The sequence below is a fragment of the Dermochelys coriacea genome, chromosome 9 (assembly GCF_009764565.3).
Source record: "Dermochelys coriacea isolate rDerCor1 chromosome 9, rDerCor1.pri.v4, whole genome shotgun sequence".
In the NCBI taxonomy this organism is placed as follows: Eukaryota; Metazoa; Chordata; order Testudines; family Dermochelyidae; genus Dermochelys; species Dermochelys coriacea.
In genome coordinates this window covers 46,355,123-46,427,211 of record NC_050076.1, presented here as the reverse complement: position 1 = coordinate 46,427,211, position 72,089 = coordinate 46,355,123, and the positions used below count along the sequence as shown (strand labels likewise).

Sequence of the window (72,089 nt, the reverse complement as noted above, 5' to 3'; positions counted from 1 at the left end):
ACCGTCTAAGGGGATCAACATACAACAGTCTGCTGCCTCAAATGGAGTTACCCAGACAATTCACAACACTGGATTTGTATTAATCAAAGAATAAAACAAGTTTATTTACTTACAAGGAGAGACATTTTAAGTGAGTACAAGTAATGAGGCATTAAAGTCAGAAATGGTTACAAGAAAAAGATAAAACACGTTCTAAACTCAAAAAACTAGACTTGGTTCAAGGTGATGTCTCTTATCAGGTTTCCAGTGACATTGCTGACCAAACTCTCAAGCCAGGATCTGCTCCCAAAGTCCAACAGCTGTTTCTTTTGTCGTCTTAGTGAAAAGAGAGAGATGCTAGGGTGTTTTTGCCCCTCACTTTTAGAGTCCAGTCCCCCTTTAAGATGCATTTTCCTGATGCTTACCCCTCAAAGCAGTTTATTCAAACAGTAAAGAAAGTGACATGGTGTCTAGCAGTGAAAGAGGTTCCATGCTGTTTCCTCTCACCTCTGTTTGCTGAAATGCAGAGCTTTCTTTTCTCCTGTCTTGACCCTTTCACTGTCTGAGGATCCTGTTCACAATATACATATCAATTGCGGTGAACACACATTCCTTTGTTTAAGACATGTTTGATCACTTGTGTCTAATCAGGGCTATGTGGGTTTGAACATGCGTCACCAATACATAATTTTACACAATGTTGCTACGTACATTTCACCATGGTATTATTGACCAGCAAGTTATAAGTTTACAAGGCACATTTTGTACAAAGATTATTACAATAGTGCGTAGGGTGTGAATACAGGGGGGCTTTCTGTCACCTCATCCTGGGACAGATTTGCACTAGGAATCAAAAGACAACACCCTGCAATATTCTGAAACTTTGCTACTTCTTGCAAAGAAGAACAACATAAGCAGTTGCAGATGATGTGCCACAGTTCTTGCTTATCTCCTATATCATTTGTAACTTTAATTGGTTGCACACCAATTGACAAAAAGCTTGTTGACATCAGTTACATATTTGCTGGCATCTGCTCGGGAATATTCCAAACCTCATCATACAACCAATATCACATGTAAAGTTGTGTTTTCCCTTTCCTTGAACCATCCTACTGCCTCAAATACACATCATAATTCAAACTATCATACCCAAAAGTTATGGCCAGTGGTAGACTAAGGAAGCTCTACATGGTAGCAGAGCTGGTGTGGTGGTCCAACTGGCAGCCTATGGGCCGGATTCGGCCCGTGGAATTATTTTCCAGCCAGCCCCTGAACACAGCTGCAGCGGACCAGCTCTACAAAATGGCGTCTTCCATGTGGCATGACCTTGCATGCACTGTACATAGAGCACACATCTGTACTTCTGTATGTGCCCTGAAAAGGTGCCCAAAACTAGCATCCATCCCGCTGCACTGGAAAGGTTGGACCACCCAAACCCATTGCTGTCATCTTGCCTCTGCTATCTTTAAAATGGGAATAACACCCATGAAAACTGACCAGGACCAAGTAGATCAGTGTGATTTAGACCCATATACGCCAAATAATATAGTACAGCATCAGTTTTGGACGTGCTGTATGGGATATCAAGGACACATACAAATATAATGGTTTCTGGCCACTGATGTCCTGCGGTGTCTGAAAATGCAAATAAAAATGCTGTTCCATTCCTTTCCCATTCCTTTGACTGGCCAGAGACACCCAAGGATTTGTGGAAGGTGTTGAGGAGCAGCTGGGAGAAGGACAGCTGATGTGCTCCCTTCCCAATGCAGTCGTGTGGACTGGAGCTGGGAAATGCAGCTGGAGCATCCGCTCCACTTACTGCAACCTGGCCAGATGGCAGAGAAACTCCACGCCTTATGGGTCACAGTCTGAACCTACCATCCACACACACTCTTGAGGAGCACTCTGGTAAGGAAATCAGAGCCAAGAAGAGATAGGAGTTGGAGAATGAGGGCAGTGGTCAGGGGATGAAGGAAACTATCGGGGAGAACTGTAGATCTCTCTCTCTCTCAAAGTTATAGAACCATAGGAATTTCCATACCAGATCAGACCTGTGGTCCAGCTTATCCTGTGTTCAACAGGGACTAGCAGCAGATGCCTCCCAGACAGACATGAGGAACCCCACAGGAGACAGATGTGGGATGATCTGCTCCCTGAAGGTCTCATCCTGCCTCCTGCTAGAGGTTGTCTTAAACCCTGAACTGTGAGGTCTGATAGCAGACCAACTGGGCACACATTCAGAAAGAGAGAAATTGTACAACACGGAGCCCATTATATTCTGTGCTGAACTAATACTTCTGCCTCAAATCCGGCCAGAACGGATCAAGTCTCTCAAGCATCTATTTATTTCCATTTATTGCACATAGCAAGACTCCGCTACAGCCCCTATGTAACAAACGCTGCTTTGTGTTCAGATTGTAACACTGTAGCATTTACAGATGTCATAATTATTTACTGACATAGCACCTTTTGCAAGCAGCAGAGCACTCCACAGAATTATAAACTATATACACATTTCAGATCAGCCATCAACAAAATGCAGCTACCTCTGGAAAAGATGTCAATGCTGCAGCTAGTAATTCTTTTATGTGGTGCTCATTACCAGAGGATCTGAACAACTCCCAAACTTTAATGAGTTTTTCCTCATAGTACTGTTTAAGGGAGGGAAATATTTTACAGATGGGGGGACATTAAGCCAGAGAAAAGTTACATAATTTGTCCAATAGCACATGAGAAGTGAACTCATCACTGGCTTATAAAGGCACCAGAATAATTAAACAATACAGTTTTAGGGACAGATGGTAGGAGAAAAGAAAAGAAAATACTGAGGCAGTTAAAAATGACAATAGAATTTAAGTAGACAGAATGTGATTCCAGTAGAGAAATCCTACTCCTGAAAGAGAGTTGTGGAATTTTCGACAACCATGAATGATCCATACCTAAATGTTGTGTCTTTTCTGAAGGATCTCACCTGCAACAACACGGTGCACTGCTATCACTGACAAGGCATGGATTTGATTGAAACACAGCAGTAAGGAGCTATCTACTAAACAAACACCACATGTCTTAGGAATGCTGATTATTCCATGGAGGTCTCCCATCCAAATGTCTACCAAGCATGTCTACTTATTTTATGAGATCGCAGGTAGCACAGCTGCAGACTATCTGTTTCTGAAACAAAGTCAAAACATCTACAAATAGTACAAGAGTTTGCTCATTGTTAGTTATATAACAAACTAGAACATTTACTTTTCTTAGCATACTTACTCTGTAATTGGTACTATTTAATGTAAAGCATTTCCTTTGCTTCCTTTCTCAGTTTTAATTGTTGATGTAATTGCAGTTTTGCATACATTGGTGGCATACCAATGCACCCATTTCTGAAGCAAGTGAAATGGCTTAGTATTATTCACATGACATTATTGTAAGACCTACCTGATGTCAAAAGCAAGAGCAAATCATGAAAGTAGGCAATTTGTTTGGAAGTACCATGAAAGGCAGAAAGCCGGCCCTTAAAGAGGAGAGCCACCTACAGTGTTAAAAACTTCTTTGTACTGGAACTGCAATTCTATTCCCAGGTATAAAAAACCACTGCAATAGTAACCCAAGCGATCTGGGTTTGAAGAGAGATAGGGAAAGAAAAGCAAATCTTCACACTAAGCCATAACTCTGGAGATAGTATGTGGTAGGAAAAATACTACCCTTATTCAATGGATTTTCTGAAAAATCAAAGCCAGTGAAGGGATGTAAGGACAAAGCTTGAGAGTCAGCATTTCAAATATGATTACTTAGCTTTTTGGGACTATCAAAAAAAAAATCAGAGTGGGACACGTTCACCCATCTTGTAATAACCAGTTCAGACAGTGCTGCCATGGAATCTCATCCATGCTAATCTTGCTTTTACTGTTCATGCTTCATTGTCACATGGTGCATAAAATGCACTAATTCATGCTGACAATGCTTTGTGGTAACAACCCTATAGAGAACTGGGATCTTCACCTCTATCACAGTCCTGGTTGGGGGTCATAGTAGGCTCCTCCCCACCCCATCCACTTTAACAGGAAACCCCCTGCTGCTATTACCTTAACCTCCTCTACAAACATGCACCAGTCATGGACACATTTCCAATCTGCATCCCCTTGTCTTTGCAATGAATTCAGCCAGCTGGCTTACGGTAGGAGTTTGGGGCAGGTGTGAGATGGTCACACACTGAATCTTAGGCCTTGCAGCTATGGGAGCAACTGAATGCTCTTGTATTTGCTTGAACCAGGTACACCACGGCTGAATGAAGCCTAATGAATAGTAATAGAACAAAGAGCTTTCAGATTCTAAGGCCAGCAGGGACCATTATGATCATTGCATGGACCCTTGTTTCAGTGGAGCTGGTCAAACTTTCAAAAATTAATTAATTTTATTTACAGAAAACATTTCACAAAATCATTCACCATTATTTATCTGGTATTATTGTATTGCCTAAGGACCCCAATCATGGATCAGAGCTCTACTCTGCTAACCACTGTACAAAGAGATGGCTCTGCCCTGAAGAGTTAATCAACATATAAGACATGACACAACAGGTGATGCAACAGACAGAAAACTCTTTCCTCACATCCCCCTCATCTAGCACCTCATGCAGTAACACAGTAAGATTCTTCAGCCTGTTTTTAAAATGAACCCCTTAAACCCTCAGACACAAAGATTGTCAGGGGACAAGGAAGAAGAGCAGTCAGTGGACAGTCATCTTCAAAACACACTGAACTTAATCAATAGTGTTTTAATTAGAAATGGTCAGAAAATGGGGATTTTCCTGCAGAATATTTTGATGGAGGAAAAAACACCACCACCCATTTTCACCAGTGGTTTTCTACAGAAAACTTTGACATTTTGGTAAAAAAATTAGAAACCCAGTTTTCTTCTGAGAATTTTTCAGCAGGAAACTGGCAATTTCCATTTGGAAAGGTGTTTGCAATGCTTCATGAGTTCTACTTTGAGTGCCTCATCCCCCAATTCTCTTCTATGGAAAACATTCAGCCTGTCCTGGTTTTAATTTCGTTGGCTGGTTTGGCAAACCAAATACCTGCACATATTTGGAACTAGGTCTTGACTAAATGGCATCGCTTATGCCACTGGTGAGTTTGGCTCAGTATGTTTAATCTCACCCTCACGGGCGGGTGCAGGGATAGGCTATCATTCTCTGCAATAGCTCCCTCTGTCACCTTAATTCTGCGGCTTTGTTTAAATTGCAACACCTACATCTCCTCTTCCATCGTATAACTCCTGTCTGTTTCATAAAAAGATCTGAACTCTGCTCTCTGAGCCTCACTTTCCACATGCAGCACTAAAATACAGTACAGCTGGCTACAACATCTGTAGATGCTTCCATACACGGAAGAGTATATTGATGCCTCTGCACAATACTCGATTGTGGTCATGTCTGAAGAATATGGGAATAATTCTGTCTGCAAAGCAAAGCAGACTTCATTGTGTACTGTGTAGGAATGTCCTTTAGTTAAAATGAAAATTTAAGAGAGTGATAATATACAATAAACCCATGAGGTAAGTTGGCATATGACTTCATTAGAGCTATGCTGATGTATACCAGCTGACTATCTGCCCTGTGCTCTTTTTTGTGCTGTGTTCAGCCAATTCCAACAAACTTGGTTCTTGCTTAAAGTTAAGCACATGAGCAGCCCCACTGAAGTCAATGGAACTACTTTATATGCTTAATGTTAAGCACATGCATAAGTGCTTTGCTGCACTGGGGCCAATGTTGTGAGCAATTCTGAATGGAAGTATTTCTAGTTCTCTCGTGTACAGTGTGAAGACCCAACAAAGTTTTGTTCCATTAAGTTGGGGGCACACCCTTGAAATGAGCTAGCAAAGCCTGGCACAAGTCAAATTTAACTGAAGCCATTCTATGCCACTAACATAAGAAAAACAAAAACACCCCTGACTTACGGATCAAACAGGTCTGGTTTCAACAACAATTAGTTCCACTGATAGCTTATCTGAATAGCTGTATGGCTGCCAGGGGGTATTGATCAGAACAAGAAGCGATTCACAATAGTGGCACCTAAAGCAATTGGTTTTAAAACAGTCAGAAATATAGCTATTGATTTATTTGGGGATTGTTTTGTCCTTTCAGCATCTGCTTTTGCTTTCTTAACCTGTCAGGAAGTTTTCATATGCTGTGGCCTTTGAGGATGATCTTTAAAAGAAAGGTTGAAGAAAAGCAAACAAGGGGCAAGGACATTTCAGCACCTTCACAGAGGAGCTCAGCTGACTTTCAGGGGATGGCACAGACATGTTGTGGGAACAATATTGTTCTTACCTGCTCTAGGCACAGTATCCCATTTTAAAGATTTAAAGGAACAACTTCTGGGGGGCAAGATACAGAGTTCAGGATTTGTTCTCAAAAGATCACATGTTCATCCAAATATCCTGGCATTTCAAAGGTTGGCTGGACAAACAACAACAAGAGTCTCTCTTATGGAATTTCAGTTGTTCTGCTTCTAGCCACTAGAGAGGTACATCGAAATGAAAAAGAAAGATGGGGAGGGACAGTTAACCAAACAATTTAGAACCTTGAGCTCAGATTTGTTTCCAGAAATGAGCAAAAAGTCTTGAGTTAGGTGCAGGATTCTTACTTTTTTTAAGCTCTCAGACTAATTCTCCTGACCCAATTTGTGGTGAGTGAAATTCACCCTTGTGCAGAGGGCCAGCTCAGGGCATTATTGAACCCTGTGTGCCAGGATGAATATCACTCAAAAGACATGAAACTGATTTACCTTTAATTTTTTTCTGAGTAGATAGAAGGGCAAATATCCCCCAATAGCCTCCCCCCTCTCTTATCCAATAGATGAAACATGGAAGATATTTAAAACTAGATCTGTGAGGACATAGGCACCAGACATTAAATCCATGCATTGAAGTCCCTGCCTTATCACGCATGGTCTGATAGGAACAACACTCTCAAGAGATCTGCTGCTGTACACACAGGTTTGAGAGAAAAAAAAAAAAAAAAGATAGAGGTCCTGATGGTCAGATCTGCCAGGAGAAATACTTGCTATGAATTTGGGCAAAGCAGCTCCTAAACTGAACATCTTCCATCTAAAAATCAGCACAGTTAAAATGTATTTAAAACATGGAAGTAGAACGTCAACACTCCCTTTTAAAATTATTGTTCCCAAATAACACACTCCTTTGGAGTGCACAAACCAACCAACCCACAGAGCCACAAATACAACATTCCATTTACACCCAATTTACTGTTATTTGTAATTGTAGACACCCCTGGACATTTCAACCAAGATCAGGGCCCCCACTGTGCTACGTGCTGCACAAGCACACAGTCAGACAGCGCCTGCCCTGACAAGCTTACAGTCTAAATCGACAAGACAGAGAAAGGGAGTTTTATCATCAAGCCTGTTAAACAAATGGGGGACCTGAGGCACAGGGAAATGAAGTGACTTGTCCAAGCTTACACATGAAGTTTGTGGCAGAATTGGGAATTGAAGCTAAAACTCTAAAGTCCCAGGCCAGAACCTTCAGCCCATTCTTTCTAGTTAATGGACTATTTGGGAAACTGCTAAGCCTATTGTCTGCACTGCTTGCATTACTGTTGCAAACACAGCAACTAGCACTGCCCCAAACTTTCTTTTCTAACCCTGTTTCCAGCCACTCAGAACTCATTTTTGGGTTCAGATGTTCTAGGCTTGGTATTGGCCCAAAGGATAGATTTTTTAAAGATCAAAAAACGTCCGGCCAGTGGTGGAGTACAAGGAGAATGGGAATAACTACCCCTACCCCTATTATAAAATATTCTTGTGACCTTTATTGTGAACAGCTCTACAGCTGAAGCAGCTAGGGATTTGAAATGTAGCACGCAGCTAGTCCTGTATTGCAGAGACATGTCTTTTTAGTGTTGCAGTGAAAACTGGTTGTGATGAGCAACAGATTTAGAAAGCAGTTTCTTGCTAAGCTTGAAAAGTCTGCAGGTAAGGAAGGCTGCACTTCCTTACAGGCCTATTTGTATTGCCATAGCGCTTCAAAGCCCCCATTAGAGACAGGATCCCATTGTGCTAGGCACCATGTAAACACAGAACAAAGATAATCCCTGCCCCAAAGAGCTTTGCAACTAAATTCACTAGGGACCAAAAACATAACACTAATATGCTCGGGGGTTAGGCAAGACTCCATCTTGGATGGTGCAGAGGGGATGGAGGGGGCAGCATTATATTCTGCAAGGTTTCCAAGAGTAAGCTCTATTCTGGTGGATCTCTATACATCTCCTAAACTTTGTAGGACAAAGACACTTTCCAAAGGACCTTGTAAGCTGAGAATGAGATGGGCTCCCTTCTGCACGTATCCTGACATGGGACAAAGTGGTCCACTGCTGCCTAGTCAAAGAGTCCTAGGTGATGGATTTTAATGCATTATTAGCAGTTTTTGCAAGCCAGCAGACACCTGAAAACCTAAAAAAAGGAAGCTTCTTTTTATGGGTATGTTAAACTTTTTTTCCATATTTTTTTTAAATATCCAAGGCTATTACATACCAAAAAGATTGTACAGCTAAGAACTAAACATTCAGAAAATGCCACTCCAAAGAGTTTCCATTCTAAACAGACAAAGACACAGAAAAGTCATATTGGTCCCATTTCACAGACAGGGAACTGAGGCATGGAGTGACTTGTCCATGGTCACACAGGAATCCTTCAGCAGAGCCAAAAATAGAGACCCAGTCCAGCACCTTGGCCAGAAGATAATGTTATCTTCCCTCTACTTGTCATCAGCTTCCTACGTTTCTTCACACAATGCTGTACCAAGAGTAGCTGCAATCTTCAATTTTGCAGCTCCTGGCTGTATCTCTCCACCTTGTTGACCTTCCATTTGACTTGAAAACATCTCTTCTGCTTGCCCACTCTCTCTGTTACTCTCTCCTGCTGCTTTCATTGTTATTTTAGTTTTCTAACTGCACTATCTAACTTTATAAAGCATTTTGGAACAGATGTTATATGAAAGCCACTCGAAAATTAAATTGTCTTATATTGCCTTAATCTTGAAGAGCAGCTACAGAAAGAAAAGAAAAGAAATTTGAGTGCTTGTTCTGCTCATATCAGTTTTGCTTTGTGAGGGCTTTTTCTCTTTATTTGAGCTAAATAACTTAACCAACACAAGCGCTTTAATCAGACATTACAGTCCAGAAAACACACACTGAAGAAAATACACTTTCTGTTTTCTATATGCATTGCTTGTGTTTTTCCACCATCTAGTGGCTCAGTTTGGAAGACACAAGACTCTTCTTAAGGAAAAAATAAATAATAAATAAAATAAAAATAAATTTGTTAGTCTCTAAGGTGCCACAAGTACTCCTTTTCTTTTTGCGAATACAGACTAACACGGCTGCTACTCTGAAACCTTCTTAAGGAAAGGGATTGCTCACTTCCACACCAGCCTTACTTTGTGAAATCAATAGTTTCTAAATGGCTGCTACAGAAAGCTGTGGGCTTGAAAAGGTATCTGGTTAAAATTCACATGATAGCTATTTTGTGGAGAATGCCTAGCACTCTGCCATGCCAGAGAGACATTATTAATTATTCTTAATATTTATAACAACTATTAGTAATATATAGGGTGACCAGACAGCAAGTGTAAAAAATCAGGATGAGGGGGTGGGGGGGTAAATGGGAGAATATAAGAAAAAGACCCAAAAATTGGGACATCTGGTCACCCTAGTAATATAAAATATTAGTATTAATCAGATTTAAACAATGCAGCCAATCAAAATGGAGAGGGCTAAGACACACATAGATGAAAGACCCAAACAACATAAGACAGGCATTAGACTGGAACCCTCTGGGCAAGAGATGATGAGTGGAAGGATACAGTGTATTCTTCCACTTCCAAGGATACAGTGGAAATGCACAATTGAAGCAGAATTGAAAGCTATCAAAATGATATGGGAAGAAGCTAAGACTGCAGCAAAGATTGAATGCAGCGGTGAAGGCCCTATGTCCTGTATGGGACAGAGAGGCATGAGATGACAAAATTTGCAGATGATACAAAATTACCAAAAATAGTTAAGTCCCAGGCAGACTGCGAAGAGCTACAAAAGGATCTCTCAAAATTAAGTGACTGGGCAACAAAATGGCAGATGAAATTTAATGTTGATAAATGCAAGGTAATGCACGTTGGAAAGCATAATCCCAACTATACATATAAAATGACGGGGTCTAAATTAGCTGTTACCACTCAAGAAAGAGATCTTGGAGTCATTGTGGATAGATCTCTGAAAACATCCACTCAATGTGCAGCAGCAGTCAAAAAAGCAAACAGAATGCTAGGAATAATTAAGAAAGGGATAGATAGTAGGACAGAAAATATCGTGTTGCCTCTATATAAATCCATGGTATACCCACATCTTGAATACTGTCTGCAGATGTGTTCGCTCCGTCTCAAAAAAGATATATGGGAATTGGAAAAGGTTCAGAAAAGGGCAACAAAATTGATTAGGGGTACGGAACAGCTTCCATATGAGGAGAGATTAATAAGACTGGGACTTTTCAGCTTGGAAAAGAGTCGGCTAAGGGGAGATATGATTGAAGTCTATAAAATCAAGACTGGTGTAGAGAAAGTAGCTAAGAAAGTGTTTTTTACTACTTCTCATAACACAAGAACTAGGGGTCACCAAATGAAATAGGTAGCAGGTTTAAAACAAATAAAAGGAAGTATTTTTTCCACACAATGCACAGTTGACCTGTGGAACTCCTTGCCAGAGGATGTTGTGAAGGCCAAGACTATAACAGGGTTCAAAAAAGAACTAGATAAATTCATGGAGGACAGGTCCATCAATAGCTATTAGCCAGGATGGGCAGGAATGGTGTTGCTAACCTCTGTTTGCCAGAAGCTGTGAATGAGTGATGGGATGGATCACTTGATTACCTGTTCTGTTCATTCCCTCTGGGGCACCTGGCACTGACCACTGTCGGAAGACAGGATACTGGGCTAGATGGACCTTTGGTCTGACTCAATAGGGCCATTCTTACGAGAGAGAGAGAGAGAGCACACAAATCAATATAATTCTTTTAATGGACTTCATCTGAACCCCCCCCCCCGGTAAATCACTTAATTTTTCTGTACCTCAGTTGCCTATCTGTAAAATGGGGATAATAGTGCATCACCTGACTGTCCTGTCTATGTGGAGTGAGAGTTCCTGGGGGGGTGGAGGGGGAAGTCCTGGAGATCTTCAAAGGCACAGATGTTAGCCACCCAACTCACTGCCTTTTATGGAAGCTCGGCCCTACGGCCATTTATTTGCCTTTGAAAATCTTACCCTGTGCATGGGACAGGGTCTACACAATGCAGCCTTGACCTCAGTTGGAGCCTGAAGGCATTACTGTATATGAATAACCTTTGTTTTTGCATTTGCAGGGGTCTTCCCAGTAGCAAAGAGAATTCAGGCATTTCCTGAATGAGAGTCGAAAGAACGCATCATTTTAGACTAGGAAAACGACAGGTTACAAATATTACAGATGCAAGGCAATTAAAAATATGTTGAAAAGCCACTGTGAGAACAGAATTAAGAGCTGCAGTGGAGCCATATGGATGTGTGCTACAGTGGGGCCCCACAGAGCACCACTGACATCACAAAAGTCCTCAGTGCCCAAAGTTAGGCTCCTAAGCCCTCGTCCAAACACAATTATTGGTACCCTGATTTTCCAGAGTGCTGAACACCCACAGATACAACCGAATTCTGGGGGAGCTACAGGCACTCAGCAGCTCTGAAAAATCCAATCACTTATATCAGTGGGTATATTTGGTTTTAGGAGTCTAGCTCTAGGCACCCACTCTTGATCATTTTGACCATCTGCTCTTGAGAATTACCAAGTTTATATCTGGAAAGTAGCACAAAGTTTGAGATTTTGCAGATAGGCCTTGGATACTAAAGCCAAATCTAAGAACACTCTGTACAGAACACACTGTAGCCCAATCTCAAACATTCCATCTCTCACATTCATGCCAAGCCCTATATTGCCAATCCCAAGCATTCAAAAAAATCACAAGCCAGCCCTCAGAAACACATAATTGCTTAAAAATAATTGTTTTTTTTATTTGCCCTCTGGGCTTGGTGCCTTTAAGCATTTTCATAACGATGAGAGCTGGAAAATTCTTTTTAAATAAAAAAAGGAAAGGAGAGATTCTCAGGTAGACACATGCCTCCAAGATTCAGGGCTTTATGGAGAGACACCAACCACCACAAAACTTGTAATGAAATCTTCAGCTGATAACACAGAAATCCATATAACACCAGAAAAAAAGGCTTTTTAAAGGCAGCTGACAGTTGGACATTTACAGAGCCTATTACCTGTAGCTGAATTAGCCTGCTAGGTGAATGGTTATGGTCATATCTGCTTCCCTCAACTCCACCTGTTTTTCAGCAACAGGCCTTTGCAAATACTATTTAGGCAGAACCCAAGCAAACAAGATGTTGCAACAGAGTGAGACAGCAAACAAGGGAGTTCCCATTAGCAGAGAGGGTACTTCCCTGTGGGCCATTGGGTTTAGCTCTAGTTTAGTTGTTACTGTTTCAAGCACAGTGCTAGGATACACTGGGACAGATGGTATATTGAATAAAACATTGGTCTCTCTCCACAAGAGGAAAGGATATAAACAAGAATATGGAGCATCAGCTTGAAGACAGAGCCTGCCTCTGATTTTGAGCCAGCTACTATCATGGTAATATTATTCATATAGCACTGCCCCAAAAAAGCTCACAGTCAAAGGCTCTGATCCTGCAAAGACTAAGCAATAAGTATGTAATGAAAATATTTAAGAGTTAAGCATGTAATTAAGTGCTTTGTAAGACTGTCCAAATGCGATTTCTGACATTCCTATTTCTGAATGAACACCAGGAAAGCCACACAGGTGTAAAGGCTAAAATCTTCTTGGTAACTGGGGAAATGATTGTCTCCTATGTCATTCTGTCTATGGCAGGGGTGGGCAAACTTTTTAGCCTGAAGGCCACATCTGAGTGGGTAAATTGTATGCAGGGCCATGAATGTAGGGTTGGGGTGTGGGGCACAGGAGGGGTGCAGGGTGTAGGAGGAGGCTCAGGGCAGCGGAATTGGGGTATGGAAGGGTGTGGGGTGCAGCAGGGGGCTCAGGGCAGGGGTTTGTGTACAGGAGGGGTTCAGGCTCCAGCCCAGCGCTGCTTACCTGGAGTGGATCTGGGGTGGCAGCAGCATGTGGCGGGGCTAAGACAGGCTTTCTGCCTGCCCTGGCCCCATGCTGCTCGCGGAAGCGGCCAGCACCACATCCCTGTGGCCCCTGTGAGGAGTAGGGGTGGAGGGCTCCACACGCAGCCCTCACCTGTGGGTACCTCCCCCGAAGCTCCCATTGGCCGGGAACAGGGAACCCAACCCCCTGCCCTGAGCCCCCTGCTGCATGGAGCCCTCTGCCCCAACCCCGGGGCCGCAGGGATGTGGTGCCAGGCGCTTCCGGGAGTGGTGTCGGGCCCATGGCACCATGGGGATGGCAATCCCGTAGCCCGGATCCATCCGGAGGACCATAGTTTGCCCACCCTTGGTATATAGGGTATTGCTGACCATGGGGTCTATGTAATGGCATATCCACCAACCTGTTTCTGCCCCACCTCTGCACTCCTATGCAACCAAGGCAGCGCACTCCTCCCTAAATCCTGCCTGACGCACCCCTCTTCTACCAGCAGTCAGATCGCTGCATGTGCAGAGCAGCGTGAGGGGATGCAGGATTCGTTCACACTGCTGGGGCATGTCCCTGCTCTGAAACAGAAGATGGAAGCTACATAGCAATGGAAGGCACTGTATATGGGGACTGGCACAATTGGATTTCGATGTCTGAGAGCCACTCAAACACTGCAACCACTGATAAAGGCTGGGAAATCCATCAGTGGGTATGAGGTCCCCAGACCATTTTCATTAAGATCTTCTCCCCCTTCCAGACAAAGGCCAAGCTGGAGGAAAAGGGAGAAGAAAGGAAAAGGCGAAACAGCTTCTTCTGCTCTCCCTGGAGGCAGCAGTATCTGGGTCAGCCAGTGTACCAGCAGGGGGAGCTTTCAGTTACAGTTTGAGGAGGATGAAGGACGGACAGAACTGCCCACAAGTTCTGACTTCTATCCAGGGTAATGAATTCACCAACAAGAAAGGAACAAGAGGTAAGTGGACATATGGCCAAACACATACACTGTGGCTCTGATTAGTAGTTTGTATATAGGCATAGGATGCAATATAAAGATTCTGTAGATGAGGCAAAGTCTGTTTCCTTGCCAAAGGCTCAGCAAAGGCAAGTGTTGTGGAGACCAGATCTGTTCTGCTGTGCAGGGTGTAGAGAGGGCCCTGCCCTTCCACAGTGGTACAGAGCTGGCCTCTCTGGCATGCAGGTGCATCTCCTAACATCCTGCCCCTCCTAACATCCAGCGCACACTCCAGCAAGTGCAGTATCTACAGGGAAGCCTATTACTGGCTAAATGAACCTAGCTCCAAAGCTTGGCGGAATCAAACTCAGATGTTTTCTTGAGGACTGGATCCTGAAGCAACTATTTTGGACTCCATTAGGTACATCAAAAACACATACATTAACTGTTTGGGATGGAGACCCAAACTGCTGAGTGTTGTGAATTATAAAGTAAAACACCCACAGACAGAAAGCAAGGTTAGCGTTTTGCAATAAAAAATATTCTTTATGAAAAAAATTTTATTCCCAGCTTACTGGTAAATTCAAGATAGTATATTCCAGTCACTCTGCTATTAAAGGTCAGGTTTCAGAGTAGCAGCCGTGTTAGTCTGTATTCGCAAAAAGAAAAGGAGTACTTGTGGCACCTTAGAGACTAACAAATTTATTAGAGCATAAGCTTTCGTGAGCTACAGCTCACTTCATCGGATGCATTTGGTGGAAAAAACAGAGGAGAGATTTATATACACACACACAGAGAACATGAAACAATGGGTTTATCATACACACTGTAAGGAGAGTGATCACTTAAGATAAGCCATCACCAACAGCAGGGGGGGGAAGGAGGAAAACCTTTCATGGTGACAAGCAGGTAGGCTAATTCCAGCAGTTAACAAGAATATCAGAGGAACAGTGGGGGGTGGGGTGGGAGGGAGAAATACCATGGGGAAATAGTTTTACTTTGTGTAATGACTCATCCATTCCCAGTCTCTATTCAAGCCTAAGTTAATTGTATCCAGTTTGCAAATTAATTCCAATTCAGCAGTCTCTCGTTGGAGTCTGTTTTTGAAGCTTTTTTGTTGAAGGATAGCCACCCTCAGGTCTGTAATCGAGTGACCAGAGAGATTGAAGTGTTCTCCAACTGGTTTTTGAATGTTATAATTCTTGACGTCTGATTTGTGTCCATTCATTCTTTTACGTAGAGACTGTCCAGTTTGGCCAATGTACATGGCAGAGGGGCATTGCTGGCACATGATGGCATATATCACATTGGTAGATGCGCAGGTGAACGAGCCTCTGATAGTGTGGCTGATGTGATTAGGCCCTACGATGGTGTCCCCTGAATAGATGTGTGGACAGAGTTGGCAACGGGCTTTGTTGCAAGGATAGGTTCCTGGGTTAGTGGTTCTGTTGTGTGGTGTGTGGTTGCTGGTGAGTATTTGCTTCAGATTGGGGGGCTGTCTGTAAGCAAGGACTGGTCTGTCTCCCAAGATCTGAGAGAGCGATGGCTCGTCCTTCAGGATAGGTTGTAGATCCTTGATGATGCGTTGGAGGGGTTTTAGTTGGGGGCTGAAGGTGGCGGCTAGTGGCGTTCTGTTTTCTTTGTTGGGCCTGTCCTGTAGTAGGTGACTTCTGGGTACTCTTCTGGCTCTGTCAATCTGTTTCTTCACTTCAGCAGGTGGGTACTGTAGTTGTAGGAATGCATGATAGAGATCTTGTAGGTGTTTGTCTCTGTCTGAGGGGTTGGAGCAAATGTGCCACACACTCTCAAGGAAACTGCGGAACCACCTGATCAACATCCTCTACAGCAAACAGGGAAAGATTAAGAATGAGCTCTCAAAACTGGATACTCTCATAAAGAACCAACCTTCCACACAAACTTCCTCGTGGCTGGACTTTACAAAAACTAGACAAGCCATTTACAAAACACACTTTGATTCTCTACAAAAGAAAAAGGACACTAAGCTATCTAAACTACTATATGCCACAAGGGGCCACAACAATGGTTCCCGTAACCCACCCAGCAATATTGTTAATCTATCCAACTATACTCTTAGCCCAGCGGAAGAATCTGTCCTATCTCGGGGCCTCTCCTTTTGCCCCTCCACCCCCACGAACATGATACAGTTCTGTGGTGACCTAGAATCCTATTTTCGACGTCTCAGACTCAAGGAATATTTCCAACACACCTCTGACCAACATATTAACCCACAGAGACCTTCCTGCCAACACTACAAAAAGAAGGATTCTAGGTGGACTCCTCCTGAAGGTCGAAACAGCAGCCTGGATTTCTACATAGACTGCTTCCGCCGACGTGCACGAGCTGAAATTGTGGAAAAGCAGCATCGCTTACCCCATAACCTCAGCCATGCAGAACACAGTGCCATCCACAGCCTCAGAAACAACTCTGACATCATAATCAAAAATGCTGACAAAGGAGGTGCTGTCGTCATCATGAATAGGTCAGAGTATGAACAAGAGGCTACTAGGCAGCTCTCCAACACCACTTTCTACAAGCCATTACCCTCTGATCCCACTGAGAGTTACCAAAAGAAACTACAGCATTTGCTCAAGAAACTCCCTGAAAAAGCACAAGAACAAATCCGCACAGACACACCCCTGGAGCCAGGACCTGGGGTATTCTATCTGCTACCCAAGATCCATAAACCTGGAAATCCTGGACGCCCCATCATCTCAGGCATTGGCACCCTGACAGCAGGATTGTCTGGCTCTGTAGACTCCCTCTTCAGGCCCTTCGTTACCAGCACTCCCAGCTATCTTCGAGACACCACCGATTTCCTGAGGAAACTACAGTCCATTGGTGATCTTCCTAAAAACACCATCCTAGCCACTATGGATGTAGAAGCCCTCTACACCAACATTCCACACAAAGATGGACTACAAGCCGTCAGGAACAGTATCCCCGATACTGTCACGGCTAACCTGGTGGCAGAACTTTGTGACTTTGTCCTGACCCATAACTATTTCACATTTGGTGACAATGTATACCTTCAAATCAGCGGCACTGCGATGGGTACCCGCATGGCCCCACAGTATGCCAACATTTTATGGCTGACTTAGAACAACGCTTCCTCAGCTCTCGTTCCCTAATGCCCCTACTCTACTTGCGCTACATTGATGACATCATCATCTGGACCCATGGAAAAGAAGCTCTTGAGGAATTCCACCAGGATTTCAACAATTTCCATCCCACCATCAACCTCAGCCTGGACCAGTCCACACAAGAGATCCACTTCCTGGACACTACGGTGCTAATAAGCGATGGTCACATAAACACCACCCTATATCGGAAACCTACTGACCGCTATTCCTACCTACATGCCTCTAGCTTTCATCCAGATCATACCACTCGATCCATTGTCTACAGCCAAGCGCTACGATATAACCGCATTTGCTCCAACCCCTCAGACAGAGACAAACACCTACAAGATCTCTATCATGCATTCCTACAACTACAGTACCCACCTGCTGAAGTGAAGAAACAGATTGACAGAGCCAGAAGAGTACCCAGAAGTCACCTACTACAGGACAGGCCCAACAAAGAAAACAACAGAACGCCACTAGCCATCACCTTCAGCCCCCAACTAAAAGCCCTCCAACGCATCATTAAGGATCTACAACCTATCCTGAAGGACGAGCCATCGCTCTCTCAGATCTTGGGAGACAGACCAGTCCTTGCTTACAGACAGCCCCCCAATCTGAAGCAAATACTCACCAGCAACCACACACCACACAACAGAACCACTAACCCAGGAACCTATCCTTGCAACAAAGCCCGTTGCCAACTCTGTCCACATATCTATTCAGGGGATACCATCATAGGGCCTAATCACATCAGCCACACTATCAGAGGCTCGTTCACCTGCGCATCTACCAATGTGATATATGCCATCATGTGCCAGCAATGCCCCTCTGCCATGTACATTGGCCAAACTGGACAGTCTCTACGTAAAAGAATGAATGGACACAAATCAGACGTCAAGAATTATAACATTCAAAAACCAGCTGGAGAACACTTCAATCTCTCTGGTCACTCGATCACAGACCTAAGAGTGGCTATACTTCAACAAAAAAGCTTCAAAAACAGACTCCAACGAGAGACTGCTGAATTGGAATTAATTTGCAAACTGGATACAATTAACTTAGGCTTGAATAGAGACTGGGAATGGATGAGTCATTACACAAAGTAAAACTATTTCCCCATGGTATTTCTCCCTCCCACCCCACCCCCCACTGTTCCTCTGATATTCTTGTTAACTGCTGGAATTAGCCTACCTGCTTGTCACCATGAAAGGTTTTCCTCCTTCCCCCCCCCTGCTGTTGGTGATGGCTTATCTTAAGTGATCACTCTCCTTACAGGGTGTATGATAAAACCCATTGTTTCATGTTCTCTGTATCTGTATATAAACCTCCCCTCTGTATTTTCCACAAAATGCATCCCATGAAGTGAGCTGTAGCTCACGAAAGCTTATGCTCAAATAAATTTGTTAGTCTCCAAGGTGCCACAAGTACTCCTTTTCTTTCTGCTATTAAATGTTTTGTTGAAAGGGAGAGATCACCGGTGTTGTATAAAAATGATTGGTGGTGCTAATTAGGAAGATTCTATGTAAAGTAAATATTTATAAATAAAAGTACCTTCCTGGGCCCAGTTGCATTTAGGCTAGGAGTAACACAACAGCACAGACTTCATAGACCATTTATTTCTAAATCTTGAAATGTATACAATTTTGTCAAATCTCAACTGTATGAAAATAGAAATCTCAACAAGCACCACATAGATCAAATAAAAGTATTGAATTGATGCATTCAACTCACTTAAAAAATATTCAGGGAATAAGGAAATGTGATTATTTGCACCTAACTCCAGCCTCAGGCACCCTTATGTAAATGCAAAGTTACTTCACTGATTTCATAGGAGCTGCTCTAGATGTAACTGAGACTAGAATCAGGCTGCTGCATTCAGCCTGAAGTATACAAATCAAAACGAAAGGAGAGTCAAATGCTAACCTCACAGGCTACAGTTCTTGATTTTTGCTGGAGAACAGAGCAAAGCGTCACTGATAATTGCTCTGGAAAGTTTGTATGTGTAGAGAATTCCAGTATTCACACCATGGACCTCCCTGTAAAGTGAAACATGGTTTTGTACAAGCTGGACACGTGTCTGCAAGTGTACACCAACTTACAAGCTACCAGAACAAAAGACTTATTTAAGAGAAAAAAGCAAAACAAAGCCATGAGCTTGCAGTTTAATAAGCATTTTATTGGTAAGAATTTTCACTATACATTTAGAAATGCATAGTGAGAGAACAGGACATAAGGGAAAGAGCAGTAGATACAAAGCATGGGGTAAAAACATTTAACACTAAAGCACCTTAGAATGAAAGCAATTTATGTAGATGCTAACCTCTGTTATCTATATATTGTCTTGTGGGTCGCTTCTATATCATCCATATCACGTACTCTACATTTGGGGGGGGGGGGGGGGAAGAACCAGACATTCTTGAGAAACATATTGGTCAAATTTCCCTTTTGCTTCCTTGTTGAACTTTGCTAGGTGGTGCTAGAAGTGAAGACCCAACAAAAAGCTGACCATTCAGTGCCAAAGTTTTGGAAGCCATATCCTGCTAGGCACTGGTTAGAATACGCTCCGCAACAAAGGAAACGTCATCTTCCCAAAAAACAAAAACGAACCAGATAATGCTACTGCTCTTCCCATAATAATTCTAATCCCCAGCTCTCGTACATATACACCTCTACCAGCTCACTGACACACTGGCTTTCAGACCTTTTTTTAAATATAAATATATATATTTATTTATTTATTTCAATCCTGAAGCACTTAGAGGAGAGGAAAGTGATCAGGAACAGTCAGCATGGATTCACCAAGGGAAGGTCATGCCTGACTAATCTAATCGCCTTTTATGATGAGATTACTGGTTCTGTGGATGAAGGGAAAGCAGTGGATGTATTGTTTCTTGACTTTAGCAAAGCTTTTGACACGGTCTCCCACAGCATTCTTGTCAGCAAGTTAAGGAAGTATGGGCTGGATGAATGCACTATAAGGTGGGTAGAAAGCTGGCTAGATTGTCGGGCTCAACGGGTAGTGATCAATGGCTCCATGTCTAGTTGGCAGCCGGTGTCAAGTGGAGTGCCCCAGGGGTCGGTCCTGGGGCCCGTTTTGTTCAATATCTTCATAAATGATCTGGAGGATGGTGTGGATTGCACTCTCAGCAAATTTGCGGATGATACTAAACTGGGAGGAGTGGTAGATACGCTGGAGGGGAGGGATAGGATACAGAAGGACCTAGACAAATTGGAAGATTGGGCCAAAAGAAATCTAATGAGGTTCAATAAGGATAAGTGCAGGGTCCTGCACTTAGGATGGAAGAATCCAATGCACCGCTACAGACTAGGGACCGAATGGCTCGGCAGCAGTTCTGCGGAAAAGGACCTAGGGGTGACAGTGGACGAGAAGCTGGATATGAGTCAGCAGTGTGCCCTTGTTGCCAAGAAGGCCAATGGCATTTTGGGATGTATAAGTAGGGGCATAGCGAGCAGATCGAGGGACGTGATCGTTCCCCTCTATTCGACACTGGTGAGGCCTCATCTGGAGTACTGTGTCCAGTTTTGGGCCCCACACTACAGGAAGGATGTGGATAAATTGGAAAGAGTACAACGAAGGGCAACGAAAATGATTAGGGGTCTAGAGCACATGACTTATGAGGAGAGGCTGAGGGAGCTGGGATTGTTTAGTCTGCAGAAGAGAAGAATGAGGGGGGATTTGATAGCTGCTTTCAACTACCTGAAAGGGGGTTTCAAAGAGGATGGCTCTAGACTGTTCTCAATGGTAGCAGATGACAGAACGAGGAGTAATGGTCTCAAGTTGCAATGGGGGAGGTTTAGATTGGATATTAGGAAAAACTTTTTCACTAAGAGGGTGGTGAAACACTGGAATGCGTTACCTAGGGAGGTGGTAGAATCTCCTTCCTTAGAGGTTTTTAAGGTCAGGCTTGACAAAGCCCTGGCTGGGATGATTTAACTGGGACTTGGTCCTGCTTTGAGCAGGGGGTTGGACTAGATGACCTTCTGGGGTCCCTTCCAACCCTGATATTCTATGATTCTATATGTAAAATAAAATGCCTATGGTCTACATTTTCAATTGTGATTTTGGGAGCCCCACTTGAGATATCTTAAAGTGGCAAATATCCACTTTCCCTCAAAATCAGGCCTCTTATGTTTCTCAAATTGGGCACAACCCCATAAACCAAAACAAAGAAATCACAAGTCACATTTGACAACATAGGCTCATGGTCTCTGCAAATGTTTTAGTTTAAGCTGAACATACATTAGTCACTATGGACCCAATTCTGCCACCTTAGTGTAATACCTTACTCTGGGGGGGAAGGAAATCAATGGAACAGTAGCATCTGTATAGCTCCAATAGATCTACATAGACCTAGCATCAGGCCCTGATTCATCAAGGCATGTGCTTAAGTGATTTGCTGAACAGGGATAGTTTGAATTGGAGCCTCAGCAAATGCCATGATTCAGACGGCAGTGTCTGTTTAGGACCAAGTTTTCAGCCAGCTTTGAAAATTTAAACCCGAATTAGGACATCATCCCTGCTGCTACCCTATCAAGCTTTTCTGAAACAGTAAGCAAAGTTGCTCATTAATGAGCAGACTTCCACAGGTGCCGAGGTCCTGCAGTTCCCATTACGGTCCATGGAAACTGCAGATGTTTAGCACATCTGAGTTGGTGGTGGAGGAGAAAAAAAAAGGCCATTACTGTGTAGCCACCCAGACAATACAATAAAGCTGTTACTTTAATCCTGAGGAACTGGATGCAAGCCAGTGTTTTGGATGTGGATTTTTGGGCTGCTATATATGGTCCATCTCATTAACAACTAAGTTGATGTGACTATCCACCAAAGCCTTCTCTATTTGAAGCATGACATCTCTGCTTAACTGCTCAATTCTACTTTGCCTGGATCTTCCATCATAAGCAGGAAGGCTGTTAAGTTCTGACTCCCAGCACCAAAGGAACCAATATTTTGATTATATGCTCCAATATACTTGAATGTGTGCGCTTAACAGCTATAAACAAATGCTATTAGATTAATTAGTATAGACAATCAGCTGCCAAGATTTTGTTTGAAAGCAGTCTACTGTAATAGAAGTCAACTGGACCCTTCAGCTTTTCTTTAAGGATTTTCCTTTTAAAAGCATTACTCTACAATGTCTGGGGTTTTTTGTTTGATCTTGCTTTTTGATTTGTAGTTCATAATGAAAGAAATGAGTGTCTTAAAAACCTGTTTAAAGTTTAACTAAACTGTGCACATGAAAATTCTAACAGCAATGAGTTCCTTTTCCTTATGGGTTTTACTCCTACAATCAGGGATTTAGATACAATTTTGTGCTTTCAGCACAAGACACAGAACTCCCATGCTGCAGTCAACACACCCTGTAAAAATTGGAAGTAACTGCTAAGTTACTAGACCAATCTTTTGTGTGCTTTGCTTTCACCACCATTACAATCTAACAAACAAAACACAAAATTTGGAGTTATACGTAGCTGTTTTTATTTTCTACATGTTACACACAACATAGCACAGGAATAGGCAATCTATGAATTTTCTATACCGCTACTTAGACTGGAGAGCTCCAAATAACTTTCTGTACTACTGTGATACCACCAGTTCCACGGTAACATCCAGTCTTGCAATATTAACAAAATTCATTTAGGGCCTGATCCTGGGAAGAGCTTAGCACCCTCATCTGCATGAACATCGAGATACTGAGCACACTGCAGGACTGGGCTCAGAGAGAGGATTCAGTGATGCATTTCAAATATTTTGGATTGGTACATGGGCCAGTTTCTCTTCTGGGAAATGTATTCTTTTTAATAGGATTATTCCTCTTTTGAAATGCCAGGTGTTGTTTCTGCACAACATGTTCTTATAAACACACTTTTCTTGGATGAACAGGTGCAGTGCCCGTTGAGCTCACTAGGAGCCATTACATGCACATAAGGGAAGAATTAGTAAAATGCAGTCTGTTCCAAAGCCCCTTGAAGTTCACTGAAGGACATCGATTCCAGTAGGCTTTGGTTCAGGCCCATAATTAGTAATACATCCAAGGTAATGTCAGTCTCATTAGAACATTTCTTTTCAGTGGATTTTAAAATGTGTCCATTTATGACAGTTGGCCCCAACACAGTCACAAAAATTTTGCTCTCTCAATGGCTGTTAACGAAACTTTCCGAAGCGTTGAAGAGTCCTGTATTGGTTGTACAGCACAACCCAGACAGACAATACAGCTTTAGGTTAAGCCAAGTTTATTCCTTCTCATCAAAAGCTAATATGGCTGCTAGATCATCTACTTTCATCTTCCCTGACATACTCTGGCTTTCACACCTTGAGGATTTTAATCAACTTCCAATTGAAAGCTTAAAGAGGCAAAAGCGTCAAAATATTAAGACAGCATCATTATAGGAAGCTCAAAAATAGCGGAAGTATAAAAATAAGACAACTTTCTACAAAGATCAAAGCTTAGGCACCCTACACCTTTTCCCCCCCAATAAGAAAGTATATACATGTCTGCTCATTGGTTCCTTCACCATGCCCAGTACAGTTCAATTTGAATTATAAAGCAAGACTCTGCAACTGGTCAGGAATGAGAAACCACTCAGCAGTAGTGAGCCAGTCAAAGGAGGGAACAGCTCCTTGGTGTATTTTTTAAAACGGTTCGTTAATGGTCACCGTCAGGGATTGGGTTTTATATACACACAACCTCCCCTAACATCACAGCATCCATATATCCACCACCAGGCAAGACCTTGCAATGGGAAACTGATGGAATGGTAAGGTAACGGACAGGGAAAGCAGATCTGCAGCTCATCTGTGACGCACTGGCACGTACCATAGCCTGCATACAAGGTCCACTAGAGTTTCTTTCCCATTTCCCTCGATCTGTTTTTGGTCTGCTCCTCCTTTTCCTATTCACCCCTGGTCCCCTCCTCAAACCAGCTTAACCAATTAACACACCCCTAGGGGTACTGCCAGATCCAGCACTGCAAGGATGAATGTGATCAGCCATCTTCTCTGGACTTGGTACAAAGAGCAATGACACAAGAGCTGAGCACAGGTGCAGGACCTTGCACACCACAACCCCTTCCCCACCAATGTATTTGTGACTGGGCATGGGGAAATAACACCTCTGCTCGATCCCAGACTCTTCCCATCCTGTTTCGTTACCCTGTTTTTAAAGTCTGAGTCCCAACTGCTTAGAGTCTTGCGGACTAGGTTAAAGAAAAGGCTTGTATTGATAACACACATTTCTCTCGCTTTACGAGTACTGAAATCATTCCAATTTCTTTTAGCAGAGAAGGAATTAAGGAGCATTTCCTCACTTTACCAATCTCCTTGCTGAGGATTTTGTCTTGTAAAATGGGTTTGAGAAGTGGGCATGCTAACTCCACTGCCAATGTATTGCAAAAACCCTCCACATTTACACATTCATTTATGAAAATTCAGTGCCAGCCACTGAAAAGTGCCGTAGGGGGACAATTAATAGAAACCTGCATATCTATCTTCAGGAGTGTTTTGTGAAGTCAATAGCATCAATTCCCTGAATATACGACTTCAATACACTTGGCTGCTACTACACTAACATGCTGGCGTTAGCAGCTGGACTAACTAGACCATTCAAGGCTTAAAAATAACCACTTGTTCTGGAGTCCTTATATTAACAGTCTATTCTTAAGACTGGTGACAAATGACAACCCTTAACCCTTTGCTTATAATATTTCATTGGTACTAATGATGATCACTGATCAATGGGCAGAATATAAATCTATCAGATAGCCAAGCTTCATAAAAAAAAAGCTCTCTTGAAATTCTCAAGTGCATCTTTAACCATATTTCAATTAAATGGTGCCTTTAAACCTTTGCCTTGGGATAGGTAAAAGTGGGTTAATTATAATTATCACTACTAAAAAAAGGTATTCCTGCATTTGTCTTATTAAAAACTTTACAGTAAACAGTATTTTGCAAAATATATTATTGCACAGGAAGAATAAAGGTTTTTTGGAGCTACAAATACAAAGATCCCAGGGAATCTAGAAGACCCAGAACAATGATCCCAGGGCCATTCCAGTCGCTGCTCCAGCGAGCATGCCCAGTGCAAGGTCTCCATCATTGTCACGGTAACGTTCTCGAATGATGACATGATTTGCAGGGGGCTGGCCATAAGGTCCTAGAAAGTAGTAACAGTTTGATTAGAAAGAGTTCGTACATATGTTTTGATTTAGATGCAGGCTTGAAGAGCCTACACATTTACCCACTCTCTCACCCTGTATACTTGAACACTAAAAATATTTTTCCTTGCAGTTGGTATGGTGAAAACCAACTCCCCCTTGGAGTTGGGTGCTGATGCCAATTCTTGAACCTGCTAGGACAGAGTACAGACAGCAGCCTTCCCCAACATCACAGAAAAGGACAAGCATAATCCTATGGCTAGCCCATAGGGCTAGGCAACCAGAGATGTAGGTTCTATTTGCAGGTCTGGCACACATTCCTTTTATGGCCTTGGATGAGTTACTTAATCTCTGTGCCTCAGTTTCTCAATATTCAAGATGAAGATAAAATCCCCAACCATAAAAGAGCGTTGTTGGCTTAATTCATGTACGTTTGTATTTTGAGATCTTCAGATCAAGTGCCATATAGAAGAGCAAAGGTGTATTACTATATCCGAAGCCAACACATCTCTGCACTGGATTAAGTCTCCAGCTACTTAGAAGTCTGCCCCGCAGCTCCTCAGTCTTCCTGTAAGGTTGGCACTTGGGAGAAGAGCTCTCTAGGGAAAACTACATGCATCAGGAAGTGCTCACAGCAATTCATTAAGTAGGATCTTTTCTCTCAGAGTCTGTAAACCAAGGGCCACGCATGGTGCCAGAGGGCACTATGTGCAAGAGGAGGTGGTTGAGTGACTCAGAGCTAAGGTCCTGACTGCTTGTGGTCTTTAAGGGCTTGGTAAAAAACAAAAAACAAAAAAAACAAACGCCCACACACGAACATTAAAGTTGAAGGGGAAGATTATGTTCCCACAGAACTTTTTGGGAGCGTAGACATGTTAAGCCAAATCTCTTGGACAAATTCCATCTTGAGTCGGTACAGTCTCTTGCTAATCCCCAGAATGGCTTCAACTGAACACAGAATTCTTCACTTCCTGACTTTGTCTAGTGATAATTACCTCCTTCCTCTCAAAAGGGAAAGGTTAGTCCAGTGGTTAGGGCAAACAGGTGGGTTCCTTCTAAAAACCACTTACCGCTACATTCAGCATCAAGAGTGATGGCAATATTCCATAGGAAATATATCACTTCATAGTAACTTTAGTCTTGATTAGAAAGCACATAAACCAAGCTGGAGGAAGGAGCTGGTATTCATTACCTTGGTACGGATACTGATAAGGAACAGCATAGGCTTGTCCATTAGAGGCATAGATGACTTGAGGACCAGGAGGGGGATATGCACCATTGTACTGCTCGTAGCCATAAACCTGGGGAAATTAAATGCATCTGTTAGAAGATGTTTCGCATCTTTTGGATTTGTTTAAAGTGTTTAGCTCTCCACTCCATTCCTGGTGCGGTTTAGCGATAATCAAAATCCACTATGTAGAAGGCAGCACTGTGCTGTGAAATGGGTGTAGGAGACCTTCCCATATAGTTAACCACAGTATTTTGCAAGTTAACATCTTCAGTTCCTGCACCACCAAATTTAGCCATTGTAGAACTATAATAATGCTGTCACTTAATACACACAAGTGTGGCTGGCCATGGCTTCTATATAATTCTGTCTTGTGATATGCTAGAAAAGCACAGCCATTCAGCAGCTGACAAGATGGGACCAGTAATGACATGTTAACATCCCTGATCCCTCATGATAAACACCCTATGGCCACACCTCTTCGGAGGCAGTCTTTTCACTAATCTACAGGAATGAAGCATATTGCTCACCGAGACTGTTCACAATCAGAACTATTTATAAACAAGAGATTGGTTGTTCTGTTTCAAAGCCCAATCAGTAGCACAGAAAAGGACCAGTATTTGGATAATATCATATAGCACAAGTCAGAACATACTGAGATCAGCAAATATTTTGGTCCAATTGCTGCCCCATCCTAACCCCAGCGAAAACAGGATCTATATCTATCTTTATATACACACGTATGGGAACTATAGTTATCTGAGTTACTATGAAATCCTGGACACAAAGTCCTTATCTGTTTTACAAATGTCAGCTCCAAGCAGTAAAACCAGGAAGAATTATAAAATAGAATTTTTATCCTGGAAGTGCAGATATATTGTCAAAGCCTTCCAAAAAATTATTGCATCTCTTTGTATTAAGGGTGAATACCCAAGATTAAGGACGTATGGCCAAGATTTGCAGAAGTGACTAGTGATTTTGGGGTGCTTCCATTTTTCTCTGCCCAATCTAAGACTCCTTAAAGGGGCCTGATTTTAGAAGTGCTGAGCAACCACTATTCAGAAGTCAAGACCCTTTAAAGGTGCCTCAAGCTGGGCACCCAAAACCACCACTCATTTTTAAAAACTTGAGCTTTTTCCATTTAAAAATAAGCTATGTTTAAGAAAAAAGTCAAACCAATAGCACTTCCAAGGAACAGAGTCTGAGTGTTCAATACAGTCTTTTCACACTTATTTTATGCTTCCTTATTACACCCCTACCTCAGGTGATGGGGTAGCATACGCGGTGTATGGGGGAGGAGCTGAGGAAATTGCAGTCTCATCGTATATCACTTCAGAACCAACACAGCCCTAAACATTAACAAAGTAGACAGCAGTTATTCACTTCTTTACATATAAGAGAACAGACTAAAATACGGACTAAACATACAAGTGACCCAACAGTAAACTGAAGTGTTCCTAGAATTCCTGAGTATATTTATTACTGACAAGTGTCAATATCACACCATACCTATGCTTTAAATGAGGAGCTTTATTACAGTAGCACACAGTACAGACACCAAGTTTGCAAGGTTTTCTAGAGAATATAACTTCATTGGGTGATCCACAGCAGGAAGAAAGAGGAGAGAGCATATCACATAATGCTGCAGCAGGAGACCGAATAGGGGAGCAAAGCTTCGGTCAGATCATAGCATCATAGAATATCAGGGTTGGACCTCAGGAGGTCATCTAATCCAACCCCCTACTCAAAGCAGGACTTTATTTGTAATATCTGATTTATTTATTTATTATCCCCAATATTTGCCCCAGATCCCAAATGGCCCCCTCAAGGATTGAACTCACAACCCTGGGTTTAGCAAGCCAATGCCCAAGCCACTGAGCTATCCCTCCCCTCCCCCCCAGGCCAGGTAGGAGCCAGGAATGCAGATCAGCAGCTTGAATCAACTATTTTCTTTTCTCGGACTCATTTTATTCCCCTTACCTTAACGTTTTCAAGTGATAACGTACTGTTTTCTTGTTCAGGTTAAATTGATTAATTTGTAGGTGGAAAAGGAGGATTCTTCTCATACAAGTTTATATACTCTGCTTTCAGTCGCTCTGGAGTAATTCCACTGAGCTCTATGGAATTACATCAGTGCAACCGAGTACAGATGTTAACCTATAAGGATCAAAGGTAAAGCACACAGCTGCACCCAAACATTTCATACCAGTGACTTAAGCTTCTCAGCAACCCATGCACTTTGCCTACAAATAAGACAAGGACCAGAAAATAGCAGATCTATATTAAAACATCCCCTTCCTTCAGCTGTTTGTAGAAACATACATAATTTAAAACATTACACTGAAGCTATTTTTAGAAGCACCCTCTGCTGAATCTGTGTCCCTTCCAAAGGCAGTGAGGAGGGGCAGGGAAGTAACTCTCACAATAACCACTGTAGATTTCCAATGGTTTGTTTATATGTTTCAGAACGGCCTTGGGTGTTTGCCCCTAGTTGTGGCGATGCACAATGCTGCTCCTATTCAACCGAAGGCTTTCCAAAAGGAAAAAGGCTAGCTTTATATCTATACTGTTCCCATAAGCTCTTAAAAATATTCTCTTCCTCCCTCCCTGCAAACGCACACAAGTAGATTTATACACACCAGGACTTCCATTGAACTCATGAGACTACTCAGGTGTATGAGAGTTTGCAAGATCAGAGCCTAAGTGACCCAATTGTCAAAAGTGGGACGCATCCAGATATTTCTAGTGAAGTCATTGGGTGCTGCTAGACGCTCAGCACTTTTGAAAGCATGATCACTTAGATACCTGCAGATGGACTCTGAATACTTCAACTTCTTTATCTGAAATCTTATCCTAGAGGTTTAACAGTAGATAGCATCTGAAGGTCACTCTCTAAAGCCTCATCTACACTCGTGGCAGCCTGTAGTATATATGTAGCATCACACTTCAGTGAGTAGCTACAATTAGCAGTGAAAGGCTCTGGCAGCAAGGAGGTATTGGAGTCTTTCCCCCCTGCTCAAGTCTTTCACTGCAGTGCAGAAAGGCTCCAGCACTGGGACACTATGTTGCTAAAAATAGCAGTGTAGACATGGGAGGCACTGCTTCAGCCTGTAGAGAGCCATGTAGGGAACATAATCTAAGGTTCTGTCATGTCTTTACTTGCCGAAGCAATGTCTCAGCGTCTACACATCTATTTATACCCATGCTAGGGAAGCGTGTAGTGTACGTACTCCACACACCACCATAAGCATAGACTTAGCCCAAGACATTAGAGCATAATTTGCAAAGCTGATGGCTACCAGTTAGTTTCAGCATCTAGGTAACTGAAAGAATTCAAAAATATAGGGAGTTTTGTAAACAATGTGCAATGACTCTGATTCAAGAGTAAAACAGAAGTTCTGTACCGCCTCTGGTTTTCAGAGATTCATTCCTTTTCCCTCTGTTTAACACCACGATGCAACATAATGTGGCATTCTGCACTTTAAAGCAGTTACTTGGTACAAGAAGATAGCACTTTTACCGCACTACAAATATTGCTTCAGGTATCCAAAAATATAAAGTGTGTCTCATGATTGGATATAGCAGCTATTGTGGCAACGTGGGTGTCAAGAGTATGAAATAAGCCTTTGGATGCAGGGTCAGTACTTCCCAATGGAACTGCAGTATTTCAGACACATGGTATCTAAGGATATGTCTACCTTGCAGCTGAGATGTGTGCCTAAAGCAGGGATAGGTAAAACTTGTGCCAGCTCAGCTTGAGCAAGGATGCTAAAAACAGCAACATGGATGTTGCCAAATTAGCAGCAGTTTAGGCTCACCACCCAATTTCAAACCCACCCAACCCCCCCAAGTCTGACCTCAGGTGGCTAGCCCATGCCACCCCGTGCAAAAAAGTCCACATTGCTATTTTTAGTGTGCTAGCTTGAGCCGAGATAGACCAGGTCTGCCTACTAATGTTGGGAATCACACCTCCCAGCTGCAGTGCAGATATCCCCTTAATATTGTTCTTTACCAATTTGGGGAAAGCTATTGCCAGAAAGTGTTCTATAAGCCAGCCTCGAAGAAAGGCAAAAAAAGTGAGTCAACGGAAGAAATAGGATGGCTAAGCCTTCCAGCAGAGCAATGCCACAAGTTATATTATAAGCTGCAAGGGTTTACAACTGAGCACAGATTGGCCTTTACAGATGATGGAGTGAATAAGCCATTTTCATTAGAGCTAAACTTTAAGGTGCCAACAAAAGGGTTTTTAATTCTGTTTTCCAGGGAGTTTACAGTGGTAGTATTTAGATACTAGATAGAACATTTGACTCAAAAAAGACACACACAATGTTAACTGCAAACACAAACTATGCATTTCAGCATGCAGTTATCCGGTTTGAATACATGCATGAACCATTTTTGCTGTAGCCCAAGTTTCTGAAGTTAGTTCTATACAGTATGATTTCCACAGAACTACGTAAAGCAGCTTGCAAAGGCAGATTTTGCATCTTCTACAAGTGAGTCTAGCAACTGTGTAATATCTACAGAAATGTGGCTGCCACTCATTTCAGCTACAGGCTTCTCTATACATACACACACCCGCTACCATCATCTGGCTTCCTTGTGGACTACCCACATCTAGATGGGCCTGATCCGAAGAGGTAATGAGCAGTGAGTCAGTCAGACTGCATCTTAACCAGCTACAAAAGAATTCATGAGTGCCCACAACCCCAATCCTCATTCTTCGTCTACAGATCAGCCTTCTCCCCATGATAATGCCTGCCAGTTTTCTGAGACTCCTCCTTCAAATGAGCCTTACAGCACAGTAGCTGTAGCACTCCAAAAGATCACTTCTCTTTTAACTAGCATGCACAGACACAAAACCCTCCTGCTACCACAGTTGTGAGCATCGGATCCATGATGTTCATACCCCTTTTTGGCCCAGGCAATGCTGGACAAAGCACAGTAATTCAAATGGGTTCTTGAAGACAGTGTAAAGGAAAATTGCTAGGCGGCTGACTGCCACTCACACACACTCCCTCCCTCCCCCATCACTATGGAAACATTCACAGGGCACTTACCGCATTTGTTCTAGCATCCTGGAGAGCAATTTTCCATGCCCTGCAAGAAACATTATTGAATGGATAAAGAGATACAAGAAATGTGGAGTAAGGTTCTGAACAAAATACAGTTAGGCATTAAGATATACAGCAGGAGACAAGTTTCAGTAGACAAGTGATATGGTGGGAAATGTATATTAAAGTTACTGTGGGTGACAGGGTGACCAGATGTCCCGATTTTATAGGGACAGTCCTGATACTTGGGGCTTTGTCTTATATAGGTGCCAATTACCCCCCACCCCCATCCCCATTTTTCACCCTTGCTATCTAGTCACCCTAGTGGGTAAGGGTAGCCTAAAGTTAAGGTAGGACATATGCAGAGGGATTACAGGAAGGAGGTATTAATTCCTCTGTACAGTCCATAAGCTTATGGCAGAAGTAGTGTCTGCTGTTTTGGGGGTCCTTTTTGTTTGAATCCAAAGAAGGGCAACAAAGAGCCAGGCATTAAGATGCAGGAGACCTGCAGCCACACAGAAGATGGGGCATCACTACTAAAGTAACAATTTGGAGTGGAGGGAGGGAGGGACACAGAGGTGTCCCCACCATCCCTTCAGCCAAGTTGCACCTGTGCCAAGGTGTAACGTAAAAAGAAGACGAACATAAGCCCATATCAAAGGAACATTCTTCCTCTCAGCATTCGCCTGCATACAGCTACCTTGAGGAACTCCAGAATATTTGGGGCCCTTTCTTGGGCTACAAAGAGCTAAGTACAGCATGTTAAACAACAGTCTTTGGAAACTCACAAGCAGTCATCTGCACTTTCTGCACAAAGGTTGATTGTTTTCCCATCCCGACAAACAATCTGCAGCAAAGAGTCTCTTGGCTTCCCCTCTGGGGGCTGGAAATCTACTCCAGAAAAAGAAAGCCAAAATATTAAATGGAAATCTTTTGAAAACAAAATTCTTTACTAATTAATATTCACAATGTCTCAGTCCTTCTGGTCAGGTTTAAGTAAAGCAATGAGCTTGAGTTATATAGATGTTGGTCTCCTAGGTCGCATATACACTGCAATAAGAGACCCATGGCACAGCTGCGGGTCAACTAACTCGGGCTGTGGGGCTAAAAAATTGCAGTGTAGACATTTTGGCCCAGGCTGGAGCCCGGGATCCCTCTCATGCGGGTCTCAGAGCCCAAGCTCCAGCCCAAGCCCAAACATCTACACTGAAATTTTATAGCTCCACAGCCTGAGCCCTCCAAGCCAGAGTCAGCTAACCCAGGCTAATCACAGCATAGACATATCCCTAGGGCAGGGGCTCCATCAGGACAGGAGAAAGTTACTTCAGCTTAGACTGGCTGCCAGTCAAAAGCCTCTTAGGGAAGGACTCCGACCTACCAGCTCGTATTTCGTTGTTACTGTATATAAAATGCTAGGCTAAAGGTTCTGTTAGAGACAAAACTGCACACACAAATCCATCGTGACCAAGTGGGTAAAAAAAAAAAAAAAAAAAAAAAAATTAAATTCAGCCAAAACACACACAGATTAAACTTCAAGTTCTCCCCTACCTGAAATCAGAAGCTGCCTGCATATATGGCATCAGCTCAGAAGACCCCAGCAATTTTGTGCTTTAGGAAAGATGCAACAGTTTTTCAGACCATAAAGCCACTTCCAACTTGAAGCCTCAACCAGTTTTAAAACAAATACACATATTGAATTTAAAAGGCTGTAATGACAAAGAATCACTTACCTGTTACTAGACCAAGCAGAACACCAGTGTTAGAGAGTAATTATGTGCTAAGAGCACAGTATTTCAGTGAGTATATCCTCTCCTCAACAAAACAGACATGCTAGCTTTCAGGGTGGATAAAAATCAATTTAAAAAATAAATAAAATAAATAAATAAAATCTGATTTTTTTTTGATAAAATGGTTTGAGGAAAAAACCTAACTAAAGATAGTTTTAATTAAGATCATTATAGCTCAAAGATCTCTCACCAGGAAATAGGGATTATAAATTCTAATTCTATAGTATGAGAAAATATATTCATGTAATGTTCAAGAAAAGTTTTGTAAACGAGTTCCAATAGTTCATGGATTAGGGACCCAGTTTTATGAGGTTCCACAGGCTTCTGTATAGATTTAGGTTAATCTTTCTATCTACCCAATGGGACTCGGTGCTCAATCTAGAAGATACCATCAGAGATGCTTAGTTTTGCCGTTCTAAAACTGTGGATTTGTCTCTCCACAGATAACATGCTTATTAACAGCAAAAATGTTTTATTTCTCACCTCTATATATTATTTAAACAAACCTCAACCCTATGCTCCCTCTGAAAATTTGTGTACAGAGTCAAACCCTTACCTCTCTCTAAAAGTGCAAAGTTTCAGAAAGTTCAATGAATAGAAAATTGTTGGGGGTGGAATAGATCTGGACAAGAAGAAGTAGTCTAGAGATAAATGCGAGAAGGGAGGGACACATAGTAGAAACAAAAGTGAAACTGTTTGAGCAGCATATTCCAGAAGTCTTGAGGTCTTTGAGTGTAGCCTTCATTGATTTGAGATCTACCATACCATTCTCTCACTAGAAGGGAAAACCTATAATGGCAGCAGTGATTTTTAAATCACTTTAAAGGTGTATAGTGTGTACCTTCTAAAAATGAAACCTACATCTGAGTTGTGAAGAATATGTATTAAATTTATAACAGCCAACAAGAATGCACTTTTATGTAGATATCCATGATTAAATTGAGTCTTCCTGCACAGTGATTTAAATCATGATTTAAATCAAATCCACCCCGCTATCCTTGCTGCCTACCAGAGAAGGTCACGCTGAAATCTGGGGAAACATATTCATGGGAGTGGATTGCTAATCAACCTGATTCCGCTCAACTAGAGGCCTTAGCCCTATATTGAATAATACAGCAAGGACCTAAATCAGCCAGGAGTCCACATTCCAAGTCACTAGCCAGAGCGCTATAATCCCATTTATAGGCAAGGAGACAGCTGGATAAGGCCCCATGCACAGGACCCTGCATAAGGGCCAGCCTTGTTCCGTGTGCTGGCTGCACACTGAATACAATGGCAGGACAGAATGCAGAATGAAAGGAGATGCAGCCTCCCCAGGAAACTGTGGAGAGCACCAGACTGAACATCACCAGCTGTGTGTATTTCTTGTTGGGTTGTGCCCACTGAATGGGTGTTTCCTTACCAAATAAATATACACTCTACTGCTGGTATCCTTCTGGTCGATCAAGTATCAAGTGAACAAGTGTCTCTAATAAAAAGGGCACGCTAGAAATGAGCTTGCTAGTACTTGGATGGGGCCTTCCCTCTAGTTCTCTTTTCTCCTCCCAAGCCTCTGGACAGAGCCAGCTCCACAGTGTCCATCAGAAGCGCACGACATCAGGTGCATCAGCAGTCTGCTATTCATACACCCAACTCACACTTCTACCACAGTGCAGCCCTTTACTCATAGTTTATGCCAGCAGAATCAGTGTAATATACCACAAGCTCACCATCACTTGAGTAGTGTTTTCTATGTGAATTGCAACAAATGCCAAGATGATTACCACATGATACAATGACGTGAGAAGCCACTCCCTTTATTCGTTTACAGATATGGAATCAGGAAAGAAATTTTAAAAATCAAAAAGCACGTTCTACCTCGGCATTCATTTCCCACTCTGATGTTGATGCAGTGCACTCGCATGTGGACTTTATCCTCAATGTCATGACGCTGCTGATCATCATAGAATAGTAAATGGCCATCAGACCATAGGTCAAACCAATTCTTCTTCCAACGACGTAAAATAGTGCCTAAAAGAATGGAGAAAGTCACTTCTGGGAGCACTGATTGGAAAATGCTCATGTCTAATACAGACAAAACAGCTTTTCAATTTGACCCTTTGAACAAGGTATTCCAAGGGTCCAACAGCTAATTGCTAATTCATTTTGCATCAGGAAATCTCAACTTCAAAACAAAGGGACAAACAGTACACAACAAATAATGCACGATAGTTAGGCCTTATGCGTTATTTCTTATTTAACGATTAGCGTTATGATAGCTAGGTTGTTTTTTTAAGCAAACAAACTAATGCTTCAGGATTCCAGCATGTTAGTGACCAAGTACTACATGGGACCAAGTGAATAAGCAAAGGCTGGTAGTTATCCGGTAAATTTTCCAAGCTCCACTTATAATAATCCATTGGGTTACATTTTTATTTTTTTCTACAAAGCATTAGTTATAGAAGACGACTACTAAATAAGGCACGCTCAGCTATAGCAATGCCTATGTTTCCCATTATTGTAATCCAAAAGGTCAGATGGTGATGCTATCCTTATCGAACTGTTTAAATGGGACATAAGGAAATATATTTTCCCTACTGATGGTCTATAAGAGAAACGGATATACACAGCCAAACTGTATGTTGGGGAAAGTAGGTAAAAAGCCAGGTACTCACTTTGCCGAAGCAGCCATCCACTCTTCACAAATGCCATCTGTGTTTACTCTAGAGTGAGAAAAGAAGGGGAGGGAAATCAAAACTATAATCTACAATACATTGCAACAAAAATCAATATCAATCAATCAATCAGGGAGAGGAATCTCTAGGTATCCTGGCTAGTTGAAACACCTTGGTGCATCTAGCTGATGCATGCACAAGAGTGTGTCCTTCCTGAAATGCATTCCCATTGAAAGACTACATGGCTGGGATACAGTCTGAACTATTTCACAGTGATCTGCAAGGGTTACATGAAGACTATCCAGATTATCTTTTGGCAGCTGGAAAGATACCCAATAAAGATCAGTTAATATTCCACAAACTTTTACACTATTAGTGAATGCAATGAAAAACATCCTGTGATGTTAGGAGAGACTTTAACTACTAGTGACCTATTTCTGTTCTTTACTAAGTCATGTTATCAGACATATAGATGCACACAATATGTTGGAGAAGAGTCAACACGGCTGGGAAATCATGCCTCATAATCTATTAGATTTCACTGAGGGGCTCAACAAGTATGTGGATAAGGGGTGACCAAGTGGATATAGTGTATGTGGATTTCCAGAAAGCCTTTGACAAGGCTTGAGGGAAGATCCTTGCATGGACCAGTAACTGGTTAACAGATAGGAAACAAAGGGTAGGAATAAATGGTCAGTTTTCACAGTGGACAGAAGTAAACAGTGGGACTCCGCAAAGCTCTACTGTACTGGGACCGGTTCTTCTCAATATATTCATAAATGATCTAAGAAAAGAGATAAATGGTGGTAAAGTTTGTAGACGATAAGAAATTACTCAAGACAGTTAAGTCCACAGCGGACTGTGAAGAGTTATAAAGGGATCTCACAAAACTGGGGGACTGGGCAAGAGAAAGGCAGATGAAATTCAATTATTAATGCAAAATAATGCTCATTGAAAAACGTAATTCCAACTATACATACAAAATGATGGCGTCTATGTTAGCTGTTACTACTCAAGAAAAGATCTTAGACACATGGCAGCAGCAGTCAAAAAAGTTAAAACAATGAACTATTAGGAAAGGGAAAGAGAAAGACAAAATATATTGCTACTATACACCCATAAAGCCATGGTACACCAACACCTTGAATATTGTGAGAAGTTCTGGTTGCCCCATCTCAAAAAAGAAACATTTGAATTGGAAAAAGCATAGAGAAAGGCAACAAGAGATATTAAGGTTTTGGAACAGTTTCCATATGAGAAGATTAAAAAGACTGGGACTGTTCATCTTAGAAAAGAGATGACAGAGTGGATCTGTTAGAAGTCTACAAAATCATGAATTTTGTGGAGAAAGTGAATAAAGAAGCGTTATTTATCCTTTCATATAATACAAGGGTCACCCAATGAAATTAATAGGCAGCAGGTTTAAAAACAAACAAAAGGAAGTACTTCTTCACAGAATGGACTGTCAACCTCTAGAACTTGTTGCCAGAGGATGTTGTGAAGGCCAGAAGAATAACTGGTTTCAATTAAGAATTAGATACGTTCCTGGAGGATATGTCCACTAATGGTTATTAGTCAAGCCTCTGACTGCCAGAAGCTGGGAGTGGATGAAAGGTCACTCAATGAGTTTCCCTGTTCTGTTCATTCCCTCTGAAGCATCTACCACCAGCCACTGTCAGGAGACAGCATACTGGGCTAGGTGGACTACTGGTCTGACCCAGCATGGCCATTCTTATGTTCTCAATATTAAAGACCAGTTTTGAGTTTCACTTGAATTGACAAAAGCAACACATTCCCAACTAAAACTGCCACTAGGAGGGTGTGCGTCAGCAGGTGACTAAAAATGAGGACTTCATTCCCGAACACGAGTCAATTTCATAACTGTTCCCCTGGTTTTCATAACACTCCATGGATTTCCTCTATTCTGCTTCTCAGAATTCATAAGCTACATCACCACCCTAACTTCCCCATCCACTCAGAACTTCCAGCCGTGCCCTTCTTTCGGTCCTTGCTGAACACCTGCCCCAGCTATCCAACCTACAGCAAAGCTCACCAGGACAAAAAGGAGGACATAATGTAATGTTAATGGGGAAGGGAAGAGTTCTCCTTTATGACCTGAGTTGTCCCATATGAAAACTATCTCCATCTCCCTCTGAGAGGCATTCTTGTTCCTGAACTTGCACCTATTTAAAATGAAAAGTTCTTATTTCTCTTTAGCTTTCAAGTGACGCTATAAAATGCTTGATACTGCATATAAAGGACACTACACTAAACCAAGTTCTATTGCACATTAAACTCAACTGCTGGGCTGCTCCATTCTGGATTTGGTTGCACAATTAAGGAAATTGAACAAACCTCAAAAGGAAATGTAGGGAAGAGGGGGTTTGTTTTTATAACACAGCTGTTTTGACTGTTATTTATTTTTAAAGGGTTGGGGTTTACTCACATGGCTGTGACTCAGACAGAGCAGCTAGAACAAAAAAGTGTTTTTCAATTTGCAACAAGGTCAATCTTCAGGCACAATTTTTTAACTTGTAAATTAATACTATGAAAGATGCAGGAGTTTAAAGGAGATTCAGACCCCTTTGACTCTACTATTCAACATTTGCTTGTTATGAAAGTACACAAGAATATCCATTAAAGGTCTCACTGATTTGACATATTTTAACAAGTTTGCTGTTCTCTGCCCCTTTCCAGCTGAGGATCTCAAAGAGCTTTACAAAGGAGACTCGATGCCCTCGCAAATTATGGTAACTATCCCCTTTCAGAGATAGAGAAATTAGAACAGCTCCAAAGTGCTGTCATTATAATCTGTATTTACAGATTTTAAAAAGTGCAAAAATAGCTCCAGTATCAACTGCCCCCATGTACTCTCCGAATTTAGAAGGGAAAAGTTTGGTTACGCAGAGACTATCTGTTCAGTTTTAGCTCAGGTCCTTTATTAATATCAAATTATAAACCTTTCCACACATAAAAAAAAAAAGGTTTAAAATGGAAGTCCTAGTGAGAACTCAGGTAATGCTTTACTACCCAGTTCTTACAACAAGAATCTAAAATATTCTTAGCCCTGTAAGCATGACATCTGCTCCTCTGCCCCTTTTCTAATTTCTAAATTTAGATCTGTGGGTGTCAGGCCTCATGACTTTACTTAGCCCCAGGTATAACTCTGCCACTCTCAGACCAGGCACCAGTATCCTGTGTATTGACTGTTCTGATTCTAGTAGCAGGTCCAACTGAGTTTGAGCAACTGCTATTTCACACACCTTGATCTCTTCAGCAGTCTGTGCCCAGAAGCATATACAGTGACCACACAGCGCTCTTAAACTGTTTATTCTAACAGTAGGGGAAAAAAGCGTTTATAGAAAAAATTTTAAACCAACCAAGTCTATATGAATGTCTCTCTTACTTGAAGAGGAGCTCTGTGTAAGCTTGAAAGCTTGTTTCTCTCACTAACACACACAAGTCCAATAAAAGATATCACCTCAAACATCTTGTCTCTCCAATATCCTCAGACTGACACAGCTACAACACCACTGCATCTCTTACCTAAAGGCTTACCATCCCCAATTGGTAACCTAAGCAGGCCTCACTTCAGACACCCCTATCTGTATCTCTAGTTCCCCCAAACAACTCCCTCCCCTCTTGACAGAGTGTTCGCTTTTAAACTGTCCAGAATTTTTTTGATCTCTAGTGCGTGCAGGCCTTTTCCTATCTGGGCATTGTCTCTTAACAACTCTCAAGTGTTTGCTGAGAAGTAGCTTAACTTGAGCCATTCTTTCCCTTCCTGCTTGTTTTTTCCATACAGCCCCCTTAAACTACTAAACCAATATAATCATAAAGTAAATGTCCAATAACCAAATCAATAGAGTATTCATAAATTATTATAGAGCAGCTCCATGCCTGTCACAATTCTATCTATAGGAAGCTGGCACATCTTACCTGCAGGACTCCAGATATTTTCTTATCCAGGCAGGAAAGACAACAGAACATACTAGAGCAGTTTCAGACATTAAACATGCATAAAGGAACATCACACAATCAGGCTAGGTTACAATATAAGATGAATAGGAGTCATTTAAGGTTTTACTATATAGAGTGTTCTGAAGGACCAGTGTGTGGACCGGAGCCAGTCCCTGAGATCTCCCCGACACAATTTAGGAAGGCAGCAAGCGGGACCCTGGTATCAAAAAGTTTGAGAAACACTGCTACATATGCCAGACAGTTGGCGAAATTCCTCCTAAGTGAGAACTCAGTTTTTAAAATGAGGAGGAAAAGTACTGTCATTGTCTTGCAACACATTACATTACAAGAGGTGCTTGAACATACCCTTGTATTTCTTAGTAGCCCTGCTACAGGTGTATATAGAGTATACTGAAATGTATCTTATTAGCTGCTTGATGTTAAAGAACACAACTGCAGTTAATTACCTTATTACAATGTGATCAAGGAGAAAGGCAACCTGCTAACAGATGATATCCTAGCCTAATTATTGTACTCCCAGGACTATTAATAAAGAAAACTGCTCCCATTGTACACAGTCAAAATTCTGGAAATTTGGGATAGCGAGATCAGCTTCTAGACAGGCATTAAACTATGTTGTCTAATTAAAAATAAAGCTTTTAATTATAACTGGCATTTAAGCCATCTTGCTAGAGCATCCATTTTGATTAGAACCCTTTGTAAGATCATAACCTGCTTTAAACCAGCTCATATCCTGCTTTAATGCGAGCTTAAAGCCAGAAAATATACTTGCGTTACACACTAAGGCTCCAAACCTTCATACACATTTACAATTGCTGGTTTTTATGCATTGCTTTCAATTGGACTAAGTGTATGTGAAGATAATCAATCATGTGCTTAAGATTTTGCAGGATCACAGCCTAAATTCTCACAATTGTGATAACAGTATCAATATGTCCCAAAGCTCCTTAGCTATGCCATCAGCATCACAAATGCACCCCTTTTCCAGCAAGATATCAACTGCTACCATTGGACACAGAAACTCTTTCCCCACTAATTCCTAATATTGGAAAATTAGGAGTTGTTCGCATGTATGTTAGATCCCTTCTATATTATTACCTTTTGGATTTGTTTTGTATTAGTAGATCTCTTTATATTTTTTCCCCCTCCCCCATTTAAAGTGACAAATTATAACTGATCAGGTTAACATGAAATCTAGAGCACGGGTTCTCAAACTCCTCCCCCCCCCCCCCCATGGACCACTTGAAAATTGCTGAGGGTCTCAGTGGACCACTTAGTGATCTTTCCAAATGTTGTTTGTACCGTTAGCTAACTACTGTAAAGCACTTTGGATAAAAGTGCTATATAAAAAAACCTTAATAATTAACTTTTTTTTGTTCTACAAATAAAAGCACAACTCATATTTTAATATCAGTAGTCTTATCTTTCTAATGCGATGGATGTGCCCTCTCCCCCCCTCGCCGCAGCAGCCCCCAAACTGGGGCTGGGTCTCTCCCCTGCCACAGAGCTGAGGCTGGGAAGGAGGGCCATCCCTCCCTGGCAGCCACAGCCCTGGAGCTGGGGAAAGACACCACCTTCTCTGGCCACCGCAGCCCTTCACATCCCAAATGTCCCCCACCCCTCTCTTCTCACCCCACTGCCCCCTCCCACCTACCCCCTACTCCCCCCACCACCTCACCTCACATGTGCATCTTTTCCAGGGTCCAGGCACCTAATTAGTGGACCCAAACCTGCGCAGTTCCACTAATTAGGTGGGTGGCCCTTCATTTTCTCATGTGTGGCCGCCCAAGTGTGCGCCTTAGAGTGAACTATCCGCGGACCACCTGAATGGAGTTCGTGGACCACTGGTGGCTCTCAGACCACAGTTTGAGAACCTCTGATCTAGAGGTGACCGTAGTTTACAGCACTCAGAAAACACAAGATCAAGTGCTACTAGAGGCTCTCCATATTTACACTTTATTGCTTATCATCTGGTCTTGCTACTCACTTCTTTTTCTAAAAAAAAAAAAAAAAGAACCAACAACTTCCTTCCTCCTACCTAAAACAGTTCTATAAAATACCCCACTTAATGTAGCATCCAAGCACCTGATGATCTTTAATGTACACCCTAATGACACCCATAAGGTACGGCAGTGCTATTATTCCCATTTTACAGATGGGAAATTGAGGCACAGAGAGACTTAAGGCCCAGATCCTCAAAAATTTTTAGTCTAACTTCCACTGATTTCGATGGAAGATAGGAGCCTAAATACCTCCAATGATTTGGACCTAAATGTCTTGGCACAGTCACACAGAAAGTTCCATGCTAGCACCCTACCCACTGGACAACCCTTCCTTTCTAGATCTTCCAAAGTTCTAATTGTATTTAAGCTTTAAAAAAGAAAAAAAAAACACAATTTTCTCCCACATGTGAAACGTTTACAAATGAAATACCAAGCTGTACATAAGGGACAATCCTGTGTGGTACTGAGTACCCTCAGTTGTTATTAAAGTCAACTGGAGCCCCAACAGTGAACTCTCATGAAATCCCACTGACTTCAGTGGTTGTAAGCGTAGTGTCAGGCAATGAGACAGTTGTTGATACCTTTGAAACGTACCCACACTGTTAGAATAATATAGAGTTACCCCCTGTGGTACAGAGCAGACATGTTTCTTCCATCAACTGTATATTTTTATTTATTTATTTATGTATTTTTTAAGGAGAGACCAAGAAACCTTTTCTTCTGAACAATTAAAAGCTACATATAAAGTTTAGTGGAGGACTGCTTTTTTAAAAAGATACGCCCTGTAGAAAGTCTAAAAGCGTATCATACAAAAAACTGTTGATATATCATTACCGTGGGAAAACAAACAAAACAAAAAAACAGTGGTTGGACAGCAATTGATGATGGTTATAACATTTTGTATTTATACGATATTTTGCATGTAATCTCACGTATGACAAGTTATGTGCTGCAGTAAATTAAAATAAACTAAAATTAATTTAATTAAGTGCATGACACTTACTTCCAGTGTATACAAGGATAAATCTCACACAGGCAGGTAGAATGTATTACTCTCAGCACATAGATGGGAGTAGCATTGAAACTCAACAGATATTCTGCCCTGGACCTCTGGTAAGGAAATATTTAGTTTTGAGAAGAAATATGATGTATGCATGCAGTCAACAGTAAATTTTAAAATATTTTCAAAATTATAAAAGCTAGCTTGATAGGATCAGTTATAATCGAGTAGTATTTGCCTTAAGTTAAAGTGTAACTAATATATGAAAACAGGATTTAAAATAGAACAAATTGGGAAGTTTTGTTGACACCTGTGATAAATGAATCAATCATTGAAATCTAAAGGTAATAATACAATGGTGCTCTGCAGACATTGGACATGAATTAACAGCAGCAGGACTGAAAAGAGCTATAGCTGTCCCCCACTGTGAAGATTAGCAGCATTCTTCCTCCTCCTGTTTGCACATGACAGCTTTCATTTCCAGAAACTGTAAATATAATCCAGAATATCCAATTGTCTCTTTTTGTAAGATATGTACTATTCCCAGGGGCAGATTTTTAAAACCTGCCTTCCCTACTCAGATCTGCTTTTGGGAGGGCAAAGAAAATTGCAGGGACAATTAATAGAATTCAGATGGCAATCGTCCCAATTCTGCAACTGGATCTCAGTGGGAATCTGCCCATTCAGACCTAACTGCAGGATCGGGGCCCAGCATGGTAGATAAAAAAAATCCATGATTTAAAAAAAAAAAAAAAAATTTTATTTAAACCAGATTTTTGATAGATTTTTTCCCTCAAAAAGCATTTTATCTAAAGATCGTTTTAATTAAGATACATTATCGCTCAAAGATATCTCATCATGGAATAGAGATTATAAATTCTAATACTATAGTATGAGACAATATATTCATTTAATGTTTAAGAAAAGTTTTGTAAACGAGTTATAATAGTTCATGGATTAGGGACCCAATCTTATGGGGTTCCAGGGGCTTCTGTATTGATTTTTTAGGTTAATCTTTCTATCTACACAATGGGACTCAGTGCTCAGTCTAGAAGATACTATCAGAGATGCTTAGTTTTGCAGTTCTCAAACTGTGGATTTGTCTCTCCAGAGATAACATGCTTGTTAACAGCAAAAATGGTTTTAAAATAAATAAATATATAGAGGTGAGAAATAGTTAAATAAAGCAATTCAAATGTCTGTCTGGTAATGTTCTCCTCCTAATACATCATGGTAAGAAAATCCTTCAAATATTAATGGTTAATCTGTCGAATTGGAGATCGACATTTATGAAGTCATTGGGAGGTGACCTGCTTCAATTTCCTTTGGTAAATGAAATAACCAAACAAACAATCATTCATTTTCTGATATAGCTGTAAAACTAAACTGAAAAGTTTCCAAAATCACAGAATAGAGTTGGAAGGGACCTCAGAAGGTCATCTAGTCCAACCCCCTGCTCAAAGCAGGGCCAATCCCCATAAATCACTTTAAAAATGTATAGTGTGTACCTTCTCAAAATGAAACCTACATCTATCCCTGAGTTGTGAAAAATATGTATTAAGGTTATAACAAACAATAAGAATCCACTTTTATGTAGAAATCCATGATTAAATCAAGTCTTCCTGACTAGTGTTTTAAGTCAAATCGGCCCTAGGGCCAAGATACCCAATTGTTCCCATCCATTAGATACGTACACATCTCAGTAGTGTTAAGTATTCCTGTGAATGACTGAAGATGGAGAATTAGGACTACAATATAATTAAGGGCAGCCAGGGTGAGGCTGGTCCAAAAATCAGGCCCAGAAAGACCTGGTTACAAAAAGATCAGTTTTGGAATTATGCTAATAGTCCCTACCAGATCTTGAGGGGGGAGCGTTTCAGGGTTGGCTTAGCAGCATTCTCCTCCCTAAACGTGTTCTTTTCCCCCCAAGCCTTCCCCTTTCTATCCCACCTCCCTGAATAAAAGTTATAGTAGCCAAATTCAATCATCAGCTATGTCCATTGAAACAAGTGGGAATACTTTGCCTTTTAAACTTCCCAATCCCGCAAATGGTTACATGTTGGCAGACTCGAGCCTCCTGAAGTAAACAAGCGCCATACAGAGCCACTTTCGGGATCTAGGCTAAGATTAGAAAGGGCCAAAGTCATCTAATTCAAAACCACTGGAGACTCACAAGTCAGAGCTCAGATACAAATGACTCATAGAAACAATATCCCAGTTACTTCCCTGTCCAACCCGCCCCCTCCCTTATGCATTCTTGCTTGTATTACATGGCTGTGTTTCTCTACCGTTATCAGAAATGGCTTATAACTTTCCACTATTGAACAACTTATACCTCTGCCATCCTGGCTACACTAGGACTATGCCTTGCACTACTTTCCCAAGTCTATCCAGAATACAAAAGCATTCGAAGTCTGCACCACTTTCGTATTCGTCCAAAAACACGTCCATCTGGACTCTCTAACCTCACCAATTATATACAGCACTATAAACACCTAAACCGGAATGAAATTGTTTACTTTTTTTATTTCAGTGAGGGAGGAAAAAAAGCAAAAACAAAACCAAAAAAACAGATAATTCAGTTTCAGTTTGAAACGAAAGAAAAAAAATGTTGGTTGGGCCACCAAACTGAAAAATTCATATATTCAATCAGCTCTAACCGATGCCTTCAGTTTAATCACACGTGTCACAATATTTGGTGTTTTTCTTAAAGCCCCAGTGCTGGAATCCAGAAAGTGCATGAGAATTTCAGGTTTTATTACAAAGGGAAATTTCTAGTCCTCATGGTTGAGGACGAGCTTGAAAAAAATAAAGCAAGTGTAACCTAAAGACTCAGAAACCAGAAGAGAAATAAAAAGACCCTCACATTTAAAATCATGAAGCTGTGTGTTTGTTTTTAACTCAGTCTCATGATTTTTGAATGGGTGGCAATACCACACTTTACAGACCTCTCAGACCCTAGGACCTCATTTGGGTGACCCTCAGCAGAAGGGACACGATTCTCTCCCCCAAAAGGCAGTGACAACACGACGCTAAGATTATGGGCAAGGGGAATATTATCCTAATGGGTAACGTGCTGGAGACAAGCAGCCTCTTCTTTTCAGTTAAGCCAAATAACTTCAGCTAAAGTTTTTGTTCTGTTTGCTTACCAGACCCACCCTAAGACTTCCTCAGTGAAGTGGGAGATTTTTTCGGATTTAAAGGGAGAGAAGAAAAGTCTCTCCTCTGGCGGGAAAAGGCGTTGGCTGCATTTATTGCAAGTACGCAGCGGTGGGTGCCAAGATATTACAGAGACGAGGCAGGGGAGGCATCTTTGATTTGGCCAACTTGTCCCGTTGGGGGAGAGAGACCAGCTTTCCAGCCACACAGAGCTGCTCTTCAGGTGTGGGAAAGGCACCTACGTGAAGAGCAGCTCTGTGTGGCTGGAAAGCTGGTCTCTCTCCCCCAACGGAAGCTGGCCCCAGTAAAACACCTTCCCTCCCCCGCTCTCTCTCTCTTATTTCAAGCAGACGCTTAGCCTCTCCCGGGCTTCTCTCCCGCCGCTTTCTTCTCCCTGCGCTCTGCCCCACGGCCAGCCCTGGCACTCGGAGCACCTGCCATCCGGGAGCTGCAAAGCCGAACGAAGCCTGCCAGGCGCCCTGCGGGCGAGGTCAGTAGGAATTAACCCCGTGCCCGAGCGGGGGACCGCAGGGCGAAGCGGCGCGGGGCAAGAGGCGCCTTCAACCCCGGCTGGTTCCAAAACAGCCGCTGCCCCTTGGCAGCGTCTCGATTCATCTCGCTCCCGGGCGGGGCGGGGCGAGGCTCGCGCCCGCCTTGCCACGGCTCCAGGCGGGACCGCAGCCGCGCAGGGGTTCCCAGCCCCGGATAACGCGCAGAGCCCCTGCCGCACTGACTCGCCCCGCGGCCCGCGCCTACGCACCTGCCGCTTCTTCCAGAACTGACGCGCGACCCCCCGCGCAGGGCGCCCCGGGCTCCTTCCTGAGGCGCGCTGCGCTCATCACCCCCTCTCTGACGTCAGCCCGTCCCGTGATCCGTGAGCTCATCGAATCCTACTGCGCACGCTCCGGGGCGGCTGGGAGTTGTAGTTTCCGGGCGGGGGAGGAGGCCGCGAGCGCGGCCGGGTTCTGCGCACGTGTTGGGAGCCACGCTGGATCGTGGGGAGTCCGAGCGCTCGGTGGGTGCTGCTGTACGGGTCCTTTCGCCCGCAATTGAAACAAAAGCACTCTCGGGGAGCGGGGGTCACTTTCCCAGGAAGCAGGCGCCAAAAATACTGCAGGGGCGTGTTTGGAGCCCCAACCCCCCCTACGCCATTCTCCTGGTTTCTGTTTAATGTCCTGGAGATCATGATGCACGCTGCGCAGCTGCACGTTTTCCCAGTTAGTGTCTGAGTGGTGGGGCAGGGCTTTAGTTTTTTCCGTCCTGGCCCTAGGGAACAGGGAGAGAGAGGGAGTGGCTTCTTTTAACATATGCTGTTCATTTTAAGTTTAAAAAAAAAAAAAAAAGTTATTTAGTTGCCCATTTCAATGAACTCTGAACTCAATCTCACCATCCTGGCTTCCTCTGAGCACTTTGAGCGGCATCTCAGGGGTGTGGATTTGGGCCCCATTCACCAAGGTATGCATGTAGGTGCCTATTTTTAAACAGGTGAGTTGTCTAATTAAAGCTACCTAGGCACATACTTATGGCCTGGTTCAGCAAGGTAATTTGGTTTAGGTTACACTTGTGGTAGCCTCTTCAATGACAAAGGTGTCGAACGCATATCATACTTAAGGCCCTACCAAATTCTCAGCCATGAAAATCACATCACGGACCGTGAAATCCGGTCTTTTGTGTACTTTTTACCCTATACCAGGGGTGGGAAAAGTTTTTGGCTTGAGGGCCACATCAGGGTACGAAACTGGAGGGCCGGGTAGGGAAGATGGTGCACATGTCCCCAAACGGCCTGGCCCCGCCCCCTATTCGACCCCTCCCACTGCCTGCCTCCTGACTGCCCCCCTCAGAAACCCCCACCCATCTAACCCCCCCCCCGCTCCATGTCCCCTGTCTGCCTTCTCCCGTGACCCCTGCCCCTCGGGACTCCACCCCCATCTAACCGCCTTGTTCCCCTGCCCCTCCCCGAACCTCCGCCCCATCCAACCGCCCCCTGCTCCCCATCCCCCGACTGCCCCCCATACCTCCGCCCCATCCAACCGCCCCCTGCTCCCCATCCCCTGACTGCCCCCCCATACCTCCGCCCCATCCAACCGCCCCCTGCTCCCCATCCCCTGACTGCCCCCCATACCTCCGCCCCATCCAACCGCCCCCTGCTCCCTATCTCCTGACTGCCCCCCGGGGCCCTCTGCCCCTTATCCAACCCCCCAGCCCTGGCCCCCTGCAGGCGAGGTCAGTAGGAATTAACCCTGTGCCCGAGCGGGGGATCGCAGGGCGAAGTGGCGCAGGGCAAGACGTGCCTTCAATCCCGGCTGATTCCAAAACAGCTGCTGCCCCTTGGCAGTGTCTCGATTCATCTCGCTCCCAGGCGGGTGAGCCCAGCGTGAGCAGCATGTCTGGCAACCACACCGCCCGACCAGAGCCAGACACACTGCTGCTCTGCCCTGCAGAAGTGCGCAGCCCCGCTACCCAAAGTGCTGCCCGTGCAGCGGCGTGGCTGCAGGGGAGGGACCGGGGCTAGCCTTCCCAGTGGGGAGCTCAGGGGCCGGGCAGGACAGTTCCACAGGCCGGATGTGGCCTGTGGGCCGTAGTTTGCCCACCTCTGGTTTAAGTAGAAGAGATGGAGAACCCCAAAAATTTTAAAATCAAAATGAGGGTCCTTGGGTGGCTAAAGTTTGAGAACCGCTGCCCTAGACAAGAAGATACAGGCCGGGGGTAAAAGAAGGAAATGGAGATTCCCAAGGAGAAAGTGGGGCAAAGAAAGAAGTGGCTGTGCAGACACTAGGAGGAAAAGGAAGCCTGAAGTATCTTAGGGGGATAGGCTGTCCCCAGGATGTTCCTACCTTGAGAGGAGGAACCCTGAGATACGTTGGTAGGAGAGAACGAGAGGCCATAGAAGAAAAAAAAGATGAAGGCTTAGGACATAGCCTGCCCCAAAATAAAGAAGTGCGCAGGAAGATGAGAGAAAGAGAGAGACAGAAGGCTAAGAGAGCTTGGCAAAGGGAGTCCTCTGAGTAGATACACCTTCCCCACCCCTCACCTCTTTCAGTTTTACTTCCTGTTTCTGGTCAGCTTCCCTCTCACTTTCTGGCTCGCTTGGCATTTTCCCACCCAAAAAATATGTTTCAATAGATTTTGTAATTCACTCACAAAAATGACAGGTTTCAGAGTAGCAGCTGTGTTAGTTTGTATTCGCAAAAAGAAAAGGAGTACTTGTGGCACCTTAGAGACTAACAAATTTATTTGAGCATAAGCTTTCGTGAGCTACAGCTCACTTCATTGGATGCACCAAATGCATCCGATGAAGTGAGCTGTAGCTCACGAAAGCTTATGCTCAAATAAATTTGTTAGTCTCTAAGGTGCCACAAGTACTCCTTTTCTTTTTAATCACAAAAATGTTTATATTCATATTCTATCCCACAAAACTTAAATCTTGGGCCTAAGTTACTTGAGTGTCTCTTAAACAACATTTAATCTGTCCTTTCCAAGGGTGGAAAACTACATTCATAACATACATAAGGTCAGGGGAAAAAAAGTGTATTGAAAACTAGTCAATACCATTTATGAAATGTTATGTTAGAATTCAGTTGCTTTTGCTCATTGATCCATAATTTGTGTTTGGAAAATTCAGATCAAAGAGTTGTTAATAGCTATTTTTAGAAGGCAAGGCTTTGTTGTTATTGGTGTGTTTTAACATGATACCCATTTAACCTACCTTATTAGTACTGAAAATAACCAACAACTTTTAGCTAAAGAAAATAAATATTGAGGGTTGGGGTTTTTTTTTTTTTCAATCTTTTCAAAATGTAAGATCTTTAAACATGTTGATCAAACTCTGGCTGACCATTCCATTGACACATTCCAAAAAAAGAGAGCAATTCTACCTGTGTGTCACTCCAAATTACTCAGAAAGTCAACACTGTAGGTCTAGGTTGGGGTCTCCAAACTTTGAGACGAGGGCCATATTAGATTTTTGAAGGGGATCCGGGGTCCGAAGCAACTGTGAAAAAATTAAATATATGCAAAATCATTTTAAAAAGAAATATTAGAAAAAAATGTAAAAAAGAAAAAAAGAAATTCTATTTTACATGTTCCTCGGACAAGGTCGATCTGTGGTTGGATTTCACATATTTCATCATCAAAAATGTTTTTTCATACACATAAGTAGTGCCAAACACTGGCATTAATCCACGGACAAAGTTTTTTACATAAGCATATTGATTACTTGGCAGGCATTTATAGAACTCTACCAGATTTCCTTCCTTATATTTGTCCTTCAACAAGTCATTAGATTGCAGGTCAATCACTTCCATTTGAAGTTCAGGTGGCAGTTTTTCAAGATCGCAAACAAATGGATTTTGGAAGATCCATATTTCTCCTGCATTCACATCAAGGTCAGAGAAACGCTTCTGGAACTGTAGTTTCAGATCAGAAATGATTTCTTGTGCAAACCTAGTTGGGAATCATGATTCAGTGTCTTGGTTGAACTTTTCACAACCTGTAAAATGAGCAAAGCAGTCCCTCCTCAGTTGGGACTCAAAAAGAACTAGTTTTTGCCTGAATGCTTTCACCTGGGCGTACATGTCACAGATAAGCTTCCCCTTGTAGTCTAAGATTGAAGTCATTCATGTGCTTGGTCAAATCTGTGAAAAAAAACTAATTTCCAAAGCCATTCACTGTTTGTGAGTAAAGGTAGAGGTCGGGTTTTTTTATTTAAGAACATTTCAATTTCAGTTCTAAGGTTGAAAAATCGCAACACAACCTTTCCACAACTAAGCCATCGAACTGAAATGTGGTAGGCAAATCGTGATATTCTGATTCTATTTCCACCAGAAATGCCTGGAACTGACAATGGTTAAGTCCATGTGAGCGAATGAAATTCATGATTGAAACTACAGGTTCCATAACACATGACAAATCCAAATATTTTCTGTACAATGCTTGCTGATGGAGACAGCCTGCACTTTCACAAGCTTTGTAGATTTGTCCACCCAAACCTTTTTTTGAACCACACATGTTTCTACCTCCATCGGTTGTAACACACTTCAGTTGTTTCCATTGCAGGTTGTATTGAGAAAGTGACTTTTCAACTTCTTTGAAAATCTCTTCACCTGTGTGGTTGTTCCATGCATACTATTCACAGAAGCTAGTTCTTCCATAACTACTCAAAATTACTGCTGACCCCGCGAATAAACAACAGCAGCTGCGAAGTATCAGAAACATTGGTTGACTCGGCAAGTGCGAGGGAAAACCACTCAAACTTCTTAGCCTTTTCATTCAGCTGGAAAATTATATTACTGCCAATGTCCTCGATTCTGTGAGCAACTGTGTTCTCTGAAAGACTAATTGTCTTAAATAAATCTACTTTTTCTGGGCATATTTCTTCAGCTGCTTGAATCATACATATTTTAACGAGCTCACCATGAGTAATTGGTTTTCCTCGTTTTGCCACTTGGAAGCTGGCTCTTGTTGCAGCTTCATTCTTGGTTTTCTTCTTCTTAAATATAAACTGTCGTGATGATAAGCCACGTTTCATGGATTCTAGTTTATCTGAACGTAGCTTTCCCGTAAATTGAGAGTAGTTCGACAAGTGCTTGGTTTCATAATGTCTACAAATGTTGTATTCTTTTAGCACTGCGATAGTTTTGTTACATGTTAAACACAATGCTTTACTACCTGATTCAATAATGAAATAGTCCACACTCCATTGTTCTTTAAACACGCGACATTCAGAATCAAGCTTTCTCTTCTGTCCTTTTCCTGACATAATCGCCCCAATAGCAACGGACTTAAACACAACGAATATACGGTCGTCATTAGTCTGACACGCGCTAAAACAAAAACCGAGGGAAACAACAATGACTCATCACACATCCGGTTCCTTCTGCCACTACTAACCTACCTACTTTGTGCTCATCGGCTTTGCGACCCTGGCAGGAATGCAGTGAAGTCATGAAGTTCTGCTGCCGCTCTGGGGTTTCCGCTGCTGGCCCCTTGCCAGCCGGGGTCCCACCGCTGGCCCCACCCAGCACCTGCTGCTGGCCTGGGTGAAGGAACCCACAGATAAGCCTGCGGCGGGAACCCCAGAGCGGTGGCAGGCTGAGCCGCTCAGCCCACCGCTCTTCTGGGATTCCCACCGCGGGCTCCTGCCAGCTGGGGTCCCGCTGCCTGATGTGATGTTGGTTGGGGGGGGGTGGGGCACGGACAAATCAAAGCTGCGGGCCGTAGTTTGGAGACCCCTGCCCTATACTATACAGATTTCATGGGGGAGAACCACAAGGTGGGTAAGGTAATATTTTTAATTAGACCAACTTTGGTTGGTGAAAGAGACAAGTTTTCGAACCCCACATAGCTCTTCCCCAGGTCTGTGGAGTTGAAAGGCTTCTCTCTTCCATTAACCAAATTTGTCCCAAACAAAGATATTACCTCACCCGTCTTGTCTTTGTTTGTTTTAACAGCTTTAAAGCTTGAACTCTTTGAATCTCAAGTTCTAGTGTCATTAAAAAATTATCTGACCTCTCCTCCAATTTCCCACAACTGTGAAAATTAAAAATTATAAAAATACAAAAAAGCTTACAATTGATAGTATACATCAAAGTTTAAAAAAAAATAAAAATTGCATTCTACCAAGTCTATTTATAAGCCACCAGAGTGGCAGGGTTGAAGCATGGGGGTGGGGAAGGGCAGAGCCTCTCCCCAATAGAGTTACGGTAAATCCTCACTTAAAGTCGTCCCGGTTAATGGTGTTATGTTGCTGATCAATTTGGAAACATACTCATTTAAAGTTGTGCAATACTCCCTTAGAACATCGTTTGTCAGCCGCCTGCTTTGACCACTGCTTGCAGGAAGAGCAGCCCGTTGCAGCTAGCTGGTGGGGGCTCGGAACCAGGGTGGACTGGCAGACCCCCATCAGCTCTCCGCTCCCCTAAATTCCCTGTGCAGCAGATGCCCAGCAGGCTATCAATTGCTGGCAGTTCAGCTGTCCCTCCCCACACTGCCATGTGCTGCTCCTGCCCTCTGCCTTGGAGCTGCTCCCAAGCCTCCTGCTTGCTGTGCCGGAGGGGTGGGGGAGAAGAGGGGGACTAATGTCAGGGTGTCCCCCTCCCCCTTGCTCCTGCACCCCACTTAACCCATCTTCCATAGACTCACGACAGAGCTCAGAACGGAGGGAGTTTCCTGGCAGCAGCTGCGGTCCCAGCTTGCTGATCTACTTAACAAGGCAGTATACTTAAGAGTGGGGTTAGCGTACTTAAAGGGGAAATGCGCATCTCTCTGACACACAGCACACACATGGTGTGTGTCTCTGTCTGCCATGTTGTTTCCCCTCCCTCCATTCGTGCTGCCTTGTCGAGTGTGAGACTGCATTAACAGGAGTGAGTTAACCCTCGAGGGCCCAGCCAAGTGCTAGTTCATCATTTAGCAGTAAGGCATTCCCTGGGAAATATCCCACCCTCTGACTTCACCACCTCAACCAAGCTTCACAATCATCATCGCTGTGTACAGTTTTAAATTGTTTGTTTAAAACTTATACTGTGTGTGTGTTATATATGTCTTTTATCTGATGAAAAAAAATTCCCTGGAACCTAACCCCCCCCCCATTTACATTAATTCTTACGGGGAAATTGGATTCGCTTAACATCATTTTGCTTAAAGTCGCATTTTTCAGGGACATAACTACAAAGTTAAGTGAGCAGTTACTGTATCTCCCAGTTTAAGGGCTTGAAACTGTAAGTCACAACAATCACACATTGTCCTCACACTAATAGCAGGAACCACAACAACTTCCAGAGGATGAATGAGGTTTGCAGGATATGGGATTATGTCAGAGATGGGAATAAAGAAAGGAGTTTCCTTATTCTTGATGCGGTATAGAAATGTGCACAGCACTTTACCGACCAGCTTAGACAAGGCCCTGCCCCAAGTAATTTCAGTATACTGTTAAAGACAACTAGCGGAAACAGAGACAGTTACAAACAGAAAGCCTGAGGGTGGGGATAGGCAATCGGATTGAAAGAATGGTAGATGAGTTTCAAGAAGGCCAGAATCACTTGCTTAATAGTTAATCTGCCATTAAAACTAAACTACAGAACCACTGTGTTGGGAACACCCCTGGGAGAGGATACAGCGCAGTGAGTTAACATGCTACTGCCCTATCCACTGTGGCCCCCATTCCCACTCCTGTTCAGATGGTGGGAGGCTCAGGGGAGAGCTGATCTCACACCCATTTATCTCCTGTGCACCCGCATGCTTGATTTTGGGGAGGCAGCTCCTGGGACCAAGCGAGTAAAGTTTCTAAGCCAGGGGAGCAAAGAGGACCCTTACCTACTAATGGGGATGACGACGACACAATTTAAAGGTTTCTCCCAACAGCTCAAGTCATGCCCCCCCTCCCCAGGCAGCCTCCCCCTTACCCTCAGTTCCCCTACGGGAAATAGCTCACCTGTGTAGAGCTAAGTGTGCCCTCCTGCCGGCAGTGCGGGGGGAAAGAGCAAGCCCTTTCCTGGACAAGTGGGGTTCGTAGAGGACATTAGTGCAGTAGGTCCACCCCTACCAAAACCTTGATAGCAAGGAGGCTGCTCTGTTTGGTTAAGCCTGGACATTCTGATATTAGATTTCTGCATGGAATGAAATACTCATAGGCTTTTCAAGAACAATGTCATAAATATTCTTATCTCCTTCCTCAGCCAAGGCAAATATTGTCTAGCTATTTTTTCAACTCCATTCCCAGTTGCATATGTCAGTTAGTTGACTGGCACGTCATTACTTTCTGTTAAGCTGTGCTGTAGTTCAGAAGCAATGAAGCACTCCCTTCCATAGCTCTATCAAATGGTAAGTCTTGGAGGGTCTGAGACCAATGCCCTGGAGTTTAGCATTTTCTTTCCCTCTTACTTATGATGGTTAAAAATGGGACAATTTCTGACATCACATCATGTGACTGTGGTAAAGAATGACAGAAAGTCATTTTCTTCTAACATCTATATTATAGATTCATAGATTTTTAAGGTCAGAAGTGACTCTCTAGTCTGAACTCCTGCACAACACAGGACACAGAATTTCACACAGTGATTCCTGCAACAAACTCAGAAATTCTGGTTGACTCAGTGCATTTCTTATAGAAAGACATCCAATCTTGATTTAAAGACTTCAAGTGATGGTAAAGTCACCACTTCCCTCGGTAAACTGCTCCAATGGTTAATTACCTCCACTGTTAAACTGTGTCTTATTTCTAGACTCCTTTTAGCAGCAATATCAGGCCCCAACAAGGAACGTGCCAGGCAATATATAAACAAATCATAGACAGTCTCTGCCCTGCAGAGCTAAAATCTAAACAGATCAGACAAAGGGAATATTATCCCCATTTTAAACATGGGGAATTGTATTTGTGCTTGGCTTTGCTCAGCATGCTAGACTAGATGGCTAATTCACATTTTAAAATGTGATTTAGAAGCCTAAGTTTTATAGAAAGTCAATAGGATTTAGGAGTCTAACTGTGTGTCACTTTTGAAAATGGGACTTAGCTATCTAAATCCCTTAGGCTTGGCAACACGGAGTGGAGCAATGCCTAAATACCTTTAAAAATCTGGGCAAAGAGATTAAGTGTCTTGTCCAATAGCACACAGGAAGTCTGTAGCAGAGCCAGAAAGTCTGATGCTCAGTCCTGTCCTTTAATTACAAAACCCATCCTTCCTCTCATTATCCTTCCTTTCCTTCTGTATTTTGTAGAGTACTCTGGGCACCTTATATTGCTCTACAAATAAAATTATTACCCTGTACATTTAGTTCTGAAATTATAGGTAGATTTATATGCAAATGAAATGCAGTCTTTGGGCTCCTAGCAAGAGGCCAATGCAGCCCTTCAGGCAGTGAGGATTGCCCAATGTAGTGCTGCACTCTCTGATGATAGGAGATAAACAGGAAGCATTTCCAGAGGCCCAGAGTTCATTGCCAGCATGGACTATTTTATGTTAATTAAAAACAAACTGGCACGAGAACCCAAATGCTTATCAGACACTCCCGCAGGTCACAGGCAGCAGAGCTATTTCCTTGTTAGTGATGTTGGTTTGTAAGATAGTCAGAAAAGCTAATTGCAGAATGTTATCTGTAGTCAGGGGTCACAAGGTGGCTGGCCCCTGTAAATGAAATAGGTTCATTGCCTGTGCCAGGACAGGTGCTCCCGTTTCGCCAATTACGAGGGCAGGGCAGCACCTGGGAACTGAAAAGGATCATGAGGTGGGGGGCAGGGAGAATGTCCTAGTGAATTCAAGCAGAGTGGTTCAGTCAGGGTTAGGTGAGAGCTGCCAGAGACCAGGGGGACCTGAGGAGGTCCTGGAAGAAAGCAGAAGGTGTTTGTAGGGGAAGGTTGAACAAGGCAGGAGATGAGCCCCAAGATGAGTTGCTGGCTGATGTCCCCAAGCTAGAGAGCAGATGGCAGCAGCAGAAGATGGAGATGTCTGCTGGCTCTAAGCTGGAGCTGAGGGCCAGAGAGGGCTGAAGGCAGGGGAGCAGTGGAGGAGTTTACCTGCTGACATCTCCAGTGCTGGAAAGCTGGACCATGATAGGGCCAAGGAGCATGAGGTTGTTCCCTAGCAGAGAGGCTGTGGGTGACTCCTGTGGGGAGGAGTGAGGACTACGCTCCAGCTGGAAGGGCTAGTGGTGACTGTCCTGGTAAAAGGAGAGAGGAGAACTGACAGAGTCTGGGTGTGGTCAGAGGCACCACTGTGTGGTATGTAGGACGGCAGGGCGATGTCTTGAGACAACCTGAAACAATAATTCTGAGACCTATGAACTGCTCAGTTTATCTCAGTGGATGTTCTCATTGCCCTCCTGAATGCTTTAGAGCCTGTGATATGTATGAAGTATGCTTGCTCTCAGCTTCCCACGGGAAGGGGCAGGACTTCCTCAGATCCTGGCTCACGCAGGGCCGGGGGCCTCAGGCCCTCCCACAGAACCCAGCACATGAGGAAGATGGGGGATCTAACCCCGGAGGTGGGCACAACCAGCCACCAGATCCTGGCACATGCATTGGAGGATAGATAAAGGGGCTCAGATGCCTCTAGAGGTGCAAGATCTCCTGTATCCCAGCTCATAGGAGGGAGCAGAGAAGGGTGCTCAGGCCCCCTTAGAGAGGCATGAGCCCTCTAGATCTGGGCACACACAGGCGAGGGGAGAATTTGGAGCTGTCAGGTGTCCCTGCCCCTGTTCTCCACCAGTTCCCCTGCCACTCTCCCTCACATCCCCCTTCCAAGGTCCCACCCCTCCACTCCCCCCAACCTCTACACCTTCCCCATCTCAGCCCCACAACCATTCTCTCAACCCCATAATACCCTCTGCTCATTACAGCCCCAAACCCATCTCTATTCCCCCACTCCTTAGGACCCTTCTCCTCCAGGAAGCATTCACACATCTAATTTTGTACCCCAGATACTTGGATTACATTCCCTCCAAAATAAAATTGCCACCCAGAATTCACAAATTGTAGCAACCTCCATTCCCTCAGTCCAAAACTCCTTGTGTCTTAGGTGCGGGCTTGTGATTAATTTATCCTTAAATCTGTTAATTAAGGGTGAGCTCACAGCCCTCAGTCTCAGTGAGGTTTGTCATCTGTGACTCATCCACTCCTGACTAGTATTTCTCAGTTCCATAGTGCAAGGCAGCAGAAACTGGTTGGGATGGGGGAAGGCTGTAACTCAGGAACACCTTGGGCAAATGACCCCAAATCTGGATTGCGAGTGTTGTTACCCTGTGTCCCCCACCAGGCACACCAAATTTTGAAGCAATCTGAGTAACTGTTTAGATTTTAGAGCACTTACAAGAGTCAAGTTTTAGAACATATCAAAGGGAGGAAACAGAAATCCTCTATCCCATTTTCTGCATTGGCACATGCACACTGTAAAAACAAATATCATTTTCAGTCTGGGTCCCCCAGAGATTTAGTGGGTGCCATGCACTACCTTGGGTAAAACTTAACAGATTGAAACCATTTTGACCCACATCACAACAATAGTGAAATCTCTAGGTCCGTGCAAAAGAATCCACTTAGAATCTTTTTTGGAGAATGGCTATTCTGGGGGGCTTCTATCTCTGCAACCCCTAGTTCAGATGAACCCAAATTTGGGTGACTAACTCTACCCTACAACCTCCTGAGACATACCAAATTTCCAAAGCAATCTGACTAAGCATGTCGATTTTATAAAGGTCAACCTTAAGCAGAAGTTGCGATTTAACCTTAACTATACTGGTGCTACTGTGCCACTATACAACTTCCTATTATCAGTCTATCTTCCTTCCTAGGCCTCTGCTTGGATGATGATAAACCACTGATCCGTGTTCTGACTGTCAAAAATGCTTGTCATTTTGGTTTGTTATTGTAGGGTTATTCAAAAATATTAGAAAGGAAATTTCAGTTTCAAGTAGTCTTGTAAAGAACAGCAAGCACTGGGCGTGGGATTTTCCTCAAGTACCTAGGATAGTTAGGCACCCAACTTGCACTGGCTTGATAATGCCAATGGGAGTTGGGCTTCTTACTTCCTTGAGAAAAATGTCCAATATTGATTTTAAAATTGCCAGTGATAGAGAATCCACCGTGACTATTGGTAAATTGTTCCAATGGTTAAAATTTCCATTGTTCCGTGGTTGAAATTTTATACTTTTTTTCCAGTTTGAATTTGTCTAATTTCAACTTCCAGCATTTCTATGCTAGATTGAAGAGCCCATTATTAAATATTTGGGTGTATAGACTGATCAAATCACCCGTCAACCTTCTCTTTGTTAAGGTAAATAGATGACTCAAGGAGCTCAATCACTATAAGAAGGGCTGCAGGTTTGTCACGGGGGGGGGGGGGAGAAAAGAGTCCAGGATACCGTGATTCTTCTGTTTGGCCATGACTTTTTTCCTGTCTGTGATTTTCTCAAAGGGTGGGTCACCAGCCCAGTGTGGAGGGGAGGCCCGGGGGTGGGGGAGAGGGTGCTGGAGAGTGAGCCCACCCATGTACTCACCTTGCAGTGTCGCTCAGGTTTGCTGCCCCCCCCCCATCATGATAGAGGAGCAGCAGGGTCAAACTTCAGTGAGTGGTGTTGTGACCTAGCATGCGAGGTCATATTTCCACTCAGGTTTGGCCCACCTGTTCCCCCACACCATGATGGGGAGACCTGGGGTGGCAGCTGTTCAAACCTAAGTGGCCCTGCAACCCCGCATGCTAGCTTGGAATGCCCAGAGTGGGGCTCCAGGCCCAGCCTCAGGAGCTGCCATGGACCGGGGTGAGTGCAGGGCATGCTCGCCCTGCAAGCTCCCTCCCTCCCCCAGCAACCCCTCCTCATTGGGCAGGGTTAGGGTTCCAGTGTCGCTGGGGCGGAAAATGTTGCTGTGGCTGGTTGGGGCCCCCTCAGCAGGGCAAGGAGGCTGGCATATTTTAACCAGAAATCCAGGAACAGTCCCAGTTCTGTAGTAACCCAGGACTTTTACTAAATTTACCGTGACAGTGTCATGATTTTTGATTGTGACAGATCTGCAGTCCCAACTGTAAGGCATGTTTTCTAACTCTTTAATCATGCTCAGGTTCTTCTCCAAATCCTCTCCAATTTATCGACATTCTTCATGAATTTTTGACACCAGAACTGGACACTGTATTGTAGCAACGGTCGCACCATTGCCAAATACAGATACTCCTATTCGAGATTCCCTTATTTATGCATCCAAGGATCACATTAGCCCTTTTGGCCACAGAGACACACTGGGAGCTCATGTTCAGCTGATTATCCACCAGGAACCCCAAATCATTTTCAGAATCACTGCTTCCCAGGTTAGAGTCCCCCATCCTGTAAGCGTGGCCTACATGTATACACTTACATTTAACTGTGTTAAAACACATATTGTTTGCTTGCACCTAGTTTACATTGCGATCCAGATTGCTCTGTATCAGTGACCTTTTTCACACAACGCGTAGTCAACCTGTGGAACTCCTTGCCAGAGGATGTTGTGAAGGCCAAGACTATAACAGGGTTCAAAAAAAGAACTAGATAAATTCATAGATAGGTCCATCAATGGCTATTAGCCAGGATGGGCAGGGATGGTGTCCCTAGCCTGTTTGCCAGAACAGGGGATGGATCACTTGATGATCACCTGGGAATGGGCGACAGGGGATGGATCACTTGATGATTGCCTGTTCTGTTCATTCCCTCTGGGGCACCTGGTCAGAAGACAGGATACTGGGCTAGATGGACCTTTGGTCTAACCCAGGATGGCCATTCTTATGACCTGTCCTCTTTATTGTTTACCTCTCCCCCAAAGATGCCCTTTGACTGTGAACCATTCTGATAGTTTCAAATTCATCATATCACAGTGGGAGTTTTTGTTTTGCTTCTGCCTTTTATTAGAGCAAACTCCAGTATCTGCATCTCCCAGAAGCCTCTTCAGTCCTTTTGATTAAGCAGTAGGAGCTATGGCCAAGGGCAGAACTTAGCAAACACCAGTGTTTTGTTTTGTTGTGTTGTGTTTTGTTTTGTTTTTTTGGCAGCTAGGCTCAGACAAACTGTCCCCAGCTGTTATGGATTTTTTTTTTAAAACAAAAATGGAATCTGATGGCTCCTTTCCCGAAACAAATGTGAAACGAACATAGTGTAAAACATAAACTGAAACATATACATTCTGAACTTGTTTCTATATAATGGAGCCGTCAGCCATACAAGCCAGCTGGAGCTAGATTGGAACTTGGATTACAAACCTGTGCAAGGAAATAAGCAGGGGCAAGAATCCCTCTTTGGCCCCGGTTTCCACTACCCTGACTTAGATGCAGCTATTTGGAAGTAAATAGGTGTTGCATGCCAAATTATGTCCAAGCACAAATGAAGAGGGAAGGGAGGGAGTAGACAGAGCCTTAGTTCCACATTTCTTTGCCCTCCACCCCACTCACAAGCCACAGTAGTTGAGTTATCACACACAGGGTGCTATAGTTTGCTGGTGAAACAGGCCGGGAGCAAATTATGCCTCTCCTCCACAGCCCAGAAAATGCAAAGGAGAAATTGTGTCTCAGCTGTTTCACACAATCTGGCCATTTGCAAATAGCCCAAATAGAAGATTATTCATCCCACACACATTTCCATCTCCCTCCTTATGACTGGATAGTTTTACCTGCGTCTACAGTTCTGAAACCATGCCATCACTGGCCAAAAAGCAGGGCATTGTTATATTTGTTCTCATAGGGCTGGATTCTGCTCTAATTTGCACCAAGTGTACTCCAGCTACTGATTTCAAGTGTCATTCCTGATTTACAGTAGGGTGAGTTAGTACAGGATCAGGCCCACAGACTGCAGCTATTACCCAGTCCTAGCTGCTTATCTTTTTAGGTCTAAAAGTGTTTGCAATTTGCTACCATCCCCCTCTAAAAACCATAGAACTTGAAAAGTTTTTATTTTAAAATACTGTCGATACTTTCCACGTGTTAGTAAGCTGGGCCAGTATGTCTACTAGAAGAGAGCCTTTTTATTAGGATGCAGTGAGAAACCTTGCAAACAATACCAACTGTAATTGACAAATCCCCAAAGGATAGAGACATCTATGTTGTATGTTCTTTGTATATTCAAATGTTTGAGACTATAGTCTATAATCACTTGTACCTACCCTGCAGAAAGTGAATGCCAGGAAGTCGTGAATATTAACAAGCACAATCCAGGCAGTTCTCAAATAGGGAATTGATTCTGAAAATATGTACAGGTTTGTTTGTTTTTACCAATAACTACCTATATGATCAAGGCTTTTGAGCACTGGAGCTCTTTACCTGACTTGCAAGGCAATTATCTTAGCTAATAGAAAGTAGAGATGAAAAGACCTATTATAATAGCATCTAGAGGCCCATTGTACAAGGTGCTGTACATACACATAGCAAGAGACAGTCCCTGCCCCCAAGAATGTATAATCTAAATAGACAAGGCACAATAGGGTTAATTCAGCCCAATTCCCAAATCCATTTAGCAGCTGAAATGCCATTTGCTTATTGTAAACAGGTTGATAAATTGGTTCCAAGACTGAAAGCTGTTTTTCAAAACCATCCAAACAGGAAAAACAGGTACAGAAACTTTAAATGATTGTGGCTTCACTGCATCTGATGAAGTGAGCTGTAGCTCACGAAAGCTTATGCTCAAATAAATTGGTTAGTCTCTAAGGTGCCACAAGTACTCCTTTTCTTTTTGTGGCTTCACTTTGGTTTTGTTACCAGCTGTTTCAATATTTCCAGGTGAACCTCCTGGTTTGCAGCCAAAATACCATTCCATAAACATCCATGTCTTCAAAGGAATTAATTTATACAGAGCACCAACTAACCTGCGTAATAAAAGAGTAAGGGGAACTTTTTCAGGAATTTTCTGTTCCAGAGAACTTCACACCAGGTTATCAATAAGCAAAGCATTTAGAAAATTGCTTGTCTTACAATGTGTTTGTACAGCACCTAACACAATGGAGCTTCAGTCTCAGTTGTGGCCACTAGTTACTACTGTAGTATAGGCACATCATAAAAAAAGATGCACTCTCATAGTTTAAGTGCATGGTCACTCAGAATCAACACTGTTTCAGATCTAATAACTTAGGCCTTGATTCAGCAAAGTATGAATCATACGCTAACTGTAGGCATTGACTTAACTGGGACTACTCACATGCTTAAAGTTACTCACATGCGTCAGCACCTCACTGAATCAGAGCCTTAGAAAAGCGCATTGGCCAAAAATATTCACAGCCCATATTCAATCAGATTTTACTTTTATAAAATGGAGTCTGACAACCACTGTGAGAGCAAAAGCAGGTCAGACAACTTAGAAGTAAAGAATCTCTGTTCAGGAAACCCATGTTTCAATTCATTTGTACACCCTTCTAGGCACTTATGACACCTGCATCACCAGAGTATCTAAGTACCTGCTTTGGCTTTGCTGTGAGAGCATTTGTACCTAATCAGACCAGTTCCTAATCAGATGCAGTTCCTGCCATGACACATGGAATACCATGAAAATATTTTCTGTAGATATGATCTATGCTGTTTCTTGATCTGTTCTTTACCATGAATTTCAGATTCATGTTGATGATGCAAAATGCCCAAGTGAAAAATCAATCCACGGCATTTCACGTGGCTTTATGCTGAAACAACCCCCCAGCACCCAAGCTGGGGGAACAAATTATGCTTAAAACAGAGTCCTGCTCCCAACTCCTCCTGGAACAGTGGCCAAAAAACACAATCTGGCTTTCACATTGTCATTTTAAGCTAGCAATGAAAACACTCTTCCATTTGTTGCACCTTTTTTACATGTTCAAGACAGGAAACAGGAGCTTCTTTTTGGGACCTGATCCAAAGCCCATTGAATTAAACAAAAAGGTTTCAGGTTGGAATGGGCCCTGTCCCACTCAGAAACCAGTTAATACAGAAGCGTTACTTTCAATGTAGACCTGAAGAAGAGCTCTGTGTAAGCTCAAAAGCTTGTCTCTTTCACTAAGAAAAGTTGGTCCTATAAAAGATGTTAACTCACCCACCTGGTCTCTTACATTCTGGGACCAACACAGCTAAAACAACATTGCAAACTTCAATATACAATCTGAATCAATGATTTTCATGATAGGTGGGATTCATTTTAAAATTATTTAGAGCCCAATCTAATGTGGGGCCCAATCTAAAGCCCACTGAGGTCAATGGGAGTCCTTAAATTGGACTTCAATGGGCTCTGAATCAGGCCCATACTCCTTTCACCATAACTCATTTTTACTTTTCTTCATCTTGTCTATCCTTCATGGGCAGCAGGTTAGGCTTCCCCTGGGGGAGGCTAGTTCCCTGTCCCACCTCTTCTGCCCGTGGCCCTGCACACTCCACTCCTGCTCCGCCCCAAGCCCCACCTCCTCCTCACTCCGCCCTCCCTGCTGCTGCTCGCAGCATCCCTCTTCTCCTCTGCCACGAGGCACCTGCAGTGTTCCTCCTCTCCTCCACCCCTACCCCTCCTGTGGGGCGGGAGTAGTGAGCAGGGACACTGTGAGCAGTGGGGGGCCTCATCTGGGAGTGGGGTGGAGGAGAGGAGGGATGCGGCAAGCGGCGGGGACCTCCGGAGAGGGGGCTGGAGTGGAGAAGAGGAGAAGAGGGACTCACTAGGCAGCGATGGGCGCCTTGGTGAAAGGGCGGAGCAGGGAGGGGAAGAGGCAGAGCACAGGCAGAGTCACCACGAACCAGTTAGCAGTGGAGCAGTGGCAGCTGTGCCATGGGAGACTTAGCTTACCCTGGCCTATTATACTTGCCACCCATGCTAGCCTTCCTTTTTTGATGATCTGTTTTCTTTTTAGTTTTATTCTCTTTTTCAAGTTGATAATAGCCCTGATCCAAAGCCGCAGTGAAGTCAATGAGATTCTTTTCATTCACTTTGGGGGGCTTTGGATCAGTCCTAATGTGACTGTCACAGTTGTGCTGCTCTCCTTTTGCAGAGGAAGAAGGATCTCTGTATCCACTGTCTAACTGTACTCCATACATATGAGATATAGAAGCTCTTTAAGAAGAGCTTATTAGATGGCCAAAAAGCCATGCTTCCACAATGGTGAAAAAGGACAACTGGGGTAAAGGCCCATCTTGATTCAGTGGGGAAGTGGGAGCAGCAATTAGAATTTAAAAAACATATATAAAAATGGGAAAAAAGGAGAAGTAGGTAACAATATAAATTAGAAGTTATGAAGTACAGAAAATTGAGAAGGGAAGCTAAAGACATCAGGGAAAAATTCTTGGCTGGCAGAGCAATAAGGAGGAGGTTTTAATAGTACCTACTATTATAGAACAATAGTACTTAACTCATATATAGCATTTCTATTCAGTAGCACTTTACAACGATATAAGCATCATCATCATCATTTTGCAGAAAGAAGCATAATAGTTTTGATCACTTTATTAAAAATGTTACTATCTCCATCTAATAATGATTCAGAAAAGGAAGAAGTGTTCTATAAATATTTCTGTTCTGTATTTGGAAAGAAACAGGATGATATACTCATATCACATGAGGATAAACTGCATTTCAGTTCCTTAGTAACTACAGAGGAAGTTAAACAGCATCTAATAGGAATAAACATTTTTAAATCAGTAGCCACAAATAACTTGCACCCAAAAGTCCTAAAAGAGGTGGCCAAGGAGCTCTCTAGCTTGCTAATGTTAAAAATGAACAAATCTTGGAAAACTGGGGAAATTCCAGAAGACTGAAAGGGTGCTAACATAGTGTGAATATTCAAAAAGGGCAAGTGGGATGGCCCAGTTAATAGACCAGTTAGCCTGTAATCAAATCACAGGCAAAATAATGAAAAAGCTGGTATGGGATTCAATTAATAAGGAATTAGTTTTCTTAGTTTTATGGAAAATAGGTCTTGTCAACCAAATATAATTTCATTTTTTGATAAGATTAGAAATGTGATTGATAACAGTAATATTATTAATAAAGCACATGGATTAACAACTGGCTAACTGATAGATCTCAAAAAGTAGTTGTCAGTGGGAAATCATCATAGCTTTTGGGTATTCCTAGTAGGATTAGTAGTAGGCCTGAGCCTAGTCAACATTTTTATCAGTGATTGTGAATGACACACAGATTGGCGGAATGGTTAATAATGATGAGGATAGGTCAGTCATACAGAGCAATTTGGATCTCTTGGTAAGCCAGGCCCAGTCAAACAAAATGTGCTCTAATACAGCCAAATGCAAAGTCATATTGAGGGATATTTGCAATCTAATATTTGCAAACATATGAATGACAGGAGAGATACCAGAAGAATGGAGAAGGGCTAACTTAGTACCCATGTTTAAAAAAGGGAAAAAGGAGGACCCAGGGAACTGTAGACCAGGCAGCCTAACCTCAATACCTGAGAAGCTACTAGACTAGAGCAATGTATAAAACATTCAATTAGTGAATACCTGGAGGATGAAGGGGTGATCACTAGCAGCCAGCATGGATTTACCAAGTACAAATCATACCAAACCAGCTTGATTTCCTTCTTTGACAAGGTAACTGGTTTGTTGGATAGGGGGAATGCAGTGGACATAATATACCTGGACTTCAGCAATGCTTTTGACACAGTCCCACATGACATTCTGATAAGTAACCTGGAGAAATGTGGGCTCAGTGGAACTACCATTAAGTGGATGCAAAATTGGTTAACAAACTTTAAACAATGAGTAATTATTAATGGCATGATGTCAGAGTGGAGAGAGGTCTCAAGAGGGGTTTCACAGGGATCTGTTTTGGGTCCAGTGTTGTTTAAAATCTTTAATAATGAGCTGGATGTAGGAATAGAGAGCATACTGAGCAAATTTAGCTGGCGGGGTTGCTAAAACTTTGGAAGATAGAGCTAAAATTCAGAGAAATCTTGAAAAATTTGAGAACTGGACTATAGACAACAAAATTAAAATTGAACAAAGACAAATGTAAGGTGCTACTCCTAGGAAAGAAAAAAACCAAATGCACAAATACAGAATGGGGGGTAATTGGCTTGTCAGCATTTCTGAGAAGGATCTGGGAGTTGTGGTGGATCACAACTTCACCTTGAGTCAGCAAAGTGATGCTGTTGCAAAAAAAGGCAAATGCAATTTTAGGTTGCAGTAACAGAGACATAGCGTGCAAATCATGGGAGGTGATAGTAACTGCTCTACTCAGTGCTGGTTAGGCCACAGCTGGAGTATTGTGTCCAATTGTGGTCACCAATGTATAGAAAGGATATAGAGAAACTGGAAAGGATCCACAGCTAAGTGACAAAGATGATCAAAGGGATGAAATCCAAGCCATATGAGCAAAGGCTGAAGGCACTGGGTATGTTTAGTTTGGGAAAAAAAGAGATTACCGGGGACATGATAGCAGTCTTTAAATATTTGTAAGACTGCCATAAAAAGGTGGAGAAAAATTGTTCTCTCTTGTCATGGCAGGACAAGAGGCAATGCATTCAAACTACAGCATAGCAGATTTAGATTAAATCTAAGGAAAAACTTCCTAACTGTACGAGCAGTAAGACAATGGAACAAACTGCCTAGGTAGGTTGTGGAAGCTGCTTCACTGGAGGTTTCCAAAAGGAGGCTGGATAGCCATCTGTCTTAGATAGTTTAGACATAACAAATCCTGCGTCTTGGCAGGGGGTTAGACTAAATTACCCTGGCAGTCCCTTCCAACCCTATGGTTCTATGATTCTAATGAAGGATGCAGGTCATACCTCCAGAATAGGGCACCATATTCTGGAAAGACATGACTCTGAAAAAGATTTAGGGGTCATAGTGGACAAGCACCTCAACATGGGCTCTCAGTCTGATGTTGTGGCAAAAGGGTTAATGCAATCTGTCGATGTGCAAACAGCAGAATAATGAGCAGGACTAAGGAAATGATTTTACAGCTGTACACAGCACTGGTGAGACTTGTCCTGGGAGACCGAGTACAATTTTGGGATCCACATTTTTAAAAGGATGTTGAAAAATTGGAGAGGAATGAAGCCACACAAGTGATTTGGGGGCTGGAGAAAATGCCTTATAGTGAGAGCGTAGGCACTGACTCTGTGGGTTCTTCGGGGCTCAAGCACACATGGAAAAAAACAGGGGGTGTTCAGCACCCACCAGCTACAGCTGTTTGGCAGGACCACCGATCTGCTGTTTGGTGGCTGGTGGGAGGTGCTCAGGGGAGGGCAAAGAGCAGTGAGCAGCAGGTGGGGCCTTGGGAGAGGGGCAGGGGCAGGAGCTGGGGTGGGAAGAGGCGGAGTGAGGATGGGGCCTTGGGGCAGAGCAGGGGGTGGAGCATCCACCAGGAAAAATAAAAGTCAGCGCCTCAATGAAAGACTTTGAAGAGTTCAATCTGTTTAGCTCAGTGGTTCCCAAACTGTGGGGCAAGCCCACCTTGGGAAGGAACACTTGGGAGGGCATACAGTGGGGCCGACCAGCCCCACCATGGGGGATGAGGAGGAAGCGCCACACAGCCCTGTTCTGCCCCCAGCTGCAGCTCCGCTCCACCCCCACCCTCCAGCTGTGCCCTCATTCCCTCTCCACCTTCAGACCAGCTCTGCCTCTTGCCCCAACTCCTCCCCCATCCCCAGTTCTGCCCCCAGCTCCTCTGCTGAGCCAAATGTGCAGTAATGGGGGGAGGAGGTATGGACACATTCCATTTCTGGTAAGGGAGGGGGTAACAGGAAAATTTTGGGCACCACTAGTTTAGTTGACCAAGAAAAGAGAGTGATAGATGACTTGATTAAAATGTACAGGTTCCTTCATGGGAAGTAAAAACTGGGTACAAAAGGGCTCTTTAATCTAGCAGAGAAAGGCATAACAAAAACCGATGGCTGGAAGCTGAAACCAGACAAATTCAAATTAGAAATAAGGCACATGTTTTTAGCAGAGAAGGGGGTTAACCATGGGAACAAGTTCCCAAGGGAAGTGGTAGATTCTCCATCTGTTTGTATCTTTAGTCAAGACTAAAGGATGCCCTCATGGAAGATATGCCTTAGCCAGACACAAGTTGGGCTTTAGTCAAACCCATGTTTTTGGGCTCAACAGAGGGAAAGTTAATACCTTGTGATATACAGCAAGTCAGAGCAGATGATCTTATGTTCCTTCCTGGCCTTAAAATTTATGAAAATTATTGCTACCCTTTCAATTTATCAACACACTAAAGTTCATTAAGAGCCTCATCACTCTTCCCCCTCCTCTCTGAACCCCAAAGCTATCATATTAGCTCAATTATATTGCTGATGTAATGCCAATAAAGTCAGTCAAGTTATAAAATATTACCTGGATGTATTTAATTTCAGATGCCTACTACTGTTTGCAGGCACTGTACAAACCCAGAGTAAAAACAGGACACCGTTGCTCCAAAGAGCTTTCAGTCTAATTTAAGACAGGATACAAGAAGTATGTGTAACAGGATGGAGCAGGAGGAGGGAGCATGAGCGGAACAATAACATGAACACGTATTAACATGGCCAACTACACATTCAGATGGTTTCAAGTCAGTTAACCAAATTCTCTAGAATGCATCAAAACACGTAAGTTTGAAAATCCCTCAGGAGAAAGCAATAAAGTGACAGATTTCTGAGTGACGGACCCTGCAGACAGAGTACGGGCCCCAGTCTCCCCTTGCTTTGGTTTGGAATCAGTAACACCATTGACTGCCCAAGGAGTTTCTCCTGACTAACTAGGGTAAGTGAAAGGAGAACGATGGCCTGTGTATGTATGGTGTTCCCACCCACAGTTACAGGCTCTTCCCCTTCCACATAGAGAGTCTGTCTTTACACAAGGGGCCAGATTCACAGATGGAGGCAACTCACTCCCTACCCTGCTTAGGTGCCTTTGTAAATGCCATCAGGTGCCTTTCTGCATCTTTAGGTGCCTTCAAAGATCTGGTCCAAAATGACTACTTCTCTGGGATGCTGCCAACTCACCAGCATTGACTGGAGGGCCAGAATTATTCTCTGATACCACCTTTGTCTAAACCAGTGGTTCTCAACCAGGGGTCTTGGGCCCCCTGTGGGGCTGTGAGCAGATCTCAAGGGGTCTGCCAAGCAAAGGCAACATTAGACTCACTGAGGCCCAGCGCAGAAAGCCAAAGCCCCACTACATGGATCTGAAGTCCGGGGCCCTGAGTCCTGCCACCTGGGGCTGAAGCCGAAGCCTGAGCAATGTAGCTTCACAGGGGTCCCTGTGGCATGGGGCCCCAGACAATTGCCCTACTGCTATCACCTAACACCTGCTCTGGCTTTTATATGCAGAAAATTAATTATTGTGACACAGGTGGGCTGTGGAGTTTTTATAGCATTGGGTGGGGATGAGGGGGCTCAGAAAGAAAAACATTGAAAATCTCTGGTCTAAACAATGTTTCTTCTTCTGGCCAACATATAGGCCCACTTGAGTCCATTATGTTGTATTTAAGTATTAATCCCCCCCAAATCATACCTACAAGTCTATTGGGGTATGGGGGAGGGCTAAGAACTACAGACAGTACCTTTATTACCATGAAAATGGAGGTAAGCCTGTTACAGGCAGCAGAGTTCAAGAAAGGGAAATATATCTTCAAGGAGCGCAAATTAATTAAATCATCAATATTTATATAGCAGGTGAAATTCACATAGAGCAGCTCACTGCAAGGTTTCATTTATTTATGCCACAAATATATTTACAGGCTGCTTCTCACATGCCCTATTCTTACCATGTTGACTCATTCACTGTTGTATTAATCATTCTCAGAGACTTGTGTTGTTGTCTTTGATGTGCAGCTGCTGTCATTGCCAAGTTATGCTGCTAATTAACTTGCACGCTTCCCCTTTGTTTTCATCTACTGAAACTCTCTATGTCATTACTGCTCAAACCCCCATCCTCTGTGCTTTGAATTTCTGAACAGATGTTGACAGGAAGAGCTGTAGATTAGATAGCTTCTTGCTATGCCCTCTCCTTGCAAGGAGCTACCTTCCATCCCCAACAATTTTCTCAATAATTTGTCCATTTTCTTTTCTCCTTCATTCATATAATATGTATGAAGGAAAAAAACACACTAGTTGTACAGCGAATACGATCAGGGCAGAAACATATCAACATAATGCTTTGTATTTCCTTTGAAAATTAATTTCTCCATCTTTCCTATCAATGCCGTCGCTACAGACCTGATTCTCCATTGCCTTGTCCTTGTAGAATCATTTATGCCAGTGCAACGGGGATTTTAAATGCTACCATAAGCCAGAAAGGGAGCGTTTTGCACAGGTATAAGGTGACCAGTCACGGGGGAAGGCAGGGGAGAATCAGGTTCTCTAGTTTTGATACAACTTTTTTGTGTAAACTGAAAAATCGACAATGTCAGAATTCAAGTAATAGAGGGGTAGCTGTGTTAGTCTGGATCTGTAAAAGCAGCAGAGTCCTGTGGCACCTTATAGACTAACAGACGTATTGGAGCATAAGCTTTCGTGGGTGGAAATTTCCAGAGGCAGGTATAAATCTGATTCTTGCTTGCATATTTATACCTGCCTCTGGAAATTTTCACTATATGCATCCGACGAAGTGGGCATTCACTTATGCTCCAGTAGGTCTGTTAGTCTATAAGGTGCCACAGGACTCTTTGCCGCAATGTCAGAATTGTATTTCTCAACCTCAGCTGTGAGAATTGGCAAGGAGTGAGATACCCATTGAAGTGATGGGAACAATGGTTTAATTATTTTGTTGTCAGTAAATGCACAGAGCTTGATCGTTTTACTTAGTAGTAAAAAAAGCTTCCAGGGAGGCTGGGATTGCTGGGAAGAATTCTCTTTTCTTCTTAATTTCTATTTTCTAGCACTCTGGCCACATTTATAAGTACTATTCAGATAGCTTCACAGCACTATTTATTGTTATGTAGTTATATTTATTTATACATAAAAAAAGATGATTATCGCAGTCTCTAAGCACCCTGCTAATTTCTTTTAAAAACTTCAATCAGTCCTATAGAAATAATAAATCTAGTGGATAACTCCTCCCCGCTTCCTCCCCCCCCCCATCATGAAAAAAGAACTCCTTAAACAAGCCAAGTCCAAAATACACTCCAGCCATCCAGGCAACTCAAAGTGTGAACAAATAGATCTGCTTTAGAGCACTCTCTGAAGATCCTCAGATTTGGTTGTTTCAGACCTAGCAGGAAGTGAATTCCAACATCATAGATTCCAAGGCCAGAAGGAACAATTGTGACCATCTAGTCAGACCTCCTGTATTACAAACATCATAGAACTTCCCCAAAATAATTCCTAGAGTAGATCTTTTAGAAAAACTACAAGTTGCCCGTGGTC

General features: G+C 43.0%; 1 protein-coding gene and 1 long non-coding RNA gene across 8 annotated transcripts; one reads left to right on the top strand and one right to left on the bottom strand.

Moving 5' to 3' along the window:
- Positions 1–22,765: 22,765 nt before the first annotated feature.
- Positions 22,766–47,542, bottom strand: PLEKHB2 (pleckstrin homology domain containing B2). Of its 7 annotated transcripts, none has more exons than XM_038416064.2 (8): positions 47,091–47,238; positions 36,188–36,235; positions 35,391–35,543; positions 32,535–32,640; positions 31,753–31,792; positions 27,952–28,041; positions 26,657–26,765; positions 22,766–25,463 (listed from the first exon to the last, which is right to left on the bottom strand). In XM_038416064.2, exons 2-8 carry the CDS (start codon positions 36,222–36,224, stop codon positions 25,327–25,329), a joined length of 672 nt encoding a protein of 223 aa, XP_038271992.1. In that variant the 5' UTR covers positions 36,225–36,235; positions 47,091–47,238; the 3' UTR covers positions 22,766–25,326. The 7 variants fall into 7 exon arrangements, with proteins under 7 accessions (XP_038271992.1, XP_038271996.1, XP_038271998.1 ...); XM_038416068.2 differs by having other exon boundaries at positions 32,535–32,637; positions 47,091–47,235; XM_038416070.1 differs by lacking the exon at positions 47,091–47,238 and adding an exon at positions 46,765–46,912 and having other exon boundaries at positions 32,535–32,637.
- Positions 47,543–47,626: 84 nt separating this feature from the next.
- LOC122455664 lies at positions 47,627–51,696 on the top strand. Its single transcript, XR_006274030.1, has 2 exons — positions 47,627–47,785; positions 51,386–51,696. It is a non-coding gene; the product is annotated as an uncharacterized LOC122455664 (long non-coding RNA).
- Positions 51,697–72,089: the final 20,393 nt, after the last annotated feature.

What these genes read in the sequence shown, in the direction of transcription:
- PLEKHB2 (XM_038416064.2), bottom strand. Translation starts at nt 36,224, where the DNA reads ATGGCATTTGTGAAGAGTGGATGGCTGCTTCGGCAAA. An exon ending in GAAAGTGCAGATGACTGCTT is followed by an intron (nt 31,793 to 32,534) that starts GTGAGTTTCCAA and finishes TGTTTCTTGCAG; the next exon opens with GGCATGGAAAATTGCTCTCC. An exon ending in AGGATGCTAGAACAAATGCG is followed by an intron (nt 28,042 to 31,752) that starts GTAAGTGCCCTG and finishes GTTAATGTTTAG; the next exon opens with GGCTGTGTTGGTTCTGAAGT.